This window comes from Arvicanthis niloticus, chromosome 24 (assembly GCF_011762505.2).
Source record: "Arvicanthis niloticus isolate mArvNil1 chromosome 24, mArvNil1.pat.X, whole genome shotgun sequence".
Classification (NCBI taxonomy): domain Eukaryota; kingdom Metazoa; phylum Chordata; class Mammalia; order Rodentia; family Muridae; genus Arvicanthis; species Arvicanthis niloticus.
In genome coordinates, this window is record NC_133432.1 from 10,560,578 (window position 1) to 10,632,666 (window position 72,089).

The window sequence follows — 72,089 nt, forward strand, 5'->3', positions numbered from 1 at the left end:
GTTTGGTGGGGGGGGGGGGGAACTAAAGGGAGGGACAAGGCAGCCTTAATTTTCCCCAGAGTCCTTGCTTCCCACCCTACCTAAGCCTGATTGAACCCCTTCCTTACTGAATCTTATCTTTTATCACCTGCAAGACTGGATGTCTTGCACCAGGTTTTAAGAAAAATACTCAGAAACAACATTTCGTGGTGGTGGCTGGCTTCATGCACCATCTACGCTCAGGGAGGGAAGTGTATCTGGCTGGGTCGTTGCTTGGGGAAGGCCAGATTTTCCCTCTCGGGAAGGGCCTGCTGATTATTTATGGGGATTAATTTTATCCTCAAATCTCTGCGAATGTAAAAGGGATTGGAGAGGTCTGTCTGGATTTCCCCTTCCTTCAACCAGAGATGCAGGCTCTCATACCGAGGTCAGACCAGCTTTTTGGTCCTCCAAGCCGAGGTTGAGGTTGCCTCTGTTCAACCCCAAAGGCTTCCTAGCCGACTTTTTCAAGAGTGAAGGTGTTTGCACAAATAAATAGCTGGCCTTGGCCAGGGTCTGTGTGAAAACAGACCTGGAAGCTAGAGGGTGGGGTTGCCCAGGTGCCCCACGTTTACAACTGCAAAGTCCACTGGCAAAATTTTGCAGGAACGGCCTGCAAATTTTGCAGCCACAGAGGCTGCAGCCACAGAGGCTGCTGGAGACCTGTGGGGACTCTCTCTCTCTCTCTCTCTCTCTCTCTCTCTCTCTCTCTCTCTCATCCTTGGCTCTAAGGATGTAGTCTCTAATTAGAGTTCAGAAAAGACTCGTACTGAGAGGATATTAGGAAGCTGGAGAGGGAAACAGATCGTGATCTTAATTTGTTTCAAGCAACATTCTGTGTTGTCCCAGCCTGGTCCTGCTTACAGCAAAGCCTACTTCCAGTGTCTCGGCTGTGGCTTTCACTCACCCACCCTCTGAACTTCAGACTTCAGAGAGGCGAAGGGCAGGCCCAGGAGCGCTGGCAGCTGAAACCTCCGGCCAGCCCCCAGTGACTGATTATTTTAATAAAACTGGGCACTGTCCTGTGTACACTCCTGTGTCTTGAAGAGGGGGGCACACACACAATGATTTCTTGGCATCTTTGATCTTGGTTCCCCCATCCTAAGGCACCTTCTCCCCCAAGTCCTAGAGAGCTTGGGGGGGGGGGGCAATGAGCCTGAATTGGAGGAGAGATGTCAAGGCAGCTAGTCCTGGCTCCACACGGGGCCAGGCAGGGTCACACCGCTCTCTGTCTGAGGTCAGCATTGGAGACAGACATCGGGTGAGGTTGCAGAGGCCCGTGGGTGTGTGTACACGCCTAGTGCATCCAGTCTTGGTTCTCTGCAGGGCCGGGCCATTGAAATAGCTGGGCTTCTACAGAGTTCTGCCTTGATTACTGTAGCTTTCCTTCCTTCCTTCCTTCCTTCCTTCCTTCCTTCCTTCCTTCCTTCCTTCTCTTTCTTTCCTCTCTGCAGCCACTGGCTCAGAGCAGTCAACAGAGATGGAAGGAGGATAAAGAGAATGGAAAGTAGGAAGGGAGTGGGGGTGGGGAACCAGCAGATCTAGAGTAGAGAGTCTTGTAGTGCTTCAAGAGTTTGGGGTATATCTAGTGAAAGAGTGGGAAAGGTGGTGGGAGGAGGGAGGGGGAGGAGAGAGAGAGAGAGAGAGAGAGAGAGAGAGAGAGGAGGGAGTGAGTTGGAGAAGCAATTTTTTAATACTTTGTGAGCATCCCATCTGAGTTAGATTGTCAGAGAGGCAGAGAGAGAGAGAGAGAGAGAGAGAGAGAGAGAGAGAGAGAGAGAGAGAGTCAGTCATACTTCAAATTCTGGAACTTTAACCCCTGAAAGCGTCTCTCTGAAAACAGCTGGCTGATTCCCAAGGCTCTCTCCAGTCTCCCAGCTTTTCTTCTCTGGGGGTGCAAGGGCAGAGCAGGACCCTGAGACCGGAGGATTTAGGGATGCCCCCAGATCTGCTATTTAGTTTCGCGTTCCTCTAAGCCCTTCTGGAACCCGACGACTGAAAAAGTATTTGGGGCTAGCGAACAGCCAGCGAGCTGTGGAGGAGGTGTGTGTTGGAGGTGGGCAGTCGCTGGGAGGCTCCAGTGGTGGGTACTTCTTCGTAGCAACAGTAGCAGCTAGCTTGGGCAAGCAGTCCCCAGCACAAACTCCAGAGACACCATGCCTGCACCCCCACCTGGCCTCCGGCTTTCCTGCTAAGAGGAAGAGAGGCGGTGGCGAATGCATCCCGCTGTACAGAGCGAGGTAACCGTACTACCAGATGGCCGGGGAGGCTTGGGCGGGAAGAGGCAACCACAGTCGGCCGGGGAAGCGGAGAATGGCGGACTCCAGCCCTGTCTGGCATTCTGCAGAGTCTGACTTGCAGAGATTTTACCCGAGCCTTTCAAGGCAAGAGGGAGCCGGGAGGCTGCCGCGACTCGGGGAGCAGCATTGAGGCTTGCAGGGCACTCGGCCTGGTTCTGTCAAACCACATCTTGCTCGTCTCCGCCAGCCTCTGAGCTTCCCGGGATCCTGGCAAGGGCTCCGGTGGGTTTCTCCCTACGGCTGGCCGTGAATGGGAGAGCGTGTGGAACTCCAGTCCTGTTTTTCTTTGTTATGAGAAGATTACGGGGGCTCCTATGGCAGCCTTCCCCCAAGCTCCTAAGGCCAGAGGACGAAAATCGCGGCAGAATTGGGCCTCAGAAACTATTCGTGGCCCGGTTTAGGTCTCAGGCCACTTCAAACCAGGCTGGGATTCGGGCTTTTTTTTTTTTTTTTTTTTTGTTTGCCTAAGAAGCTGCTAATATTGTGGGGAATCATCTCTTACATGAGGTTCGCTGGTGTTTGGAGGTAGAGGCAGTGGTAGAAATCCTGCCTTGAGGAAGGAGAACGAACGAAGAGCTTCAACTGCCTGCTTCATCTTCTTCGGTTGAAACCCCCGGGGTTACCCTACCAACCACCTCCGCCCCTCGCAGCCCATTGAATGTCTGCAGCCCAGGATTTATCTGGGACTGATTTTAGACTGTCCAACTGGGAGCCAGGCCGGCAGTTTGAGTTAGCCAGCCCCACTGAAGCTCAAAGAAGTTCCCTTTAGCTTGCTTGCTTACTCTACAAAACGCCTGGCCCCCTTTCCCCCACCCCGCAGTCAGCAAGCTGAAAGATACGGGAGAGTACAGCTTGCCGGCCGGCAGCAGAGAGCCAGCCACGGAGTTGCAGGCCCTTCTCTGATCTCGATCTACCTCCAGCTTTCCCTGGGCTACTTTTATTTATTTATTCTCAATTGATATTGCCTAGGGTTGGGGAGAGGAGAAGACATAATTTTAAAGGCCGGTTCATCTTAAGGCCTGTAAGAGATGATGAGAGGGTTACTATCCTCTATCCTTCTCCCTTGTTTTTTATTTTTTATTTTTTTGCAAGACGCGGGTTATTCTGGGCCATTTGTCTATTGTGGAAAAATAATGTCTCTTAGGAGGTTTCATTAAAAAAAAAATTGCTGGCATGGCCTCTTGGATTTGACAAAGACCATTTCTCTAAGGGGGCACAGGGTTTTTGTTTTCTGTTTTGTTTTGGGTTTCTACCCGATGGCTTCCAAAAATACCGACGCCTTATCTTTATTGGCTCTTCCAGGAGTTCAGACAAATTTGACGGACAGCTCTCTTATCACCCAGAGCCTGTGCAGGGGAGATGCGGGGGGCCTTGCCGCCTCCTCCCTGTCTGAAGCGGGTATTTCGCAAGCGGTGGAGCGTGGTTGAAAAGTATAACAATAAAAAAGACTTTCCAAAGCCTCCTTCAGCTTGGAGTGAAGGGTCAAACAGCCGTCCCCTATGTCGCTAGACACTCTCCAACTCTCTCCCCTGTCGTCCTCAGAATAGAACCTCGCGCGGGCACAGGAACCTGGGCGCACCATGGCCGATACAGATGAGGGCTTCGGCCTGGCCCGCACTCCTCTGGAGCCTGATTCCAAAGACAGGTCTTGCGATTCGAAACCCGAGAGTGCACTGGGAGCTCCCAGCAAGTCTCCATCTTCCCCGCAGGCCGCTTTCACCCAGCAGGTAAGAAAAGCCGGCCGGCCCAGCGGCGTAGATCGAGGCTTGAGTCCGGCTCTCTGTTAGAGGTGCAGGGGGGCGGGTAGGGCCAGTTATTCCCCCCACTTCCTGCCTAGTCTCATCCAGTATCCCCCCAATTCCACTCTATCCCAATCCACTTTATCGAGGCGTTTATCTTTATGGCCTGCGTATTTTAGAAACCTATTTACATTATTGGAGAGCTCTCAATTATCCGACTATTTGGGGTCAGCTAACAACGGCCCAGATAATTCTCTTCCAGCTGCCCTGGGTATGCCTTATTAAGGGTCGGGTCAGCGGCCGCTTCAGGCCGGCATGAGCGATGGCTTGACCCTCTTTAGATCTTTCTTAGCCTTCGCCTCGGCGCGCCTGCTCTGCGCAGCCCGCCTCGCCCCTCACGCAGCACCATTTATTTTGCTCCGGGGCCCGGAGGAGCTCCCTCACCCGCCGAGGAGAACACACAGGGGCTGAGACCAAGGCACCCGGAGCCCGGCGGGCTGGAAGTTGGTCCCCAGTGGAGGGAGTGGGCCCCACCCTGTGATCTGCTGAGTGCCCAACGCTTTGGGTGCGCTAAGTAGGTTTAAAACTAGGTGTCGCTGGGCAAGCTTGTCACTGGGAAGGCTTGACCAGAGAGATGGGTTTGATCTCGAAATCCTTTCCAATGGATGTGTGTATAATTTTTAATAAAAGCAAAGAGGCTTAAGAATAGTCGGTGGAAATTTTACGTATTTTTTTAAAAAGGGAAAACAAGTCCACTTTTTAGTCGGTTGATAATTGTTTCAAAACGAAGATTTGTGTCTGACTGTTTGGTATTGGTTTTTAGAAATAACTTCCAGTCGAAAGGGAAAACGTTAAAAGGCTGTTAAAAGGCTTCAGTGGTTGTTCCAAGTCAAAGAAAGGCTGGGTGGTGGTGCTAGATGTGGCGAGAGCTTGGAAAGATTGCTAATATAGACACTGAAACATTTGTTTTTTTTCTTTTGTCCTTGAGAAGAAAAAACATTTTTAAAATTGCAAATTTCTACATAGTGGCTCACATGTGCTGGAATCTTAGCACTTAGGAGGGTGAGGCAGGGGGATTGCCAAGAGTTTGATACCCTTATGTGTGCTGCATAGTGAATTCCAGGCCTGTCTGGGCGGCATGGCAAGACTTTGTCTCCAACAATAATAACAACAATAATATTGAAAATTCTTGTGTGTTCATATTCATACCCAGTGATGATAGACAGTAATGTATTTGCATAGCTGGGTGTTTTGCATCTGGGCGACAATACAAAAATATCCTAGTGGGGTTTTCTAAATTGACCCCCCCCACCATATCTCAGCTAAAAATGGATCCAAATTAGATGGCCTGGTCCTCTAGGGAGGAGCTCTGTGGTGGGGGATGATTCCCAGGCCTCAAGCTGGTGGAAGAGACAGCAGGTACTGAGGGCTGCGACTCTGCTGGATGCAGACTCCAGCTTGCCTAGGCAGATGCCATGGGCTGCCCTAGAGTTCCCATTACTCCTCAGAAGTCAAAGCTCTCTTTCTTTGAATGCCCAGGCTTTGGCAGGTACCCAGCCTCTGCATACTGGGGGTGGTAGCTTGAGAAAGGATTACCCCCCCCTAAGACCCATCACTGAAAATCTTCTCTCTGTCTATCAAGGGCATGGAAGGAATCAAGGTGTTTCTTCATGAACGAGAACTATGGTTGAAGTTCCATGAAGTGGGCACAGAGATGATCATCACCAAGGCAGGGAGGTGAGCCAGCTCCTGGCACGGAAGGAGGGCAGCCATTGGAGGGAAGAAAAAAAAAATAAAAGGAAGAAGAGGCTTGGGGGGGGGGGTGGAATAGAAACGGTGTTTAACCCGAGTCCATTCTGTCTAGAGAGTCCTCAGCAGGGTGGGGTCCTACTCCAAATGCTTACCTCTGAGTAGGCTGTTTCTTCCCGATTTTATAGGAAGATTGAAGTGCACAGAGAGAATGGTGGGGCGGGGAGAAAAGGTGAAGAACGGGGGGAGACTCTAGAAGGACTTTGAGTCGTTAGACTTGGACTTGCTGTCTTGCCCCTACCCCTATTCCCACCTTCTCTGACCTTGGAATAGTTCCAGGGTCCCGCCCGGATGATTGCCAAACCCGGGATTGTTGAATGTATTCGCTACCTCGTTCATTGTTTATAGAGAGCGGGTGAAGTCTTTGAAAGCGACTGGGGGAGTGGGTGGGGGGAACTCCTCGGAGCTCTGTACACAGACACGAATAAACACAGCCGAGCAGCCAGCGCGCTGGGCCCAAAACTGCTCTTCAAGGCCGGCAGGAGAGGCAAGGCTAGGCCTGGGGTTGGTGGGTGACAGAACAGTTCAAACTCTGGGGCTTCCGTGTGCATTTGTGTATGCCGGCCTGGGGAACCTGCTCATTTCCCCAGCTGCCTGGGCTACATGCGTCCCAGCCATCTAAGAGGCCACCGAGTCTGTCCAGTGCAAGCGTGAAGAGACCAGGGGCCAGAGCAGTAGGCCCAAGCTGCCGGGTGCCGGGTAAAGGCAAAGGGTGGAGTTGATTTTTTCAGATTCCGCGGGTTCTCCAGCCCAAGCCGCCCTCAATAAACTGACAACGGTGACGTTTATTATTTCTTGAAATTAAACAATGTCGGCTCCCCCGCTCAGCCCGAGGCCCTAGTGAACTAGAAGGCGGTGGGTCTGTTTATATCAGACATCTGAGGTCCCCTTTCCCATCCTGCCCAGGAGGGAAAGTCCCAGCCGGCTGCCTTTTCCCCCTCGCTGGAGCCGAGAGGATTTAACTATAAAAGGCCTGCACTGTCTCTGGTGGCTCTTGCTAGGGCAGATAAAAACGAAGAGGTCCGGGCTCCCGGCCTGTGTGCGATAGAGAGGCCTTCTCTCACCTCTTCCCATGCTGCACCAACCTAGGTCCAACGATTTGTCCTGGTGCTCAAGTCCAGCCGGATCCCTTGCTTTCTGGAGCGCACTCCTTACCAATCCTTAAGGAAAAATTCTAGTGGGGCCAAGGTATGGGGGAACTCTTAGGAATCCGAGTTCTGTACCAGTTGTGTGCATTCAGCTTTCAAGTTCAGGCTTCAGCTCTCTCTAAAATCGACTATGGAAGGGTTTGGAATTTCTTTCTTGAGTGCCTGGGAGTTTAAGCTCCCCAGGGAAACCTGCCAAGCGCCGTGGAGAAGTTGCAGACCATTTATGAGTGACCGCACGCTGGCCACGCGGGGCTGGTCTCTAACCCAGAGAACTTGGGAGCCGCTCTGGCAGCCACGGTTAGCCTGCGCCTCTGAGGGCAGAGGACCAAAGCTAGTTAGTATTCAAGGTGATGTGTCCCTAGGGTGCCACCTTGGATGGCAGCCTCGGGCTTGAGCGAGCAAGTGGCTAGCTTCCTATTGAATGGACCTCCTCCTCACCCTATACTAGATTATCCAGTTGGAAACGAGTCTCTTTAAACTTAGAAGTCTATAAGCAACAATCCCCGGGCCCTACTTTCTTCCGAGGTTCCTGCAGTTGCTGTGGCCGCCTCCCTCCTCTCTGCGCCCTTTTCTCCTCCCGGTAACTTCAGGGGAAACCCGGCCTGGATCTCACCGAGGATGGAGTGGGGCCAGTGGTCTTCGTTTCTCAGGGAAAATGGCTGAAGATCAGGGATTCGCTCTTCTGAGTATTGACACAAATGCCCGCTTCTTTCTCTCTGTGGGTTGCCTCCCTTCATCTCCCTCTTTCTCTGTTCCAGGCGGATGTTCCCTAGTTACAAAGTGAAGGTGACTGGCCTTAATCCCAAAACGAAGTATATTCTTCTCATGGATATTGTTCCCGCAGACGACCACAGATATAAATTTGCTGATAACAAATGGTAGGTTCCAGGGTTCCAAAGCGCAAGGGAGGGCTGGGAGAAAACTGTGTTGCCTAGCAACCAGAAAAGAAAATAATTTATTATTATTATTATTATTATTATTATTATTATTATTATTATTATTATTATTTTATTTCCAACTAGAGCTCAAGACTTTTGTGTCTATTCTGTTGTATATAAAAAGACCACAGCCACTGGCTCCCATTTCATAGACCTAAAAACTGAGGCTGCAGGAAGTGAGGGGACCCTGTGGACTCCTCCTATACTCACATGGGCTGCACTTATTTAAAAAAAAATTTTTTTTTTAAAAAAGCTATTTTTTTAACCAAGTACTGGATATATTTCGGGGGGGCATAAAATTATTTACAGTTTTTTTTAATGAGCTACCTGCTTTGAACATGATTATTATTATTTTTTTTTATGAAACTGCAAAACTGGCCAATGGCTTTACTGGTTTTAAAAAAAAAACAAAACATGCTAACAGAGGAGACTCATGACTGGATCCCAGTGCTCCTCAGGCAGTGGGCAGTGCACACAGCTCAGAAGCTACAAGAGGCTGGTTCCTTTCAAAGCATTTGCATGTGCATATTTTCAGATGCCACCGATAATTTGCGTGCAGCTGAGACTTTGAGGCCCCACACACTGGGGCCCTAGGCTGGGGAAGGCATGGAAGATGGGAAATTAGAAAGAGCCAGGCCAGGGGTTTTCTTGGATATAGTGTGGGCTGGACTTTGCCCTGATAAGCATCCCTCTTCAGGCAAAGCTACCTCCGGGGCCATGGAAAGCCCTGCAGCTCCTGTCTCCTTCACCTAGGTCCGTAACTGGCAAAGCCGAGCCTGCCATGCCCGGTCGCCTTTATGTGCACCCGGACTCCCCAGCAACCGGAGCCCACTGGATGCGACAACTTGTCTCTTTCCAGAAACTCAAGCTTACCAACAACCACCTGGACCCCTTTGGACACGTAAGCATCTTGCTCCCCATCAGTGTGTGAGACAACCCCCCTCCATTTCCTGACTCCTCACCAGCTCTCTATCTGCCCCCCCTTCTTCCCAACAGCCCTGGGGCTCTCTCTCCAACATCCAATTTACTTAACCCCAAGTGGTTCCTCAGCTAGTTGGGACCCACCCTCAGAGCTGGAGCTATTTGCTCTTTTATTATTCTAATTGGGGCTTTATCCCGTCCCACCTTTTCGCAGCTGGACCTGGCTTTCTTTTCCTTCCTAAGTATTTATTTGTTCTCCGTGGTTCTCAGACTGGTAGGACACTCTCTCCTCTGCCTAGCCTGTGGACTATCCCGAGATCTGACTTTCCTCTTCCCTAGGTGGCTGGAGATGGGGTCCAGACTGCCCCATCTTTCAACTCCCTGCTTTGTAACTGAACTTTCCTGGGCGAGGAGCCCTCAGGTCTCACGCCTCCTCCTTTACAGGTGGCAAGTGACCTCTGGTTCTAATTGCCTCCTTGAAACTCGGTGCTTTCAGATGTTACCTTATTCTGCAGTCTCTTTTCTCCTTTCCACGAATAGAGAGGGCAAAGCTAGATCAGAACCCTAAAACCTGGCGTCTCTTTGGCTCTAAGCGAGGAGTCTGATGAGGGTACCTCAAACTATCTGTGGGTACAGTGAGTGTGAGCATCCCCTCTCCCAGGTGATGTGCGTTCAGTGTGCTCTCAGTCTGGCTTCATCCTTCTTTCCCACAAAGAACAACAAAGCACAGGCTTTTGGAGAAATAGCCCCAAATCGCTAGATTTCTTTGGGCTTTTGACTTCTTCATTTAAAGCCCTTTTTGCTAGATGCCTGTGCTCATCCCTGGACATCCGATAATGAAGGCTGTTCTTGCAAAGGGAAATCTGGGGAGCAGGGGAGAAGTTAGAGGATCTATCCAACATCATACAGTTTGCTTGGGGATAGGGGTTTCACCAGAGGGTACACAGTCTCCAATTTAGGGGGAATGAGGGTCTGTGTAGCTTGGACTTGGGAGTAAGTTTAAATGAGAAATCTGTTCTTTCTAGGTGACAGTGACAGAGGCCAACTGGGACCTGAGGAGGGAAGAGGGTCTCAGGATGGTCCACCAAGGGATTCTGCATGTGGGGAAGGGAGAAGGCTGGGCTGTTGGTAGAAAGTTCTATCCCGAGCATTTTCTATAGATCACTGAATTCATAGTGATCCCAGTGCAGAAATATCCTGGGGCTCTTCTGGTCCAGAATTAGAAGGCTTGGGGTATTCCTGTGGTTACTAACCAGAAAGTAGGTTTAAGGTCCTGCAGGGGGCCTCCCTGCATGTTTTCTTACTCTGGTTCCCTCCTCATGAGTCCTGGGACCCTTAGTAGGGGCTTCCATGGACTCTTCAGCTGGCATCTGAGGCTGTCTCACAGCCTCATCTCAGCTTCAAGCTGCACCTCTGTTTTTCTGACAGTACCTTTTGGGGTCACTCTGGGGTAGACTTCCAGGAAAGGTCCTTGGCCCTATCAACAGATACGAGCCACTTAGCTGTCTCCCCCTCCCCGAGTTTCTTCTCAGCAACTCATGGACAAAGAGTGAAATACTCTACACCGACTTTGAATCTAGAGTCACCCTGATGGAATTAGGGGCCATTAGATCACCCTCATTCTGAAGTCTCCACACTGTCCCCAGCTGTCAAAGCAATTTGGTTAAGCCGAGAGGATGGCTGTGCTGGTCCAGGGGCTGTGGCAGTCAGGCCCGGGGCCCAGTGCGTCTCTCTGTCGCCACACCGCTGGTTAGCCAGCGTCATTATAAGCCTGGGAGGTGGACAGTGGTGTGTGTGTGTGTGTGTGTGTGTGTGTGTGTGTGTGTGTGTGTGTGTGATCAGAGCTGGACACCCCCAGATAGGAACTAAGGGGTCGAATCTTGCATCTTGAGGGCCTTTCTTCAGGGTTGGGCCAGGGATATTGCAAGCCAGGGTCAGCAATGCAAATAATCAGAGACTGAATACTGCTGCAGCTAGGGCTTGGAATCCTCCGAGGAAAGACAGGGTTGGGGAACGGGTAAATGTAACCTGTTGCATTAGAGGGTTTTTGGGTGACTCTTAACAGTCACCCCAGCATCAAAATATGTGCATCATCTGGACAACAAACCCAGTTTTATTACCATGAATGCATATGCAGGAGTCCTGCCTCCTTGCTCCCCTCCCTCTTCTTAGTATAATAATAATAATAATAATAATAATAATAATAATAATAATAATAACAACAACAACAACAACAACAACAACAACAACAACAACAATAATGTGATTGTAGCAATAGCCAGCAGCAGCTGGAGTTAACCCTACTCCAAGTAGCTCAAGGAGGGAGAAGAACGCAATCACTTTTCCAGTAATGTAGAGACCCATCTCTGAGTACCAAATATTGACACTCAGGGGAAGGAAACCTCCAGATCAGCCTGTCCCTGCCTCAGTGGGGCACTCTCTTCTCCCCACAGTCTTAGGAAGACAGACCCAACTCACCTACACCACTTTGTTCCTCCTCCCCGCTCCCCCCCCCCATGACTCCTCTTCATGGTTCAAAACAAAGGACCCAGGTTTGAGTTCTATTAAGAGCCACCAATCCTCAGAAAAACCAAAACTGCTATGCTCAATTGGCAGAGTCAGCCCTTGGCCTTCCTCAGAAGGTGTTTGAGGAGGGGGATGTGCCCCGACTGACTATTTGTATATATGCACATATGTTCTTCCTATGTCCAGTTTCCCCAGCCCCCCCCCCCCCCCGTTCCTGCCTCCAGACTTGCCAGGCTCCCGTTGGGGGCGGGAAGCGCCCTTATACACAGAGTTAATTTATTAAGCAAACTTTATTAAGAATTCTGATTTACTGCCCTGTGTGCTTTGGGTAGGTTCCTGGAATATTACCTTGACTTTCTAATGTGGAAATTGTCATTTTTGAAATGTTTCTTTTAAATGAAATCACTGGCCCTTTTTCAAAACAGAAGAAAAAAAAAGACTATTTTTTTTCTTTCCGAGAGCTCATATAATAAAGCTAATTGGCAGCGTAGATGGGGGAGGAGCGAGGATCCAGCTGGAAACAAAGGGAGTTTTGATTATTTTTTTTTCTTCTGACAATCTCATTTTCTCTGTTATTTTTAGATTATCCTCAACTCCATGCACAAATACCAGCCCCGATTACACATCGTGAAAGCAGACGAAAATAATGGGTTTGGTTCAAAGAATACTGCATTTTGCACCCACGTCTTTCCGGAGACAGCTTTTATCGCTGTGACTTCGTACCAGAATCACAAGGTAAGCCCGAGAGAGTCTCCACCCGCCTGCACCGCGGGGCCGCCTGCTGCTTTACGTGGACGCATGCGCTGTGTCCTCACCGGAATGCAAGCCCTTTATGACCGAGGGTGGGTCCACAGTCCTACAGCCTCCGCTGCTATTGTCCTCCAGGGGACTGGGCAGGAGCCAAGTTGCGGCTCTTTGCATTATATATTCGTGGTGGGGAAGGGTTTTTTCTCACCTATCCTTTCTAGTTAGAACCAAACTAGTCATCCAGTTTCGCACAATTGGTGCGAAAGTCTGCAGAAAGGGGGAGGGGGAAGGTGACATTGTGCTGGGATGGGTGGCCGGTGCTACCTTTGGTGAGGATTGCGTTTTCTGTTGAGAACAGGGTCGTGGTTTTCAGAGCCACCTCAATTGGCAATGGGGCAGGTGGCACAGCCTAGCCTAATTGGGGGCGGGGGGAGGCCCACGTGAGTTCAGTGGAGCTTGTCCCCTCCCCCTCCATCTGGGTGAAGTTAGCTGTAAAGGTTCTAAGGCTGACAGGGGAGGCCAGAGAAGGGTCACAGGCAGGTTTCCTTCTGGGTCATCCAGTGCAGGTCATCCTGGTGCTGGCTGGGTGGTAGACAATGCCTCCGCCGATGTTCTGTTAGAGCATCTATCTACTGTGGGTAGTCTCTGAATTCAGACGGAAGGTGACTGAAGTGTGATAGATGATCCCTTCCAGATCTAGGGAGAGCTTCCTTCTTTGCCTCAGAAGAAACCCCTGCCCCCTCCCTAACAGGATTACGGGTTTTTTTTTTTTTTTTTTTTTTTTTTTTTTTTTTTTTTTTTTTTTTTTTTTTTTTTTTTTTTTTTTTTTTAAGGGAAGGAACAGAGCTGACCCCAGCAAGGGCAAAATGGCGAGGTCAGTTGCTGTGATTTAGCGAAACTATATGTCACACGCCGCCCAGAAATCGGCTTCCTCACTGGCTCTGTAAGCCCTTGTTGAGCTATGGCCTCAAAGGCCTCCCAGAGCTGACACAAGAGCTACAAATATGTCATCCACCTCCCACTCAGGCAAGCCTAAGTTCATAAAGGATGTGTGTGGTGGTGGTTGTGGTAGGGTATGTGCCTGTGTGTGTGTGTGTAGGTATAAAACAACCTTTAAAAATGTGGGTCCGTGGATCTTTGGCATGTTCTGAGTTCTCTGTCATGGTGGTGTTATGACACACGCACAGTGGACATTTGCTGTCCCCGTTCCTCCCGTCTCTTTTGCTTCATACAGTATACACTTTGCCGCTTGTTTTTGGAGCCTGTTTGGGTTTGAACTCTCAGCTTCAAATATTGCTAAGAATACATCCTGCCACTGAGCTGCATCTCTGGCCCCTTGAAGACTCACTGCTATGTCCCAACACTGCCATATTTCTGTGTGTATGCGGACTGTGTGGGTCCGGGTCGGGGGATCATACCTTGTGCCAGAGCGTGCTCGCCGAGTTTAGATGAAGTTGCTTCTTTCTTTCTACCTTTTTGTGAATTCTGGGACTTGAACTCAAGTCCTCAGGCTTGGCGGCAAGCACCCTTATCTGCTGAGCCATTTTGCTGACCCGTGTATGAGTTTCGAGCACAGTCTAAGGGTCTCACAGGTCCGTCAGTGTGGGGCTCCAGCCACACAGTTGGGTGTGTGTTTGATGATTGCATTGAAGCTCCACAGGAATTGCTTTCTGTATTAGTTGGCTCTGGGTCTCTAGTTGAAGTGCACATGAAGGCCTTCTTTGGCCAAGCGGGCAGATTTCATATATGCACAACGGGAAGCAAGCTTCTGCCATTCCATCTTCCACAGGGTCTTTATTTATTACTTGTCAAGCCCGGAAGTGGTTCATTTTCTGTGCAAAGAGATACATTTCCCAGTCAAGACCCTTGAAAACATTCCTCAAGTGATGTAGGACCTGTGACCTAAGTAAGTGGGCCATGGGTTCTTATAATTTGTGGCTAGCATCTATACCTTCATTGTCCCAGCTGAAACGAGTGTTGAGTCACCTGAGGGTATAAGTAAGCCTGTTGAGATGTCAGTGCCATGTGGATTAAGGGCTGGACCCCACTGGGGGATGAGTGCTCAGATTCAAAGGCAGGATCTAACTCTGTTTCCCATCTGTGAAATGGGAGTCACAGTAGCATCTACTTCATGGCGTCCTTGTTAGGATTACACCCAGATGATCCCTGGAATCATCATAGACAATACAGGGCAATGGCCTGAATCTAGCCACTCACTGGCCAGTTTGCTTGCAGGTGAGTTCTGTTCAAAACTTTGCCGTTTTGGAAACGGTTTAGCCTGTTCACTACCACTCCTTGAGTGTATTGAAAGCTGCAGGACTGGCATTTTAAAAGTAGGTCTTATTATTGCAGTTGAAAAATCATGACAAATACTGGTCTCGGTGGTTCCCTTGGTTCTTTGTCCATCAAGAACGAACTTGTTTTGTCTTGGGAATGAGTTTGGGGGAAGTATCCTGGGTGAATGCACAGCCAGGAATACCTGGGGGGGGGTGTAAGCCCCTGTTTGGGAAGGGGTTTACAGAGCTCAGTGCACCCAGGATGCTTTCTGAATGCTAGGCAGGTGCCAGGCAGGGTGCGTAGTGGCAATGTTCCTTTCTTAGGCAATAAGGCATGGACCTTCCAACACAGGACCCTTAATGATGGGCTGTATTTCCTCAGCCCAGCTGTGACCCTAAGCTGGATTTGGGAGTTATTTCCCCAGATGTTTGACAGCCTGGAAAAAAAAAAAAAGATATTGAAAAACTCGAATCTTCCCCAGCTCCAGCGTTCGCTCGGGGAAACACGTCTTTGTTTGGGTTTTTACAGCAGTTGTCAGCAGCTCCGAGCACACTGCCTAGAAATATGTAGGTGTTAAACACAAGTCGCTCGGGCATTTCCTTTCCCAGTTCTTACTACAACGGCTGTATATGCAAGCCTGCATGTCCCTCAATGTTAACTGACTTTTCCATCCAAGGAGCTTTGCTCCAGCTTAAGACTTTGTGTATCGGAGTCCATATTTATGAGGTACAAGCTTTCTGGTTGGGACCAGGAAATGAAGCCCCTAATAGAGAGACGTAATTAAGATTTTTGGCCCTCGTGAGTTGTTGTTTTTTTTTTTTTCCCCTCCTGAAAGCAAGAATTTGCAACAATTATTTTCATTAATTTTTACAACCGCCGTCTCACTAGTTGGAGCTGGCATTCATGTTTGCCCCCTCCCCAACCCCCACTCTCTCCCTTCCCCGGATATCCGGTTTGATGCTGATTTTGGAAGGGAGTGCGTTTGTATGGTAAATAGAAGGAGGTTTCCCTGGAGCTTTTTGGTAGGTATAGGCTTCCAGGTGTGCAGATTTGGGGCTTATATGTTGACATGTTGCCTACGGGGCTTGCTGTAGAGTGATTCATAGTGTAAGAGGCCATGTGCAAAATAAAATGTGTTTCAGCAGCAGATTAGCCTGTGTAGAAGGTTTTCTCAATGATGATTCGGCTGTGTGTGTGTGTGTGTGTGTGTTTGTGGTATGTGTGTATATACATGTGTGTGCCTGTGTGGGCTATGTGTGTGTGGGATGTGTGTATGTGTACATATGTATGTGTATGTGTGCACATGAGTGTGTATGTTTGTGGTATGTGTATATACACATGTATATGCCTGTGTGTTTGTGCCCATGTGGGGTGTGTGTGTATGTGTGTGCTTTCATACCAGCCCACAAGTAGAGGTCAGATGACAACTTAAGAAAGCCAGTTCTCTCCTTCCTTCCTATTGGTCTTGGGGATGGAGCCCAGGTGTTCAGGTTTCATGGCAAACACTGTTACTAGCTGTACCATCTCAGTCTTACCTTTGAGCCCAGAGCTCATCAATTGGCTAGTCTGGCTAGTCAATGAGTTCCTGGGGATCCTCCTGTCTCTGTATCCCCAGAACCAGCATTCAGTGGGGTCTGAACTCAGGTCTTCATGCCTGTGCTAGGGGCACTTTACCCCCTGACCCATCACCCAGCCCTCTCCAGCAGCGCTTTACACTTATATCCTGGAGGGGTCTACGTGGTCCCTGAAAGAAGTGAGGTGGGTGTGTGGAGAGCCCAGCAGTGGAGTAGTGTGTGCAGAGTCCTGGATTCTCTTTCCAGCACTGCCTAAAAGGAGACATATTTAAAAATCAACGTTTAGCCGGGCAGTGGTGGCGCACGCCTTTAATCCCAGCACTTGGGAGGCAGAGGCAGGCAGATTTCTGAGTTCGAGGCCACCCTGGTCTACAGAGTGAGTTCCAGGGCACCCAGGGCTATACAGAGAAACCCTTTCTTGAAAAACAAAAGACAAAACAAACAAACAAAAAAGAATCTCTAAAAATCAACGTTTAAGTGTATCTATAACTAATTATTTTTTATTCCATGCAGTGAGTTTTTGCTTTGGGTTTGTTTGTTTGGTTTTGTTTGTTTGTTTTGTTATTTTGGGTTTTTTTTTGACAGAGTCTCAGTAAGGAACCTTAAACTCATGATCCTGCTGCCTCAGGAACATGGTGGGGTTACATTACAGATGTGAATCATCACACCTGCCTGCCATAGTGGTTTTGTATGAATTAAGGAGTGGTGAACTTGTGAGTGACCTCAAGTGACACAGAGACAATCAATGTGAGCAAAAACAAACAAACAAACAACAAACAAACAAAACCAGCAACTTGTTTGAGTGTTTTGCCTGCATGTATGTCTGTGCATATGTACATATGTGTTTTCCTGGTGCCCATAAAGTTCAGAGTAAGACATCAGAACCCCTGGAACAGGAGTTACAGACAACTGTGAGCCACCACGTGGTTTCTAGGAACTGAATCTGGGTCCCCTGGAAGAGCAGCCAGTGCTTGTAATTGCTGAGCCATTTTTTTTTCCAGTCTAGCAAAAAGCCCCCCCCCCACACACACACACAGACAAAATAAAACCATGTTTTCCCACTTTTTCTTGGTCCAGTTTTGGGTTCTAAGTTCTTAAAGGTTCAGTGGTGTTCTGGGCTGGGCCCTGGATTTCTAGCTTCATCTGTCCTCTGCATTGCAAAGACTGGTAGGGATGAGCTTCAGTGACTGGGGTGGGGGAGGGGATGAGGGACAGACGACTTGTTCCATCCTGTTTAAATGATCTAGTTGTTATTAATAATAATAATAATAATAATATTATGATGATGATGATGATGATGATGATGTTTATCTATAATATGGTCTCATGCAGCCCTGCCTGGCTTTCAACTCAGTATATAGTCGATGACCTTGAACTTTTAATCCTTCTGCCTCCACTGCCAGAGTTCTGGGATCACAGGTGTCTGCCATCATGTCTCACTTCTGTTTCTGCCATTGAACCCAGGACGTCTCTATGCTAGGCAGGCACTCTGTCAACCGAGCTGCACACCCAGTCCAAAATATTTACCACCACTACTACTATACTACGATTATACTACAGGGTCTTGTTGTGTAGCCCAGACTGATCCCAAACTCTTGATTCTCCTGCATCAGCCTTCAGAATGCTGAGATTACAGGTGTGTGCCAGCATAAATGATCTACAGCATACATGACCTACAGCACACATGATCTACAACATACATGACCTACAGCACACATGATCTACAACACACATGATCTACAACACACATGACCTACAGCATACATAACCTACAGCATACATGATCTACAACACACATGATCTACAACACACATGACCTACAGCACACATGACCTACAGCACACATGACCTACAGCACACATGACCTACAGCACACATGACCTACAGCACACATGACCTACAGCACACATGACCTACAGCATACATGATCTACAACACACATGACCTACAGCACACATGACCTACAGCACACATGACCTACAGCACACATGACCTACAGCACACATGACCTACAGCACACATGACCTACAGCACACATGACCTACAGCATACATGATCTACAACACACATGACCTACAGCACACATGACCTACAGCATACATGATCTACAGCATACATGACCTACAGCATACATGATCTACAGCATACATGATCTACAGCATACATGACCTACAGCACACATGATCTACAGCATACATGATCTACAACACACATGATCTACAACACACATGATCTACAGCACACATGACCTACAGCACACATGACCTACAGCACACATGACCTACAGCATACATGACCTACAGCACACATGACCTATAGCATACATGACCTACAGCATACATGACCTACAGCACACATGATCTACAACACACATGACCTACAGCATACATGACCTATAGCACACATGACCTACAGCATACATGACCTACAGCACACATGACCTATAGCATACATGGTGTACAGCATACATGACCTACAGCATACATGACCTATAGCATACATGACCTACAGCACACATGATCTACAACACACATGATCTACAACACACATGACCTACAGCATACATAATCTACAACACACATGATCTACAACACACATGACCTACAGCATACATAACCTACAGCATACATGACCTACAGCATACATGATCTACAACACACATGATCTACAACACACATGACCTACAGCATACATAACCTACAGCATACATGATCTACAACACACATGATCTACAACACACATGATCTACAGCACACATGACCTACAGCACACATGACCTACAGCATACATGACCTACAGCACACATGATCTACAACACACATGACCTACAGCATACATGGTGTACAGCATACATGATCTACAACACACATGACCTACAGCATACATGGTGTACAGCATACATGGTCTACAGCATGGTCTACAGCATACACTCTAGCTAGATGTGGTCTAGATTTCAGTCAATTTTTGAAAATTAATTTTTTACAAGATGATCCTCCACTGGATTGTGCCTTCTGACAGAATCTTAGGGGACAGGCAGATCTCTGAATTCAGATGTTCACATTTCAAAGATAGCTTTCCGAAACGATTTATAGACTCTGACTTATACTGAAGAGTCCAGACACAACCAGAAAGCAACAGACACAGCCATGGAGGCCTATGATGCTAGCACCTGGGATGCTGAGGCAGGAGGATCAAGAGTTAGAGGTTAGAATCCAGGCCTGTCAGAAACACCTGTTATTCAATAAAAGGATGACAAATTATTTCTTTTGATATCCACAGGAAGTCCTTTGGGTTGGAAAGAGGACGTAGATGCTGTTAGAGAAGGTTCTAACATAAACTAGTCCTGAACTCCATCACTGGAAACTAGAGAGTTCATGAATAGTATTGATCGGGGTGGGAAGAGAGAGCAAAGGGGTTGTCATAATGGGCCTTATTAGTAAAGAACGAGGGGGGAATGTATGTGGACAAATACACACATATTTACAAAGTATTTTAAAACTACCACTTTTAAAAAAAGATTTACCCTATTTTAAATTAATGTGTATCTTCATGTATCTATGTGTGGGTCTGTACTCATGGCTGCAGGTGCCCGCAGAGGCCAAAAGAGAACACTGGATCTCCTGGACTAAAGTTATGAGTATGTAAGGGGCCAGAAACCAAATTGGGGTCCCATGCAAGAGAAGTATGTGCTTTTAACACCTGGCCACCTGTTTATTATTGTTGCTAGTGTGTGTGTGTGTTTGTGTATATGTGTGTGCATCTGTGTGTGGGGGTGTCTGTGTGTATATGTGTTTCTGTGTGTATGTGTGTGTCTGTGTGTGCGCCACAGCACCCACGGATGTCAGAGGAGAGCTTCTGGGCGGAAGTTCACTCTTTCTGCCTTTACCTGGGTTCTAGGAATCGAACTCAGGTCTCCAGGCTTCCACATTAAGCACATTAAGCACATTGTAAGCTGAGCCATCTTACTGGCCCTAACAGTAGTTCTTCAATTTATCAGGAAACTCTGTGTGTGTGTGTGTGTGTGTGTGTGTGTGTGTGTGTGTTGGGTGTTGCATGTGCCAGGGCAGAGGACAACTTGTGAGAGTCGGTTCTCTCCTCCTACCCATGTAGGTCCTTGGGATTGAATTTGGCTTTGTCAGGTTTGGAGGCAAAACTCATTTTCTGAAATGGGTGTATTGTCGAATGGATGAGACAGTTCTCAGTGTGGAATGAGATGCAGCTATGGAGAGAAAACTCAGTCTGATCCATGAACTCTCTAGTTTCCTGTCTGAGAATTTTAGCTCAGGACTAGCTTGTTCTAGAACCTTCTCTGGCAGCATCAACTTTCTCCTTCCAACCAGAAGGCAGGTTCAGAACTTCCCGTGGACACCGAAAGAGAGTTTGCCATCTTTTATTGAATACCAAGGGACTGAGGCACACTTAGATTCTCCTTTTGCCATATAGAGCAGTGAACAATATTTATGGGTAAAATAATTTTGAATAAAAAGGGAGGTGGTTTAAATAAGACTTGTAGCTGGGCACAAGGCCTCATACCTCTAATCCTAGCAGTTAAAATCACCTTTGGCTGGACGCCAGCATGGGCTACACAGTGAGACCCTGTCTCAGAAAAACAAAAGCGTAGGCAGGGCTGTCTTAGCAGAGGTTCAGAGTGTGGCTCACTAGCACCCACATAAATGCTGAGCTATCATGGCTGGGGTCCCTATAATTATACACCCCCGGATCTGGCGACTTGAACATCAGAGAAGCTTGATAACTCAGTTAGTTCTGAGTCTGAAGACTCACGGGAAAGATCCTGACATAGCATATAAGGTGGCGAGACCCAGGAAGATACCTAGTGTCAACTTTGGGCCTCCATAAGCATGCTCATAAGCATGTGAACATTCATGCACACAGGATAACATACATACACATATATACACAAATATAGGTAGGACAAAACAGACTGCAATGAAAGCCAAGTAGCACTGAAATGCTCTTAAATGCGGCAGAGGCTCAGAAGGGAAAGCCCGAGTCGCTGATGGCAGTCATGACACCCTGGTGCTTGTCACATGATTCTATACGTGATGGTTCAACTCACACACAACTTTTAGGAAACACTTCTAGCAAACTCTACATGGATTCAGCCCACCACCTGGATCTGCTATTACATTCACGCTACTATAATAAGTGTTGATGGCTTAAATTAGAGTGTTGGACCTTGAACCAACACAGGAAGAACACACAGTTCCACTGTAGGGTTGTGACACAGAGCTTAAAGACAGAATTCCCACCTCCTTGCCTAGAAAACCACAGAGGGTCAGAGCCACGGGGCGGCTACCATCTGTGGGAGCCTCAGAAGTTGTTGGCGTTTATTGTACTGGGCAGCGTTTTACACCTGGGCCAGTCAATGCTGTCTGCAAAATGGTGAAATGGGGCACGGCTGGACCTTTGAATGCTTCGATCAAGATGTGTTTTTCTGCTATCAGGAGATTACCACGTTGTGTGGGATGTGCGGTCGCTATGTCAACACTCACGGCTTCCTAAGGAAGAGGGGCCAATGTTGAGGTTTCCACTTCCTTTGAAATGCAAAATGCCTAACACACACACACACACACACACACACACACACACACACACACACAGATGATAATGTAGAATATGAATTCAATTAATAAGTAAACCAAATCCAGGTTTCCTCTTCCTTTCAACATCGATCTGATCTAAGACGTTTCCAAAGCCTCAGCTGGGGTGTATCCTGTCCCCGTTGCTGTGAGGACTGCATTGTGTCCCCTGGGTTTTCCGGGGGTCCCTTTCCCATGACACTCATTATGCACTCTTGTCCCAAGACCCTCTTTTGATAATCAAGTATGAACCAACTTGCTCTCTCTCCTCCTCTCAGATCACACAGCTGAAAATTGAGAACAATCCCTTCGCCAAAGGCTTTCGGGGCAGTGACGACCTGGAGCTACACAGGATGTCTCGGATGCAAAGGTAAGAAATTGGGGCAGAATGCACCCCACAAATCCCCCCCACCAGCATCCATGCCATCCAACAGAGAAAGAGATCTCTCATTCCAGTCTTGGTCTGGTCTCTTGTCTCTCTGTCTGTCTGTCTGTCTCTTTGTGTGTGTGTGTGTGTGTGTGTGTGTGTGTGTGTAGGTCAAAGGTCAACACAGGTACCTCCCTCAATCACTTTTCCACCTTATTTTCGAGACACAGTCTCTCACTGAACCTGGGTTCTCTGATTCAGCCAGGCTGTTGGTCACTGAGCTCTAGGGAGACTCCTGTGTCCACCTCCCTACAACTGGTATTGCAAGCAAGTCTCACCATGCCCGGATTTGCCACAGGTTCAGGGGATTTGAACTCATGTCTTCACACACATGCAGCTGGCATTTTACGGAATGAGCCGTCTTCCTAGCCCCCAGCCCCTCTTCTCATAACTTTTAGGATCTGGAAGGATGCTTCTGGGCAGCCTGCAGAGTGGATGTCTGGGTATGAGACTGTGGAGTCTAGCCTGCCAGGGACCCAAAGCTACTCGAATGCCTCCTCTTCCTTTACTGTGTCCCATCATCCCCTCCTCCTCCTGAAACCTTCCCCCTTCTCATTCCCATCCATCTCAGCCGATGAAGGATGTTCTCTCTGCAGCAGCTCTCCATAAATGAGAGAGAAGTTAACAACTCCACTTCCTGGGGGTGAAACACAGACCAACTTGACACCAGGTGGTGTCCACGGCACCCTGGGGGTAGGGATGGGATTGGGGGTGGGGGTGCGGGTTGGGAGCCAGTGTTAAAAGTCATTTGCTAGTTTGACATATCCTGTGGTTGCAGCCGCTGACTTGACAAATAAAGGGGGGGGGGTGGAAGAAACGTACTCGAGAGAGGCTTGGGTCTGACTGAGAGGACTGAATGAGCACAGTTGGGTCGTCAGCTGCTCTCTCAACTCCCAGTGTGACCCGCTACACTGCAAGAATATTATAAATCACGTCTCGATACCCTTAGTCAAATGTGTGCACGAGCACACACACACACACAGGTACACACACATACACATAGGCACACACAGAGATACACACGCAGAGGTGGTATGCACGCATACAAACAGGTACACACACAGGCGCACACACATAGAGTTACACACACGTACATATAGGTACACACACAGGCACACAGATACACACACATGCACACACGCACAGAAGAATAACACATACACATAGGTACACACACAGGCACGCACATGCACACAGGCACACACACATGTGCACAGATACATATATACACAAGATCACACAGAGGCACACATGCACATGGGTGTTCTCTCTCTCTCTCTCTCTCTCTCTCTCTCTCTCTCTCTCTCTCTCTCTGGGTTTAATGATTCAAAATAAAATGAAATTATTGGTGATGCTCTGGAAGAAAAAGGAGGGTCATTAGATACAGGACACAGTCATCCAAGAAGAGTAAAAGACCATACAAGAGAAAGGGATAGAGGCTCATGGTTTTGGTGTCTAGACACTGCACTGATAACTATGTATTGTGAAATTAATGTAATTAAAAATATTCTTTTATTTGCATGGCTATCTTGCCTGCATGTAAGTCTGTGTACTGTGTACATTCAGTGCCACAGAGACCAGAAGAGGCCATCACGTCCCCAGGAACTGGAGTTATAAATGGTTGTGAGCCACCATGTGGGTACTGTCAATCTAGTCCAGGTCCTCTGCAAAGAACGAGTGTTCTTCACTGCCGAGCTATCGCTCCAGCCCCAGGACTATTTAAACTCAGGATTTTCAAAATGCATTTTGAAATTGCCAGTCGCTGTAGTTCTATGGTCAGAGGAGTCATTACCCACAATATTCCCATCTAATCAGAGTCAGATACAACTGTTTGAGCTCCCCACCCCCCACCAGCCAAATTCAGAGTCACATTCCACACTTGGTGACTTTGCTGTAAAGGTAGACACAGCCATTGCTGAAGCCTTGTCTGAGAGCTATAGGTGAAGGACCAAACTGGGCTACTTTATAGAAGCACAGGTCATCAAAGGGTCTAGCATCTCCCACCTGCCCCATCCTTCTTACAGGGGCATGGTGGACTGAAGAGGTCAGGAGGCTCCTCCCTCTCCAGCTTCACCAGGCCAACTGAGTGCATGTCTTTCTGTGCTAAGAACAGACTCAGGGTCTCACACACGATGAAGCCCAGTTCTACTGCTGAGCTTCCTTTCTGGCCACATTCTTCTTACTGTATCCTTCTTGACTTACACTGGAATGAAGCTCCTTTCTCCTCTGGAGTCTTCTCCTGGTAGTCCCACTGAGATGCTTGGAAAACACAAGCTCACAAGATCACTGTACACTTGGGAACTCTCTAGATTCTTATCCTTGTGGAGGGAGGCCAAGACCTCTTACCACGACTGACCACACCCTTTCTATCAGACTCTGCCCCCACTGTCTCTGTCTGCTCTGAATCTGTTTGCTTGTTCTTGTTTGTAGCCCTGGGGCCTGTGTTCAGTTTGTATCTCATCCTTCCCCTTTCTTCCCTGACCAGCTCTCAACATCAGTGGGTTTCTCAGGGCTCTTCCTTCCTTTAAGGATCTTCCCCTGCTGGACCCTGCTCTTTGGAAGCCCATATGAACAGGTGTCAGACGGGAAAGGAGAGGGGGGTGGCAGGGAAGGGCAGGTGTTTGAGAGCTAGGACACATGGATATGCTAACCAGTCCTCATCACAACCCCTATTCCTGTTTCACTGGGTCTCCGTCTGTCTGGGTGTCAGATGGAAAGTGGGAAAGAGACTGTGCAGGGGGAGAAAAAGAGGGGATGAGAAGAGAAAGGGAGGGGCAAGGAGGGAAAGGGAGGGGCTGGTCACCACTGTTTATCCTGGTGGAACTAGCCTCTCAGCCTAAGAGCCAAAGGTTTTTGTGGCCATGTGCGGAGTTGTGTTGTGAAACTAAGAGAAAGCTAGACCTTTTGGGGAATTAGACAGGGTGTTTTTTGCAGGTGGCCTTAGGGACTATGGTGGAGGAATCAAAATTTCCAAAGTGACGGTTTCAAGGTCAGTCAAAGCTAGGGGGTTTAGTCCTGGCCCTGTGTCAGTCATTGTGCAACTCTGGGGAAGCGAGTTAACTGTCCAGGGACTCAACGTTCTCACCTGTGAAATGGGCACAAATAACCATAGCTTTAAGGGCTTTGCAAAAATTACTTGAGAAAAAGTAGGCAAGGAATCTGGATCCTAGTCTATTCTCAGGATACTTTCCCTGATCCAGGAGGAAATCTCCCTGGGACTGTCAGTTCTAAGTTTGTTCAGAATTTATTTTGGGCTGTTGTCCCAGCCCCCCAGGTTGCAGTAGGTAGTGACAAGCAAGGACTGTGGCTCTTGGAGTCAACTGTGATAAAGGGCAGCTCACTGTTAATCTTGTAATTCTGTTTCCTGTCCTCCACACACCCGGTGACAGCTGACTCTAGAAGGAGGAGGAGGAGGAGGGATGAAATCTGGAAGAAGGGAGAGACAGAGGCAGGGCTCTAGAGGGTTGCACAGCTCTTCCACAGTGCTCACTTCTGGCTCGCCCAAGGCCTGGACAGTCATGCCGCTTTGCTCTCTTCTGATTCTGTGTTTGGAAAAACACGACAGTGACATGGCAGCTCACAACCATTTATAACTTCAGTTCTGTCACCCTTTTCTGGCTTCTGTGAGCTCTGTAAATACGTGCCACACAGATATGTATGCAGCCAACTCCTCATACACATAAAATAAAATACAATAAGTGTTTCTAAAAACAACAAGTAGGTCCTGGGTTTCCCAGTATTCATTCATGGTGTCTAGTTACAGGAGCCATCACCACTTATAATAAACACGGGAAAGCTGGGGGGGGGGGAATTAAATCACTTACATTGCCTGTTTCCAGCTTCCTGTGACAGTGCGCATGGTACCCAGGTGGCTTAGAAAGGGGAGGTGCCTGCAGTAAAAAACAAAAACAAAAAACAGCGTTCCTCAAGTCCTAAGAAGTAAGCAACTGGGGAGCTGAATTTAGAAGGTACACGGACTCACCCCGAGTGTCCGTGCTGTGATCTCAGAGATGTTACTGGGATGCTGGAGAGTGAGATTAAGTTAATAGAAGGGGAAGAAGGAAAGGGAAGAGGAGGGAAAGAGAGGAAGGAAGGAAGGAAGGAAGGAAGGAAGGAAGGAAGGAAGGAAGGAAGGAAGGAAGGAAGGAAGGAAGGAAGGAAACAGGAAGGCTGGTTAACTCCCAGGTGACTGAAGGAAAATGACTGGCACAGAGCAGCTGGGTGGGCCTCCGGAAAAGGTGATGCGGTGGAGATAACGCGCGCAGACAGCAGATATTCTGCGCCTGCGCATGCCAGCTCAGCCTGTAGAAGAGTTAGGATTCCATTGCTGCCAGAGACAACTGTACCCCTGCTTTTCGCTGTGGTTTCTGCCTTGAACTTGGCCTCTGTGGCCATGGACTATTCAGACAGCTTGAGAACTTCTGGGAACTGTAGGATCTGGGGCTGGGAGGACAGGGGTCAGGGAAGGTTTTATGGAGGGGCCACAGTAGCTTCCGGAAGGTCGGGGTTAAATGTGTTAGAAAGGGAAGTGGTGAGCAGGGTCTCAGAGAATAAACTTGAGAGGAGCGGAGGCAGGGCGAGAACTGCTCCTGGAACCTGGATATTGAGATGAGAGAGACAGCAGGGGACAGCTTCCATGTCCACCCCACACCACCCCGATTGCAAAAGAGGAAACTGAGGTCCAGGGACTCTTTCTAGAAAGGTTTTGATCTGTTCTTTTATTCTTCTTCCACTTTTATTAAATACTTGCTGTATGCACTGAGCAATACAAAGATGAGTCAACATACAGAGGAATCGGGGCTCAAATACAGATGACAGGCACTGAAACGGAGGGAGCCCTGGGTGGTTCTGGAGCTCCCCTAGCTCACAGAATACCTGTCTTGACTTTGAAAGGGAGGGTATTTGCGGATGACCAGGGCCAGTGCAACAGTGAAATGTTGTAACTCAGCTTTGTGGTATTGCAACAAAATACCCGAGGCAATCACCTTAGGAAGGAGAAAGTTTATTTCGAGTCACAGTTTCAGACCTATCAATCCAGAGCCAGTTCAAGACCTCCCTTTGGGCCTGTGGCAAGGCAGAACCCCAGGGCAGTGGCTCACCTTGTAGCAAGTTGGAAAGGGTGGTGGTGGTGGGAGAGGAGTTCCAAGATCCCGGTGAAGGGTGGACCTCTGAAACCCAGGTCCCACCTATTGTTTTTTAGAAACACTTACTATTTTATGTGTATGAGGACTTGGCTGCATGCATATCTGTGTGGCACATATCTACAGAGCTCACAGAAGCCAGAAAAGGGCAACAGACCTGAAGTTATAAATGGCTGTGAGCTGCCATGTTGATGCTAGGAATGGAACCTGGGTCCCCTGGAAAAGCAGCCAATGCTCTTAGCTGCAGAGACATCTCTCTAGCTCCGGGTCCTTCCCAAGTCTCCGATCCATGGATCTTTGGTAGAGACTTAACTAAACAATAACTATTGCTGTCAAACAAATGAATCCCAAACTCCCCGACTGGCCAGGCAGCCCTGCTTTTGATTTATCCGATTCATTCTCTGTAAGTTAACAATCCAAGCCAGCTAAAGGGGAACCCTCATTTCCTGAAATGCATCTGTAGGATGCATAAAGGAGAAAAGGGTGCAGGGAGACCCCAGTTCTCCCACAGAGGACCCCACAGCTATTGAAGACCCCCAAGTGTCATTTAGTTCAGGGAAACCCATGTACTGTTCTGTATAACATCAAGAGCAAGCCCTGCCTGTGAGTCCTAGGTCAGATCTGGGTGGAGCTTGTGGCTGAAGGAAGGAAAGGTAGGTTCCCAGGGTGTACACGCTTAAGATCTGCCTGCCAGCTTTTTGCAGGCTCTAGACTGCCTGTGCACCAGAACTCCTGTATGCTGCTTCTCCAACATGGGCTCTGTCTATACAGAAAGATTCTTAACGTCCTTCATTGGCCTAGGCAGAGTGACCAGGGACATGCTAAGGTATAAAACCATCCAGCTCACACAGAAAGACAGCCTAGCACTGAGCCATGGTGATGTCCCATGTTGCCTGTGCTGGGTGGTGAGATGGGTGCTTTCCTTAGTGAGGCCTCATTGCAGGTGCACCTGTCAGGGTCACAGAAATGACTGAGAGGCAGAGTCGTCGCTGTGACCAAGGATTCCCCGGGGGACTCCTCTTATATAGGTTGACGAAGGTTGAGAGGAGCTCCCTACTACAGAGTGAGGGATGGAAAGGAATCTCTTTCTAGAGGGTGAGAAGGTGGAGAGGAATCCCCTTTATAGGATGAGAGGGATGGAGAGGAGACCCCTTCAAGGAAAGGGGTGCAAAGGAACTTGCTTTTATAGGGTGAGGGAGGATAGAGAGAAACCTCTGTCTAACCAGCAAGGTGAGAGTGGAGAGGAATCTCTACAGGGTGAGGTGGGAAGATGAGGAATCCCCTTCTACAGGGTGAGAGGCAGGTATTTGAATTTGAGGCAGACACACACACACACACACACACACACACACACACACGCCACCCCTGTGCTTCTTGCTTCTCCTCAAAAGAATGACCTTGAGCAGTGGTGGCCTTTCTGCCACAGAGCTCTAGATTGAATGTCACTCACCCAAAATGTTTGAGCCGGGAAGCCTTTTGAGACTTGGAAGTTTTGCGAATTTTGGCTTGCTGTGGGCATTTAAGAGATTTCAACTCCACACCTAAGATTCATTTGTGTCTCAATACCTTGCACGCTTAGCCTTTGGGGAATATTGCACAGTATTTTTATAGTGCCCGTGGGTCCTTTGGATTACTTAATTTATCTACTTAATTACATAATTGGTCTTGTTTGTGTCCCGGGGACTGACCCCAGGCCTTTTGCACATGCTAAGCAAGTGCTATATCATTGAGACAAATCTCGAGTCCTACCTACTTAAAACATAATAATAATATGTGTGTGTGTGTGTGTGTGTACACGTGCGTGCATGTGCGCGTACGTGTGTGCTCATGAGGACAACTTCATGACATCAATGTCTTTCCTTTTGCCTCTATGTGGGTTCATGTCTTCAGGCTTCAGCAAGCACCTTTACCTGCTGAGCCATCTTGCCGGCCTTGTACTTTGTACATTTGATTGTAACAAGTGTGTGACTTTCCACTAGTCCAGGACACCCAGCTTGTGTTGACGGAGTCTTACCAGGAGCTAGCCAATTGTGTGGGCTGACACACTCCGAGGGATGTGATGGCTTCAGAGAGCAGATCAAGGAGTGATGCTACTCGTGTTTCGTTGCTCTTTTAATAGGAAGTGGTCCCCAAGGTAGACATTTGTAGACTTTGAGCTGTCCTTAGCCAGACAGAGTAGGGAAGTTTGGAGCTTAAGACTTGGTAGCCAGGTCAGAACTCACCCCCACCCCAGTGATAGTCTTGGAGGCACTCAGCCTGGTCACATTATATATGACCATTGTCTTCCACTTCTGCTTAGCCATGTATCACCCTTTCCACGGTGTCCCTCCCCCTTCTTAAAGTCCAGCGCAAGTGGTGGGTGCACACCTTTAATCCCAGCACTTGGGTGGTAGAGGCAGGCAAATATCTTGAGTTGAGGCCAGCTTGGTCTGCATAGCAAGTTCCAGGACAGCCAGGGCTACATAGAGAAACTCTGACACACCACACACACACACACACACACACACACACACACACACACACTCACACAAAATCAAATAAAATCAAGACAGGTGTGAAATACTCGCAGTATATACATAGGGGGGAATCTAACAATTTTAAGGGATTTGTGGGGCTGGGCCCTTCCAATGTTTCATTTCTTCTGTTGGAGAGTTCCTGCCTCTGCTTGTAAATCAGTTTTCAGCCTCTGACCATGCATGTCTGGCTTTTGTATGGAAGGTTTAGCGCTCTTACTTTCTCTGCTTGTGGCTAGAGGCCAACCGAATGCCCTGTTACAGAGAGGTGACCTGAGACATTTTTGCGCAGCAGCCCAGACTCCCCCACCCTCCTGTGATTCCGGGGGAAGCACTTTTATCTCAAACAAGAGTGAGGCTGTGAATGGAAAGCCGAGCTATGAGTGATGTAAAATGGAGGTTGTCTATAGAGACTCCATCTGGGATGTTGGGGAGCAGGTGGAATGGTTAAATAGCTCCCCGCTTTCTTACCTGCAGAATTACCCTCTCCTGTGAGCCCCTCATTTGTTTATCTACATGTTTACCATCTTTACTGAGGCATAATTGATAAAATGTTCATATAAGAAGCATGTAACTTAAAGCTTCAATATACAGAATGTGAAACAGGCCAATAAGACTGTCGGCACATAGCCTGGGCTAACTACCGTTTTCTTTTTTTCCTCTTTTTCTCTCACCTTCTTTCTCCTACCCTTTCCTCTCATCAGTCTTCCCCTTTCTCCTCCCCGTCCTTCCCCTCCCCTTTTTCCTCTACTCCCTTCACTTCTCCTGCCCTTCCCCTCCCCACTCCTCCCTCCCTCTCCCTCCCTCCCCTAGGAACACCTACTTCTTGCCTTCTGTGTATCACTACCCGCCAGGGGCAGCTCCCACCAACTCTATATTGTGCTGCTCTGTGTCTTTCTAGAGTTCTTTTTTTTTTTTTTTTTTGCATGCCCAGAATGCTCTATTCACTGACCAACATCTCTCCATGCCTTTTCCTCCAGTCTGTGGCAGCCACCACTCTGCTCTCCCTGCTGGAAGTTGGACCATTTTAGATTCCATCTAGGAAGGAATGTCTTACAGCCTATCTCCCCGTGTCTGGCTTCTTTCCTTTAGCATGCCACCCTCCAGGTTCACTCACAGTGTCTCAAGGGAGAGGATGTCTTCTTTTTGAAGGATGACTTCTACTCCACGGTACGCACAGTCCGCCCACACTCTCCTTATCCATTCATCCTCAGGCTTAGGTCATTTCAATTTCTTGGCTCTGGTGACCAGGACAGCGGTGGGCATGGGAATCCAGTGACCGATTCCATTCTTTTTGGATACAGACCCAGCAAGGGACTGCTGGACCATACAGTACTTCTATTTTTAGCGTTTGAAGGAACTCTTCAATGTTTCTCAGGATGACTGTGCCAAACCATATCCCCACCAGCGACGGAGAGGGTTCCCCTTTCTCCACCTCCTCGCCAACACCTGTTATCTCCTGTCATTGCGATAGCAGCCATCCTAGCAGGTGTGAGGTGACAGCCCTGGGTGAGACTGCCCCGCATTTCCCCAGAAAGTGAAGTTGACTCTTTCCTTATGGACCTGTTGACCATTTGTGTGCCTTTCTTGGAGAAACCTCTGCTCAGATAATTCATGGAATTTATATTTTTATTTAGCTAACTCTTTTGGGGGTGCTGTTGGTTGACCTCAGTGCTTTGACCTTGCCAAGTGTGCACCTTACTATTGAGCTATATATATAAATCCCAGGCTTCCACATTTTTACATCATCACCACCATCACCATCATCACCACCATCATCGTGTGTAGTACCCCCATCTATTTTTCAGCAGTATTTATCATACTTACAAGGGAGTTTGTTAGAAAGCAGATGTCTACGTGTCCCCGACAGTCTGTGGCTCTAGGATGGGACAAAAGCTTTGTTGGGACAAGTTCTTTCAAATGACTAAGGGAGAGATTCATTGTCCAGCCCTGCTTTATTCCTTGGCCCTAAGAAATGAGCAGACAGGTAGATGTGTAATCTTGATTTCTGATGACTGAGTCCCTGTGTGGCTTTTCTATAGAAAAGATGGCTTCTTTCCTGGTTCTGTGTTCAGGTCTGGCTAAGCATTAAAGTCACCCACAAGCTCTGACCAGCATTTTATCGTCAAACACGTAAGATATGAAGAAGACACAGGAGAATTAGAGCAAAATATCTGCCTGTATGTCTGCTCTGTCACACATATGTTCATCTGTCTGTCTGTCTGTCTGTCTGTCTGTCTGTCTGTCTGTCTGTCCATTTTTCCAGGCCATCTACCAGTCTACCCACATAACCATCTACCCATCCAGTCCCTCTGGCCATCACCCTTCTGTTGTAACAGATTAAATTCAATCTAAGTCACAGGAATGAGCCTTTTCAACTCAGACCCTTCAGTGTGTGCATCATCAATTCAATTTTTGTTCACATTTCTTCCTTTTATCTTAGATTTCCAGAGCAAGAGGCACACATTATAAGTTTACCTTTTGCTTCTTGACAAATGTACATAACTGTGAAACCTAAATCCCTGTCAAAATCTAGAACATTCCGTAAATTCCAATTATTCCTCTTATTAGCACATATAGGTATGTGTGTATGTATGCGTGTGTATGTGAGTGTATGTATGTGTCTGTGTGTGTCTGTGTATCTGTGTTATGTGTGTATGTGTATGTATGTGTGTATATGTGAGTGTGTGTGTATATGTGAGTGTGTGTGTGTGTGTGTGTGTGTGTGTGTGTAGGGTCAAGGTTAATGACAGGTGTCTATCTCAATCACTCACAACCATATGTATTGATGTGGGGTCCCTTGCTTAAACTTAGAGCCCGTTGACTCTGCCAGTCTAGGTACTGAGTTTGCTCCTGGGATCCCCTGTCTCTGCCTCCCTCACACTGAGGTCACAGGTGGGATGCCACACCCACTCAACATTATGTGGATGCTGGGAATCCAAACTCTGGTCCTCAGGCTTGTTCAGCGAATGGGTTGCCCACCCAGTCATCTCTTCCTGCTGTCAAGCTTGTCAGTTTTGAGAATTGTCAGACAGAAGGGAAGACTGTTTGATGGACAGACAGCTGGAGCTCACTAAGGCTTAGCCACATTCTCATCCCGTGTTCATGCTCTCCATGGAGTTGCTTCTGTTTGTCTCCCAGGTATCCTTCAGGGTGGGCCTTCCTCTTCCATTCCTGTAGATGCAAGAAATACAGCAAAGGGCCAAGAGACAAAGGATGCTGTGAGGGCCCAGGCTCCCCCATGATTCAGAGCTGTCTCAGCAGCATTTGCTAAGACCTATTTTGGACCATTGGACCCTTTTCAGGTAGTGGGCGGGAGTGCACACCTCTCCCTGGAAAAATGACAAGCCCAGAGTACTCAATCTTTGAGATGGGGCGGCAGCTCAGAGCCCACTCAGAGCTGATGGGTGCAAAGCGCTGCTTCCACATGTGTTGTACAGGATGGAGTGATGTGCACCCATTCTCCTAGCACTCAGAAGGCTGAGACAGGAGGATTGAACATTGGAAGTCACTTTGGCTATATAATAAAATCCCCTAACCTCTCCCCCAAACCCCCAAATGTGAGACTTGGGGTGTAGTTCAGTTGGTAGAATACTTATATAGGATTCACAAGAGAGTATCAGAAGATGAAGGCTTGGGGGAGGGATGCCTTAGCCAGTGAGAGCACCAGCCACTCATCTGGAAGACCTGGGTTTACTTCCTTCCTAGCACCTACATATCTGCTTACAACTGTCTATAACTCCAGTTCCAGGGGATCCAGTGCCCTCTTCTGACCTCCTTGCACACTAGGAACGCATATAGTACACACACACACACACACACACACACACAAACACAAGAAGAACTTTCATACACACAAAATAAAATAAATAGATCTAATTTTTAAACATAAATTTAAAAGATCTAGAGAGATAGGCTTGGTGGTTAAGAGCACTTGCTGCTCTTTCAGAAGTCCTGGGTTTAATTCCCAGAACCAACATAGTCCAGTTCCTGTAAGTGATCTAATGCTCTTTTCTGGCCTCTGTGGAGATCAGACACACATACACAGTCATGCAAAACAACCATACACATTCAAAACAAAACTAAAACAAAAGTTGAAGGTCATCCTTGGCTGTATATTGAGTTTGAGGACAGCCTGGGCTCCCTTCTTTCTCTCCTCTCCTTTACTGAGTTCTATGTCATCACACATGATAAGCCTTCCCATCTATCTACAATCTTACAACTCCTGGAGGCAGCTGCCATTATGATCCCATTCTACAGAAGGAGACAGAGGCATGGAGGAAAGAGGAATCCAGGAAGTCACCCACCACATCTGTGGCTGGGTGCCTGAGTATTGGGAATCCACTCAGCCAGGTTAGCATCAGAACCAGGAGCCAGTTGGTGCTGTTACTCTTTCTAGAGTTGTATAGCCCCATGGCCCCAGAGCTAGCAAGGGCTAGCAAGAGAGAGGAGAAGTCCTTCGGAGATCTTGGTCCCTCCCAACCACACAGTCCCAGTGGGAAATTTGTGTAAGGTATTTGTGTCTATTTTCCACAGTGAGCCGATTTCCTGCCCTTCTATCATGAGAAATGAGAATCAAATGCGTGTCACCCAGGGTGTGCCCTCCTGGTTCTAGTGGTGCCCACATATGTCAGATCAAAGTAACTTCCTCAGGTGGATTAGAAGGTGAACATACCAGAAAGCTCCCTGGGGGCAGAATTTGCCTGGCCTGTTTTAATTTCGGTCTCAGAGGAAAAAGGAGAGCCAATGAAAGAGGAATTTACCGCACAAGAACAGGGCTTTCCCAGCCCTCACCCCGCTTTGGTTGTTTAAAAATGCTGCCAGAAACTGGGTAAAACATCTCCCGGAGTAAACAAAACTGAACAAAAGCATCCCGCCACACCAGCTCCCTTGCCACCTGCTTTCGTGAAAAGGCCGATTCAGCCCCGCTGCAGTGTAGTGGGAAGGTTCATTAGCTGGCGGAGGCCGATGGTGCAGTTTGGCCCTCGATTTCAATATTCCCTTGTAATGTTTTACAACCCAGAGCCGTGGACAATGGCGTCATTCAGTACACTCCCCGCTCAGGGAGCCTGAGTCAGGGAGGGTCTGGTTAGTGGGTTATGGCACCAGGGAGAGCCGAGGAACTCAAGATCTGGCTTGTGTCTGGTGCCTTGGATCAGGCTGGTCGGTGGGATGAGGGATGGAAATGGCGGGCGGACAGACAGACAGACAGACAGACAGACAGACCGTAAAAGCAGCAGGCTGTCGTGAGCAGTGCATCTTGTCCAGTGACCTCGACCTTGTCTTCTTGTAGCAGGTCCCCAACTCTGTGGTCATTAGCTGCTTTATAGAAAGGTGCAGGTGGAGCCTGCACCCACCACTACCTCCAAGTTTCTCTGAAAGAGTTTAGGAGCAAGAGTGGACTTCCAATAACACTCAACAGTTGTCTCTCTTTTCAGCCCAGCCCCTCTGACCCTGAATTTTCTTATCTGTATGGTAATTCTTAAATATTCCCATGAAATGAGGAAGGATCTGGGCTCAAAAGAGGGAAGACATTGAAGGCAGTCAGCATAGTGGCTGGACCACGGATTGTGGAGGTGATGATGATGGGTTTGGTAGAGATGCTGCTGCTGAAAGGGGGTGATGGTGGTGGATGATGAAGGTGGTGGTGCTGATGCTGATGGTGGTGTTTAGTGCTGCTGATGATGGTAATGATTATAGTGATGGTGATAGTGGTAATTATGGTGAAAACCTGCTCTCCATGGCTGGCACACACACATACATACACACACATACACACACACAGAGACAGACAGACAGACAGAGACAGACTCACATACAAACACATACACAAATGCACAAATACATAGACATACACAGACAGACACACACATAGACACACAGAGAGATACACACAAGCACACAGAGAGAGAGAGAGACAGATAGACAGACAGAGACAGACTCACATACAAACACATAGACACACATATACAGACACACAAACACATAGACATACACACACTGACACACATACACACAAACACACAGACACACAGAGAGATACATACAAACACACACACACACACACACACGCGCCCCCTTTCAACCTCCACTGTAATTCTGCAATGCTCCGGTTTCTTCATGGACATTTTTAAGCTGTAGAAGAAAACAACCCACCTTCCCATCCAAAGCACCACAGTGATGCCGCCAGAGAGATGCTAGCAGCCCCTCTGACTGATTCATCCTTTGATTGGTCCACGAGGAGCTCCGTGGGGACCACCCTGCTGTGGTATACTTCGGACATTTCCTTCCCTGTGTCCCTCTCGTCTCACTGGATGGAGAAGTCACGCCGCCTTCCCTTGCCCACAGCTTGGCGCCTGTCAGATGGCCTCAGGACACAGAATCTCAGGCACTAAACGAGATGTTCCTGATACATGCTGGGGATGGTGTTTGAAGCTCCTTAGAGGGAAACAAGCTGTGAGAGACACGTGGTTATTGGGGATAATATCACTTTTCCACTTCTGGAAGTGTTTATAAAACAGGGTTTGGCCTTTCTTGGGGTGAGTAATTCTGCAGTTTGGCAAGGCTGGATGGGAGAATTCCACGGAGCATGCTGGTACGCTCCCTTGTAAATTCCCTCAGCCAATATTTTTAGAGGCTTATTTTCTTTAATTAAAAAAAATAACCATCACTGTTAAACATATAAAACCCCAAACGATTTCTCCCTTCCTCCTGGAGTGCTGACAGCCCAACACTTGACCTCAGCAGACTCAGGCTTGAATTGCCGGTGAGATTTGATGGCTTTGGTACCGTTTTATTATTGTGCCTTTTCTTTTATTCTTCTCGTTTTTTCCATTACATGGATTGAAACACAAAGCCAGCGCTCTTAAGCTAATGCCATTTTGCTTAGCCTTCTGGCTGACTGGTGGTGGTATGGCGCACATCCCAGCTGGAATCCAAGATGGCAGAGCCTCCCCTACTCTCCCCCCTCCCCCCCCGGGGAAGCATAGCTAAAAGACTCTTGGGTGTCAGGAGTGGTGGGTTATGAGTGTTACAGAAACTTGGCAGCTCCTGTGTGTCCTGCCTGGCCACCATGATGTGTTTCCTTGTAACAGAGGCAGATGAAGAGAGTAGAGGTTATATCCCTGGTGTATAGAAAGGGGTCTTGAGTCCAGGCCTCTGCTTTAGACATTGAAAGGAGTGTTTATGGAATAGGTGGGTTAGAATTCTTTCTGGTTGCATCTTACCAGTTCTGGGTCTTTGGGCAAGTTGTCTAATCTGTGGGATTCAGTTTCCTAATCTGTAAAATGGGCACAGAAATCATAACCTCATGACAGCATCATGGGAAGGATACCATGGGCTCTTGCTGGTGGCAGTGCATATGGAACTTGTGTAGTGTATGCTTTAGATTTTATTTCTTTTTTTTTTTTTTGGCATTTAGGTATTAAAACTCGGGGCCTCATATGTCCCACAGGAATACTCTACTACTGAGCTACAGGCTTGTCATTAATTAGCTAATTACCAAATTGGGGTACTGGGAATTGAACCCAGATCCTTAAGCTTGTCAGGCAAGTACTCTGCTACTGAGCCACATCCACATCTATGTATCTGTATGCATCTATGTATATATCTATGTATGTATCTATTTATGTATCTATGTATGTATCTATTTATGTATCTATGTATGTATCTATGTATGTATCTATGTATGTATATATGTATGTATCTATGTATGTATATATGTATGCATGTATCTGTCATCTATTTATCTATCTATCTTTTATCTATCATCTATATCATCTGCCTCTCTCCCCCTCCTCTCTCTCTCCCCCTCCCCTCCTCTTCTCTTCTCTCTCTCTCTCTCTCTCTCTCTCTCTCTCTCTCTCTCTCTCTGTGCTGGAAACTGAGCCAAGAGCCTCCTGCATGCTAGGTGAGTGCTCTACTTCTGAGCTACACCTCCAGTCCCGGTTTGCACACTTTAATTTCCACAAGTAAACATTTGCTTTAGCTGCAGGAGAGGAGCTGGGTTTACCTCGAGCACATTGCCTACCACATGTGATTGCTCATGGTAACACTAGACCTATTTGGATCAAAGCTCACCATGAGAAATGCCTGAAAAGACATTTGATTCCAGATCATGACTAAATAAATAAACAATACGTAAACAAACTCTGACATTTCAAATTTCCCGATCCGTAGGTGCCTTGGGTCAGAAAATGTTCCTAGCCTGTCTAGTGCCAGGGGTCTCTGGCTGAGTGTCGAAACCAATACCTTTCTCAGAACACTGTAATTAAAATTCACAAAGCATGTACTCTAGACAGGAGACTAATAGTGTTGAAATGGCCATCAAATTATCATCATTGTTGTTATTATTATTTTGGACTCTTAATCCTCCTGCCTCTACCTCCCAAGTGTTGGGATTAGATGTGTGATCCACTATGCCAGGCTTATTTGGTGCTGGGGATCAAATTCTGGACTTCATGCAATCTAGGCAAACACTAGTTTGCCAAGTTACATCCTCAGCTTCGAAGGGACCAGATTCTGAGACCCCAGAAGGATAGAGGCTCAGCAGGCTGTGTGAGCGATACATTTGGTTCTGCCTCATCTGGTTCCATGGCTTCTGTCTTTTTTTATCCTCCTTTCCCTTCCTTCCCTCCTGACCCCTTTCCCTGTCTCTCTTCTCCCTATAGCGGCAGCAAGGACGACGGACCCCTGTCAATCTTCTCATTCACTCTCTCAGCATTATAGTCACTTGAAAATTATTTAATTTTTAAATTTTACTTTTAATTATGTGTATGTGGCGGGGGGAGGGGATTGTGTGCACATGAATGCAGATACAAACTCCACAAGAGGGTGTCGGCTGCCCGGGAGCTGGAGGTATCATTGGTTGTAATATGGGTGCTGGGAACCAAACAACTACTGAACCATCTCTCCAGCCCCCAAGAATTCCTTCGTTTTCTTGTTGTTCTTGTTATGATGATGATGTGTATGTGGGACTGTGCATCGTGAATGTGATATGTGTGTGGGGTATGCTTGTACCATACCCCACATAGTGTACACATGGACATCAGGGTAGCACAGCTTTGTGGAGTCAGTTCTCTCCTTTCACCTTTACATGGGTTCCAGGGATTGAACTCAGGTCTCTGTTTATGCAGCAAGCACCTTTATCCACGAAGCCATCTTGCCTGCCCATTCATGGCCTGGGATGCCAGGAGTCACTGGCCTGGATCATCAAAGACAACCCCCCCCCCCCAACTAGTTTCTTATTTTGTTGATTTTTCTGGTGGACTCAAGGCTCAGCAAGGAGGTGAAGTTCCGTCCAGCACTGGTGAATGTATTTTTCTCTTTGTCTTCTCCCCTTCAGTAAAGAGTATCCCGTGGTTCCTAGAAGCACCGTGAGGCACAAAGTGGCCTCCAACCACAGCCCCTTCAGCAGTGAGACCCGAGCTCTCTCCACCTCGTCCAATTTAGGGTCGCAGTACCAGTGTGAGAACGGTGTCTCTGGCCCCTCCCAGGACCTTCTGCCCCCACCTAACCCATACCCACTGGCCCAGGAGCACAGCCAAATTTACCACTGTACCAAGAGGAAAGGTGAGTGTATTAGGCCTGTTGGGCCCTGCCTTTACTGCTCGCCGCCATGAGGGGGTGGGGGGTAGGAGTGGTCGCCACCATGTGTGGGGGGGAGTACATACTGAGATCTGTTTGCTTTTTATTTATTTATTTATTTATTTATTTATTTATTTATTTATTTTAAGTAAGTAACACAGAAATATAGAGGTGATAGGAAATTCAAACTATGTAGGTAAAAGTATGAGGTTCATTTAGTATATCTCTCAGTTCAGCCTCTCCCTGGAGAGGCTATAAAATGTCCAGATTTACTTTACTCATTTATAAAGCATGTTTGTATGCAGCACATATATGCGCACATACATGAACACATACATATACACATAGACATAGACATAGACATATACACGTATCGTAATGCAAACATGTACTTATACACACATACATACACACAAATGTATACACATACATACACATATACACATATATACATACACACATAACACACATACATGTACACAAACATATACACATACATACATACACACATAACACACATACATGCACACATACATATATACATCATACATACACACATAACACACACATATATACACACATACATACATATAACGCATATATACACACATGCATACACACATACATATACACAAACATATACACATATATGCATAACACACATACATATACACATACACATATACACACATAACACACATATACACACATACACATGCACACATATATATACACACAAAGACACACATGTCACACACACCATACATACAGTTCACTCTCCTTTATCAAAAATGAGAAATCAATTTTTCCTTAAGCCATCTGAGCCAAAAGGTCTGTGTCAGAAAAAGAAACGTCCACCAGCCTCCTTTGGGAGCCAGAACCACCATAATTAACATGGACAGTGTGGTTGAGTTCAGCTTATCTGAACATTTGTTTGTGTCTGTGTGTTTTGAAACAAGGTCTCATTCTGTAGCCCAGGCCGGCCTACATCTTGCAATCCTCCTGCCTCAGCCTCCCGACTGCTTATTTACCCTGGGGTTCTCACTTTGTAAATGGGGACAGGTGTCTCAGAGTATCTGGTGCCCATCAACACCCAGCAGGCTGCAGCTATCCCAAATAGGTGGCATGTAGTCACTGTGGGTACTGAGTCCCTGGAGGATGTGAGGAGATGGTTGCTGTGAGGTCCACCAGGGTGGAGATAGCTTTCACTCCACAGCCTTCAGGGTCAGACACCAGGGGTGCAGCTCCCCTTTGGGAGATGGGAACTTTTTTTGTGAATATGGGCTCATATTTAATGTTTATCTTCTCTGTTTTAAATGAGACTGTAATTCAAGCTCAGGGTGGGATGTGTCTTGTGGCTTGATGTGAAGGTGCAGGTTCGTGTGTAAGCTGTGTGCTTGTCTGGCTGGGCACAGTCAATGATAACTCTTTTATTCTCAAACACCTAAGTCATAGTCCCTCACGCCACAAGCACCAGTTCCGCGCCTTCAGAAGTCCAGCGACCTGTTGCTGGACTTTTGTTCACCAGCAGGCGCTACCGGAAAAACTGCTGTAGTAGAATTAATTCTCAGGAGCCAGGCTTCCCAGAGGAAGGAAGCCAGGTCTGACTGACTAGTCTGAATGCCCCATCCTCGTGTTTGGAAAGAGAGACACGCTGGCGTTAGTCCTTGCCTGGGGATGATGTCTGACTTCCAGATGGACCCAAACCCATTCAAACTCTTTGGATCTCCAAGGCCTGAACAATGTCACCACAACAGCCCCCCAGCCCGGCTCCCCCCACATCCGCCCCCGGTGTGGGCTGGATACCAGATGCGGCAAGCTCCTCTGTTCTCTCAACTCTCAGAGAGGGAAAGAGTATCCAAGGAGAAGTTCTTGTTCAGATATCCTGTCTAGTGTGACATTAAAAGGGTCTTCACTTAGCTTGGTCTCTGAGTAAGTCTTCTCCCAATGTAGGTATGAGGAATATTTCTGACAGGTGGTAAACTGAGGCACAAAAAAGGCTCATGGGTTTTTCCTTCTAAGACAGGGCCTTACCACTTATCTTAGGCTGGCATCAGACTTTTTTTTTTTTTTTTTTTGGTTTTTCAAGAAAGGGTTTCTCCGTATAGTCCTGGCTGACCTGGAACTCACTCTGTAGAGCAAGCTGGGCTTGAACTCAGAAATCTGCCTGCCTCTGCCTCCCAAGTGCTGGAATTAAAGGCTGTACCACCACTGCCCAGCAGACTTTCTATGTAGCCCAGGCTGGTCTGAAACTTGTTGTGTAGCTCAGGCTGGCCTCAGACTCATTGCATAGCCCAGGCTGGTTTTGAACTCCAGTCATCTGCCTCAGCTTCCCAAGTACTAAGGTTGCAGGCACACACCACCATATCCATTTGGCCAATGGTTCGTGAAGGTGGAATTAGGAGGTGAAAACCTTGTTTGCACGCTCTGTACCCTGCGTTTCTCACTGCCACGAATTCTTATCTGGTGACACTGTCACCAGACTCAACATGTCACCTCCTGCAGGGGATTGTGGCAGGGATGGGTCCTACATGGCCAAAAAGAGCTCAGCAGGTTTGCATAAGGGAGCTTTGTCGATTAAATTAATGCCAGGCCAGAGAGAGAGAGAGAGAGAGAGAGAGAGAGAGAGAGAGAGAGAGAGAGATGAAAAGAACCAAATCCCATTTAGGGTCAATCGTCACAGCATCATCTTCAACCATGCCCTCTGTATGGATGTGGTAGAAAGGCCACAAATGCAAAGCGAGGAGGCAACCTCCTCGGTTAGGTGACTGGCCTTCAGACTCCTCAGGTGAATTCAGAATCAACGCAGCAGGGCTGGAGAAAGGGTCTATGTGTCGCAGAAAGGGCTGCAACAAACCCTGGCAGTTTGCAGTCAGGTGACCCTGGGAAATTGCTTCACTTTTCTGGGCTTTGAGTACCTCTGATGCAGGTCGAGGATAACTGTAAGCCCTACCCATTACACTGATGAGATGAGAGACTACATGGGAAGTACCTGGTCTGCTATTGGTATGGCTGAGCACCCTCAAAGTTTCTGTGACCACTTCCCTATCCTTTACAGAGGACGTGCTGTCCCAAGCAGCACACTGTCCCAAGCAGGCTTGAGCATTGCATAAGTGATGATAGAATTGCTTAATTAAAATTCCAATAGGGCCTGGACTGAGAGCTCAGTCAGCAAACATTCCCCTTACAAGCTTGACTCTCCAGAACCCATGTATGAAAGGAGCCAGGTATGTGGGCACCCACTTATAAGCGTGGTGATGAGGCCTGCTGGTCAGCCAGCCTTGCCTAACCAGCAAGTTCCAGGTTCATGAGGGACCTTGTCTTAAATACCAAGAATGAATGGTACCTGAGGAGTGACAGCTCAGGCTGTCCCCTGATCTCCATGGACAAGGCCCATGCAAACATCAACACACACACACACACACACACACACACACACACACACACACACACACACACACAGAGAGAGAGAGAGAGAGAGAGAGAGAGAGAGAGAGAGAGAGAGAGAGAGAGAATGAATACTGAATGTAAGAACAGACTTGGTGTGGAATTGGGGAAAGTGGGAGGCAGGTAGGAGAAGGGTAAGAGTAGGGTGGGTACTTTCTGGGGAAGGGCTAGCATGTGGGTGCCCAGATCAAAGGGCAAAGGGTAGAGAAAGAAGACTGGAGAGAAAGGCGGTGCCAGCTGGATGCGTCCTAAACCATTTCCATCAGAGGCTCCAGTGTTATCTGATGGGAGACCATCAGGGGGCCAGCAGCCTGCAAGTGTCATGGCTAGGGGTTGTGTTTAGCAGGGCCACTTTGCTGTGATAGGAGGGGACAGAAATGACACCAGACACCTGTTGAGAGGCAACTGTAGGTTGTGGGGCCTGCATTGCTCAGAGCTGCAGAAGGGAGAGGAACCAGAGTTTGGGGACTTGTTCGAGATAAGAATGTGGAAACAATGTTCCCCTCTGTCCCTTCAGATTGGATGCTAGAACTCAGACAGATGGTGGTATTTCCCCAAAGTCCCCTAGCTACTGAATGGCCTGGCCTGAGATTCCCCAGTGAAGTCAGTGGACTTGGGGCACACGTGTTTGTGTGTGCCTGTTTTCTAAAGAAAGCCTCTAGTATTCCCACATGCCTCTGCTCTCCTCACCACCTTCTATACTTCCATCCCCCCCCCCCCCAAAGGGAGCTTAGGTGACAGAGAAGCCAATGGGGTCACAAGGCAATTCATCATCAGTCCCCACAGTGTGAGGAGATAACAAATCGGGAGGCTTCCTTCCAGTTTGGGACTCCCTAGGAGTGATAACTCCGTGGGTGGTTCCCCTCCCCCCTCTCCTCCCCCCCCCCCCCCCCCCCCCCCCCGCCCCAGCCTGGCCCTGCTATCTGACTTCCTCTCATTGTCTGTCTGCCTTCCAGCCAGCCCAGGAGCCAGGCCCCATGCAATGTCAAAGGGCCCAGCGGGCCAGCAGCCTCCTCTCCTGTTAGGACCAGGCTGTCTCCAGCCTATCTCTCCTACTGAATGGAGTCAAAAAAGCTGGGCAGGTCTTTTATCAATGCCACTCAATCAAACCCAGGATCGGAGCACTTGTCTGTCTTCCCTCAGACTACCCTGACTCTCTCACCATCCTTTCATTAGCAAACAAACTGACCCAAATAAAAATTTAGCAAAGACATTATGGCACTGGTTATCAAAGGGAAGTCATCGATGGAGACAGGGAAGGAGTGGGGGGGGGGGCGGGGGGGGCGGGGGGGGCGGGGATAGTGGAAATGGTTCCACTGTGTGCTTTTCTCCCCAGGCTGTGATGTTTGTTTCGAGTAGTTTCCATGTATTTGTGTGTGTGTGTGTGTGTGTGTGTGTGTGTGTGTGTGTGTGTGTGTGCGCGCGCGCACATATGTCATGGAAAAGCTAAGTCTGCTGAGTTCAAAGCACAACTTGCAGGAATTGACCCAGGCCTTCTACTATGAAGGTCTCAGGGATCGAACTCAGGTTGCCTGGCTTGTCAGCAGGTGCCTTTGCTGACCTGACCTGACACTGTGTGTTTTTAAAAGCAACTTCAGGGTCTTCCCTTAATTGAATTATTTAGGGAAGCCTGAGTTGGAGAATTCCCAATCCTCATCCCTCAGGGGACAAATGGTGTACTATGCACTAATATCAGATTTTAAGGTTAGAAGGATGACTGACAGAGCCGGGTGCAGTCATCAAATACTAAGAGCACTTATAACCCAGGCCCTGTGAGGAGAAAGCAAGCAGGAGAGAGACCTGTTCTTACGAAACATGCATTACAAAACAGAGAGGCAAGGATGAGAGTAGCAGATAAACTCGTGGTGGTCGTGGGGTCTGAGACAGGGTGTTTCCATTTTAACTTGAAATCTTCCCATGATACCATTTCAGTGTCTCCATTTTAACCGGAGTTCTGAGAGTTTGGAGCGTATATGTTCAAAATCTGTCATCCAGTCATTTATCTCTCTATCTAACCATCCATCCGTCCAGGCATCCATCTATTTATTCGTTCATCCATCCACCCACTCACCCATCCATCCATTTGTCCATCTATCCATCCATCCATTTGTCTATCTATCCATCCATCTACCCACCCACCCACCTATCCATCTACCCATCCATCCGTCCATCCATCCATCTATCCACCCATCCACCTATTTATCTACCCACCAACCTCTCTATTCTTAATTTGCCCAACTATCTTATCTATCCACCAATCTATCCACTCACCCATTTATCTATCCATTTACCATCCATTCACTTCTCCATCTATCTATCTACTCATCATCCATCCATCCATCCATCCATCCATCCATCTGTGCCAATGTTACAACCCTCCATGTTGGTTGAGCCTGCTGAGTTACACTAACAGCCGAAAGCCCAGAGCCACCTGTCCTCACTGTTTTGTGACTCAGTTCGTCTGAATTACAGCCATCTCCTGACTCCCTGCAGACCCCTTCCTTAGCTGAGAGCTCCATACCCTGGCTTCCAGAGTCTCTGTCTGTGGAAACACCACATTTCCCTGTGTGAACTCAGCCAGCAAGGGATGTGACCCACTTGGGAACTGTGACCATATTTGCTCAATAGGATCAGTGACTTAAAAAGTGTCTCTGGGAAGCTTCCAGCTCTGGAATCCACCCAAATACCTCGGAGCACTGGATGACCTTCAGAGAGCCATCTGCCTAGTCTGCTGAGAAAGAAAACGGGAGAGAGGGAGTAGACATGGGTTATGCCGAGAGATAAGATTTGAAGTAAGAGAGTCCAAGTGCTAAGCTGACTCACTGGGCAAGGCAGACAGACTTGGTATTTCCTTAATTAAACCTAAGGAAGACTTTGGGGATTGTCCCCATGCACAGTTAGGGACTTTACAAAACACGGCTACTTGGAGCATAAGCATTGGAGTCATGATGCTGTGTGCCTTAAAGCCAGTGTTCTGGGTTCATCACTGAATGGTTTTATCCAGAGTTAAAAAAACAAAACAAATAAACAACGAACACATACTTCTAGAAAACTCCAAAGGTGCAGGTTTTCCTATAGTGATTGGGTGGCCAGACTCTGGAAGAACTTCCCTGTTACTCAAGAGACTTAGCAGAGTTGCAAGTGTCCTTGGCCACTTTTCCGACACACACTCTCTGCAGCAGAATCGTCAGGTCTCTGGCTAGTCCCTCTGGAACACTTGACGTCTGGTTAGGGCACTTTGCATAGCCAGGAAGCTAAACTCCACCCAGGCTATTAAACTACTAGAGCCGTATCTTCCCCCAGACAAACTTGGAGATTACATGGCGGTGCATTGATCATGTCTGACCTGAAGTTTAGACCCTGTGATGAAGCCTGGGAGGAATCTGAGAATCCTCAGTTCTAGCTTTCATCAGGAAGCTAGCTTTGGAGTTTCTCTGAGCATCTTGGACCAGATATTTTTTGGGTATTACAGACTGGAATGTATAATTTTATGATTTTCCAAGCTACGTTCTGACCTTTTTCTTATTATTTTCCCCACACCCCCTGTTTAAACTTGTAATGAATCTGGAAGGGATCAAAAACTTAAAAAAAAAAAAAAGGTTTTTTTTTTTTTTTTTGCCTTTTTTTTTCTCCTGCCAAGGGTACCCTGCAGCTGTACTTTCTGTTGTTGAAAAGGGGAACACCCTAGTTAATAATAATAATAAAAATGTCCAAATCTGTGAGCCCAGCAACAGTGAGATCGTTGAGTATAAGGTCTGGTGGGCAGAAGGAAGATCGGAAGGAAGGAATCAAGGTGGCAGATGTGGAAATGAGCTGAGGGTGGCTCCGTCAAGAGTCCAAAAACCCTAGCTAGCTGAAAGGTGGAAAAAAAAATAAATAAACACTGCAAAACATCTGGATGTCTTCAAACATCTGCATGGTTGGTACCGTGTGCACAGGACACCTGCAAGAGTGACTGCAGTTTTCTTGGGGGTGGAGTTTTGATTTATTTTTTTGGTATGAATGTTTGGGTACCCCATAGGGTTCCCAGATGTTTTGCAGAATGTCCTGCTAAAAACAAATGTGCATGCTGTTAGGCAGGTACAACCCACACCGTGTGGGGAGGCGTCTGAGCTGCCCACTAGTGTCACCTGGGGAACATGGTTATCTGTGTCACTGTGTGGCGGAAGCCAGGTCTACACTGGTCTATACAGTTAAGGGTCTGCTTTATTAACCAACCCAAAGTCTTCACTGATGTGTGAGTGCTCACTCAAAGCCTTACGTTCCAGTACTTTCTCTGAGTGGCAAGATACTTAGCTTTCTTCGTGTGCTCCCCCAGTTGGATGGAGTGGGGCTAGAGGGACATGCACCTGCCTGGCTCACAGCTCCATCCAAAGCACCTGGCACCCTGCAGAACTCAGGGAATACGGGTGGGGTAGCTAGGTGGGGGACATTGGCCATTGGAAAGCTGGCACCAAAAGCTCGGGAAGTCAGCTCCCACTTGGCTTCCTGTCTCTGTCACTCCTCTGTGGTTAACTATCTGCTTCTGAGAATTGGAAGTAAGGACAGATACTTTGAGGGGTTACTGTAAGATGAAGTAGGGGTCACACCACAAGTGTTTATTAAGTGGTCCATTTCTCATGTTTGGCCTGATGTCAAGCTTCACGACTCCTGATCATCCTTGCAAGATGCATGGGAAAGACAACTTCCTTCTTATTTTTACTCTTCAAAGACAGCCACAGTTTTCTCTCGTCCTCATCCTTCTTCCTTCCCTCCCCCTGCCTCCTTCCTTCCCTCCCTCCTTTTTTCTTCCTTCTCTCCCTCCTTCTCTCCTTCCTTTTCTCCTTCATTCCCTCCCTCCCTTTTCCTCCTCTTCCTCCCTCCCTCCCTTTCTCCCTCCTTCCTTCTGTTCTCCCTCCCTTCCTCCCTCCCTTCCTCCTTCCCTCCCTCCTCTCCTCCTCCCTTCTTTTTAGGTTTTCTAAAACAAAACAGTTGCCTTTCACTGAGCCCAGACAAGCACACAGCTTACACACGAACCTGCACCTTCACATCAAGCCACAAGACACATTCCACCCTGAGCTTGAATTACAGTCTCATTTAAAACAGAGAAGATAAACGTTAAATATGAGCCCATATTCACAAAAAAAGTTCCCAACTCCCAAAGGGGAGCTGCACCCCTGTTGTCTGACCCTGAAGGCCATGAGGTGAAAGCTATCTCCACCCTGGTGGACCTCACAGCAACCATCTCTTTACATCCTCCAGGGACTCAGTACCCACAGTGACTACATGCCACCTATTTGGGATAGCTGCAGCCTGCTGGGTGTTGATGGGCAACCAGGTGCTCTGAGACACCTGTCCCCATTTACAAAGTGAGAACCCCAGGGTAAATAAGCAGTCGGGAGGCTGAGGCAGGAGGATTGCAAGATGTAGGCCGGCCTGGGCTACAGAATGAGACCTTGTTTCAAAACACACAGACACAAACAAATGTTCAGATAAGCTGAACTCAACCACACTGTCCATGTTAATTATGGTGGTTCTGGCTCCCAAAGGAGGCTGGCGGATGTTTCTTTTCCTGACACAGGTCCTTTGACTCCTCCTCACCTTTTTTCTCCTCCCCTTTTCATTTCTACACACACACACACACACACACACACACACACACGATCAAATCTAGAGTGTATCCCCAGTATCCCCAGATACAAATGTAATTTTTCTACATGTGTTGACTAGAAAGAAATCAGAAAATGTGAAATGATGACCTCCAACCCCTGGGGATGTCAAATTCCCACTGAGGAATGGGAGTGTTTGAGATGACACCTTGGCAGATATATCCAAGTGTAGCCTCCCTGAAGGAAGCAGCTGGTGGCAGTTAGAGGCTAGGTCTTCCAAGAGAAAGATCGAAGTTCTATGTTGTCCCAGCAACGAGTGAAGTTCTGAAGGTTATCAGAGGACTTAGAACACCAGTCCTTCTTCTTTTTCTTCTGTTTTTGTTGAGAGATTTACATGCATACATGTGATGTATTTTGATGAATCCACTCCCTGATTCTCTCCTTAATTTAATTTTATCATCAAATGGAGTCCACAATGCTAATATGTATCCGTGGCTATGACTTGGGAGGGTGGATTCCCCACAGGCAACACACTAACAGAAGAATCAGATTCTTGCCCAAATGTCTCCACGGCTCTTAGCCTGGGTGCTGGATATTAGGAAGTTTTTGGCCCCTCTTAAAGTGGTGGAAAACTGTGTATGCATACTTTTCCATTTCAGGGAATTCGTCTAGGAAATGGCCTACCCCAGCACAATGGTTAGCTCCCAAGAGTGCCTAAGGGAGACTGTTCTGGACATGAAGTTATCTCTATTACCCTGTACTAGGACTAATGAATGGGCAGAAAGGGGCATGGTCCAATTTACAGCAAACAGTGACACAGGGGTCGGTATTAACTCAACAGCTAGTGAAGGGAATTTGCTCCAAATTCCTTCCATTCACCCTCCCATCCATTATTCATCCAGTCTACAACCATCCATCCATCCATCCATCCACTCATTCATCCATCCAACCATTATCCACCTGTCCTTCCATCCATCCACCACCCACCCATCTATTCATCTATCCATCTACCCACCTACCTATCCACCCATCTATTCATCCATTTTATCCATCCATCCATCCATCCATCCATCCATCCATCCATTCATCCCCCACCCACTCCACCCACTCATCTGTTCATCTATCCACCCATCCACCCATCCATCTACCCATCTGCCCACCCACCCACCCATCCATCCACCCACCCACCCACCCATCCATCCACCCACCCACCCACCCATCCATCCACCCACCCACCCACCCATCCATCCACCCACCCATCCACCCACTCCACCCATCCATGCATCATTTATCTACCTTCCTAGATGGGTGTTCATCCATTCACCCATCCATCATTTATCTACCTACCTAGAGCTACTGTCCCTCCACCCACTAACCCACGTAGCCATCCACCATTCATCTACCCACCCACTGCATGGGTATTTAATGTTTGCTTCCTCTATTGTGACATTGATGAGCAGACACTTCATAGAGAGACAGACAGATCAGCAGCCACAGGTCCGCCATTATCAACCACTGTGGGAGTCCCTGGACAAGCTTCTTAACCTCCGTGTCCCTTTTCTCTCATGTATAAAACGGGACTAATCCACTTCGAACAGTTGCTGTGAGGACTGAGTGGGTCATCTTGTGGGAAGCGGTTAGAACACAGCCAGGCATCACCAGTGCTGTCCGTGTGCGTTTTTACTGTTGTTGCTGGTCCTACTGTTATCTATCTTACTGCTGCCTAAACGCCAGGTTTGGGATGCTAGACAGATGGATGAGGTAGTGTACTACCAACCACTATTGTTAATAATAAGGCTGGAATGTAGTCGGGAGAGCCCTTGCCTAATATAGCCACAAGTCCTGGGTTCAATTCCCCAAACCACATAAAACCAGGTATAGTGGTGAGTCCTTGTAATCCTGGCTCGGGGAAGAGGAAACAGGAGGTGGAGACAGTCAAGGTTCTTCTCAGCTACATACGGACGTTAAAGCTAGCTTGAGCTACACAAGAACATGTTGTTGATGATGGTGGTGGTAACGGTGATGATAAGGTGTTTTATAGGATTATTTTTTGGTACCAGACTCTGAATCAACTGATTATTGGACATCTTTTCCCATTTAATTTTCAATGTCCCTCTCTGTAGGAAGTGCTGTAGAGGACTTTGTTACATTTTATAGATGTGGAAACTGAACTGATCCAAGGTCAAGATTTTGGAAACTGAACTGATCCAAGGTCAAGATTTTGGCTTAAAACTCACAGCCCAAGGTTGTGCCCATGGCACATTTTGTTTTGTCTTGTTTTGTCAGAATGGAGCCTGGAGCCGACAGCCTCTAGCTGTCTTCTGGTCCTGTCTGTGGTGCGGGATGACTAATTTCCTTCCCATCTTTGCAGATGAAGAATGTTCCAGCACCGAGCACCCCTATAAAAAGCCGTACATGGAAACATCCCCCAGCGAGGAGGACGCCTTCTACCGCTCGGGCTACCCTCAGCAGCAGGGCCTGAGTACTTCGTACAGGACAGAGTCGGCCCAGCGGCAGGCCTGCATGTATGCCAGCTCCGCTCCACCCAGCGAGTCAGTGCCTAGCCTGGAGGACATCAGCTGTAACACATGGCCCAGCATGCCCTCCTACAGCAGCTGTACAGTCACCACCGTGCAGCCCATGGACCGTCTTCCCTACCAGCACTTCTCCGCTCATTTCACCTCGGGGCCTCTGGTCCCTCGGCTGGCTGGCATGGCCAACCATGGTTCTCCCCAGCTCGGTGAAGGGATGTTCCAGCACCAGACCTCAGTGGCCCATCAGCCTGTGGTCAGGCAATGTGGGCCTCAGACTGGCCTTCAGTCTCCAGGCGGCCTCCAGCCCCCCGAGTTCCTCTACACTCACGGCGTGCCCAGGACCCTGTCCCCTCACCAGTATCACTCGGTACACGGCGTTGGGATGGTGCCAGAGTGGAGTGAGAATAGCTAAAGGCCGACCTATGCCAGAGAGGGGATGGGGGGCGGGAGAGAGAGAGAGAGAGAGAGAGAGAGAGAGAGAGAGAGAGAGAGAGAGAGAGAGAGAGAGAGAGAGAGAGAGAGAAACAGGAGAGGAGAGAGAAGTGAGGGACAGTAGCGATGAGAACCCCGCAGATGCAAAGCTCATATCACCGGTTGTAACCTCCGTACCCGGAGCTCCCCAGCCACTGATGAGATCAGCGGCCCAAAGCCACCATTCCAAAATTGTGACTCGGCCTCTCAGAACCGACAGGACAGACAGAAAAAGAGACGAATCCCATCCTGCCCCACGCGCCCACCCTCATCCAACCAGGAGCACACACAGCGCCCCAGGCATGTTCCCCGATTGTTTCTCTTGGGTTCTAGACCATATTGCCTCGCTGAGTGTTGGACCCCGGCCGCACGGTGAGAGGCATTCTGTGTCTCGGTGTTAATGTTGACTTTGTTATATAATAAATAATAATATATTTTTTTTCTTTGAAAGTTTCTTACTGGGACCCAGTCCCCTTGAATGGAGGGAGAGCAGAGACAGAAATGTCTCAAAACACGTACTTTTGGGGCTTCCCTCTGATAAATGAGCTAAAATGTACATCGGCTACCCTCCTCTAAGAAAAAAATACCTACCTCCGTCACGTGAGATGTCTACGAAGGTTGCAGGGTTACCTGCTAGTTTTTGGATTGGGTTTTGCTTTTTCTCCTTTTGGTTTGGTTCTGCCTTCCCCAGCGTCATGGATTCAGAGTTGCCTTCTACTGAGTGGATGGAGTTAGGATGCCGGGCTCAGTCTGACATCCTGCCTCCTCAGCACCATTTCTCCCAGCTCCAGGTCTCTTCAGTCATCTGTGGCTAAAAAACAAGGCCTAGAAACTCCTCAGCCAGAAACCTTGCTTCGATAAAACTGAAAGAGCCCTGGGTGACACGGGAACAGAACTGTGCATCAGTGCAGGGGTGCAAGCTCCCCGCTTACACGTTGTAGGGGAGAAAAAGAAAGTGAAAATAAACATACTTTGTGATTAAAAAGAAAAAGAAAAAAAAAAAAAGAACAGTAACGTCAGCGTCAGCCCCAGGCTGGCTCAAACCTCCTCTGTGACCTCCGGATGCAGAGCAAAACAGCTCCAGGTGCCGCAGGAGAGGAAACTGTTACCGGTGTCTCAGCCTCCAAGAAATCCCCCCCAGCGCCAATCACCTGGGACACAAAACCACACGCATCAAAAGCAGAAAAACAGTATTAAAAAAAAAGTGTGTAAGTACGACATTATTGTAGGGTTTCTCAGATGTAATATTTTACTGGTACTATTTATTTATAAATAGGAGTTCTAATTAAGTAGAAACATGAAACCCCAGCCTGGGGGCTGACCAAAACCTTTTAATTTTATTTGGTACTCAAAACTGCGTTTGTGTGTTCTCTCTCTCTCTCTCTCTCTCTCTCTCTCTCTCTCTCTCTCTCTTCCTGTCCATCTCTCTCTCTCTCCTTTCTTGATTTTTTTAAAAAAAAAGTTTTGTGTTTTTTTCTTTTCTCCTTTCTTTCTTTCTTTCTTTCTTTCTTTCTTTCTTTCTTTCTTTCTTTTTTAACTGACCCTAATAAACAGAACAGGGTAATCTATGTGACTGAGAATGTGGATGCCTGTGAGTGAGTGAGTGTGTTTGTGCATGAGTGTCCTACGTGATCTTGTCTTTTTATGTCGCTAAAGGGGGAGGGTGGGTGAAAAATCAAGTACTCGTTTCTTACATTTGTGCACCCATTAATGCCTAATAAATACGATGTGCTTAAAAGAATATACTAGACATGGGTATCCTTTGTTTGTTTGTTTGTTTGTTTGTCTGTGTCTCTGGCTTTTTTGTTTTGTTCTGTTTTCTTTTCTCTTCTGACTGAATAGAGGGGATGACTATTGGGAAGAGGAACCAAGGAGGCTTGTGGCTGACTTTTTCCTGCCATGCGTTCTGTCCTGCTGACCCTCAGGTATTTCAGACCTGCCACTCCCAAGCACAGGGAGCAGGAATATATTGTCCATAGGATTAGAACCTTGGGATGCAACGTCCTAGAACTGACTCTATGTGGGCATTAGGATCAAAGACCTTAAGGAAGTCTTCCTGTCTCCTGGTTGTCTGACAAACAAATTTAGGGAGGATTTAGGGGTTGATTTCCATTCAGGGTTCTATCCATGTTTGCTTGCCACCCGTATGCTGAAGCAGAATATAATCATGATGGAATTCTGGGATGGAGAGGCTTCCTTCAGTTCATGATGGACAGGAAGAGAGATGTGAGAGGCCTGGGCACCTTGTATAACCTTCCGAGTAACCTACTTCCTACAGCTAGCCCCACCCCATTGTTTGTTTGAGCCAGGGTCTCTCTCTTATGTAGCTCTGACTGTATAGAAACTCCAAATGCAGACCAGGCTAGCCTCAAACTCACAGAGATCCTCTTGCCTCTGCCTCCTGACTACCACATTCAGATGGACCAGTATTTAAACAACAACAACACAAATTTCAGTTTTGTGCTTCCGTCACCCACACAAGATGGATGGAGCAGCAGATTAGCTAGGAAACTGCCTTAATTAAGGTTTTATTGCTGTGACAAGACAGCATGACCATGACACCTCTTATAAAGGAAACCATTTAATTTGTGCTGGCTTACAGTTTCAGAGATCTGGTTCATTTTCAGCATGGTGGCAAGCATGATGGTAGGGAGGCAGGTATGGTGCTGGAGAGGGAGCCGAGAGTTCTACCTATGGGTCATCAGGAAGAGAGTGAGACACTGGGCTCGGCTTGGGTATCTGAGACCTCAAAGCCCACCCCCAGTAACACACCCACCCCAACAATGTTACTCCCACCCCAGTAAGACCACTCCCAGTCCAACAAGGCCACACCCACTCCAGTAAGACCACTCCCAGTCCAACAAGGCCACACCCACTCCAGTAAGACCACTCCCAGTCCAGCAAGGCCACACCCACTCCAGTAAGACCACTCCCAGTCCAGCAAGGCCACACCCACTCCAGTAAGACCACTCCCAGTCCAACAAGGCCACACCCACTACAACAAGGCCACACCTCTTAATTGTACCACTCTTATGGTCCCATGGTGGGGGGGCCATTGTCTTTCTAACCACTACAGAAGCTTAGTACTGGCAGGGGACGGGGGGGGGGGGGGGGGGTGGGGGGGGGTGGGGGGGGGTGGGGGGGGCTATTTCAGCAGGGAAAGTAGCTGCTACACAAATGTGAGGACCTGCCTTGTCACCAGTCAGCATCCACATCAAAAGTCAGGTGCAGGATACACACCTATAATCCCAGTGGTGGGAAGTGGAGACAGAAGGGAGCTGGTTGGCCAGCCCCACTGAATCAGTGGCCTCCAGGTTCAGGGAGAGACCCTGCCTCAAAAAAGCATGGTGGAAAATGATTGAGGAAGATATCACATGCTGACCTCTGACCTCCATGGGCACACACATGCATGCATGCCCACAACAAGCACAGGGCACATGTGAACATGAAGACACACGCACACACACACACACAATGTTTTTTGTTTGTTTTTATAATTTGTTTTTCAGGACCTCATGAGTATTCACTATGTTCACTGTGGCAATGAGCTGTGCCTCAAGCCTACTGCTGAAACAAACAAACAAACAAACAAATTCCTACACTCTTCAAATGACCAAAAACATCCATGTATAACTTACCCATCCAGGAAAAGGAGCAATTGGTGTGCCTATTACACACTATTTATTCCAACTGGTCTACCGGGTACTTTTCCTGAGCACAGAGTTCTTGAGAAGTGTGAATTAATCATGAAGAAACAACGCAAAATCCCACTTCTCCCACCTACAATAGATAAACCAGGTCATTGACTTTCCTGGCCCCTAGGGTCTGAATTAAGACCGGCAATATGTATTTGATTTTAAGCATTAATCTGAGACAAAGCTTGCCTTTGAAGAGATGAGCCCCTAATTCATTCAACCAACTGGACCATCCAAACACAGGAGAAGCATCCTTTATCCAAAATACTTGGAACCATGCTTTGGGAATTTGGTTTTTGGGCAGTTGCCTTTGCATAATGAGGTACCTTGGGGTGTGGGGGTGGGACCCAGGTGCAAACATGAAATTCATTCATGTTTCATGTACGCTTTACAAACATAATGTGGAGGTAATGTTGTGTGCTGTTTTCAGCACACTTGTGTCTTCACTTTAAGCATTACCTGAGCACACGAAGTAGAATCTGCTACTCAGGTTGGTGCTCCTGATGTGACTTAAGGTTTTACTGCTGTAAACAGACACCATGACCAAGGCAACTCTTATAAGGACAACATTTCATTGGGGCTGGCTTACAGCTTCAGAGGTTCAGTCCATCATCATCAAGGTGGGAGCATGGCAGTGTCCAGGCAGCCATGGTGCAGGAGGAGTTGAGAGTTCTGCATCTTCATCTGAAGGCTGCTAGTGGAAGACTCAATTCCAGGCAGCTAGGATAAAGGTCTTGTGGCCCACACCCACAGTGACACACCTCCTCCAACAAGGCCACACCTCCTCTATCAGAGCCACACCTACTCCAACAAGACCACACCTACTCCAACAGGGCCACACCCTCTAATAGTGCCATTCTCTGCGCAGAGCATATACAAACAATCCCATGATGCTTTGGATCTCGGAATATTTTGGGTGGCAGATGCTCAGGTTAGGGATGCCCATCACAGAGAGATTTAACTCCCATCCCCACACCTCAAACACGTGCTTATATCCTAAAATCATTAAGGATTTTAATTAAGAGCACATTCACAAGCTTTGTGAATCTAAAAAAAATTAAATTTCTTCATCTTTGTACATCAAGGATGGTTACCATGGAGCTTTTCATTGAACCAGCTGATTTGGGGTGTACTACTCAGATCCATATCTTCTAACTGTGTGTCTGTCAAGGGTGTGATGGACATTGATAGATTCTAAATCTGTCTAAGAATCTGTCTAGTGAATGCTTGCTCTGATGTGGACTCACTGGAAATTTTGGGAACGTTGGGACAAATAAGGTGATGGGAACTCAGTACTCCCCAGTGCTTATAACTTAGTGAAATAAAAGGGTTTTTTTTGTTTGTTTGTTTGTTTTGTTTTTTGGTTTTTTTTTGTCTTGTAGTGCTTTGAATGAAAATGGTCCCCATAGGTTCATAGAAAATGGCACTGCTTGGGAAGGATTAGGAGGTGTGGCCTTGTTGAAGGAAGTGTGTCACTGGGGGTGGGCTTTGGGATTTTAGAAGCTCCAGTCAGGTTCAGAGGCTCTCTCTTTTCCTGCTCTCTGCTGATCCAGATGTACAACTCTCAGTTATCTCTCCAGTTTCACATCTGCCTCCATGCTGCCATGTTTCCCACCATGGTGATAATGGACTGAACCTCTGAACTGTAAACCAGCCCCCGATTAAATGCTTTCTGCTGTAAGAGTTGCTGTGGTCATGGTGTTTCTTCACAGCAATAGAAACAGTAAGAAAGATCAGTCAGCATCATGATGGGCTGTAGTGCTGGAGAACTATGAAGACAGAGTTCACAGTGTCATGGAGGGATAGCACAAGGATCAAACCTGGTCTGTGGTGATGTGTGTGAATGAGTGATTGTGTGTGCATGTGTGTGAGAAAGCGTGTGTGAGTGTGTGCATGTGTGTGAGAATTGTGTGCATGTGTGTACATGTGTGTATTATGTATATGTGGGAATGTGTGTGCATGTATGTGAGAAAGCATGTGTGAGTGTGTGCATGTGTGTGCATGTGTGTACATGTGTGTGTATTATGTGTATCTGGGAATGTGTGTGCATGTGTGTGGAAAGTATGTGCATGTGTTTGAGTGTGTGTGTGTGAATATGTGATTATGTGTGCATTTGTGTGAGAAAGTGTGTGCATGTGTGTGTGTGTAGGGCCGTGAAAGGGGTCTTGGTTTTGGTCAAAGCGCTGGCTGGAAAGCTCAGAGACCCAACAGGTGTCCATTGCCTGTAAGAGATGGGCATCTATTCCACTGCGCTCTCAGAATCCAGACTCCTAACATGTGGAGTGGAACTCCATTGACCTGCCCTGTTCAGTCACGTTCAGGGCAATGCAGCCCCGCCCAAAGAGCACAGGTGGAGGGTGTGACTACAGGCCTCAGGCCCTAGAGAGATTTACATACTAATGAGATGCCTGAAGGCCAGAGGGAGGAGCCACTTAAGCATTCTTCCCCAGCCCCTCCCCCCTTCTCTCTCACTATTTAACTCAAGTCTGCCCTGAGTTTCACAGGAGTGCACATCCAGATTCAACCATCATCCGTCATGCCAATAAAGCCGTTTTGGAAACCCCTGGACTTTCTCGTGTCATTAGGGCTGCACCTTGAGGAACCATGGAGAAGGCCTTTAATGAGCTGCTGTAGCCATAGCTGCCACGCCTAACTTCCCACCTGGAGAAACCCTCAGTGTTCCCAGCCACCCTACCCACATGTGTGAGTGTGTATGTATGTGTGTGAGAGAGTATGTGTATGAGTGTGTGTGCATGTGTGTGTGAATGTGAGTGTATGTGTGGTGTGTGGCATATGTGTGAGAAAGTGTGTGTGTGTATGTGAGTTTGTATGTGTGAATTTGAATGTGTATATATGTGTGTGAATGACTGTATATGTGTATTATGTGGTGGGAGGGATTTGACCCGTGTCTAGTAATGAATGGGAACCAAGCAGGTAAACAATCAACAGCATCAGCATTTCAAGCAGAAAGGCAGATGCGTTTGGGAGGCTGAATCCCAGGAAGACAGTGATCCATCACCAGGATCATCACAGCCACCACCATGGTTTTTCAAAGCAGTTTGGAGACCTTTCCCTGCTGGCCCTTTCCTTTTCTAGAACTTCATGTGTCTAGGGCCAGGAGGGCTGTGCAGGGCCAGGTACATTTCAGCTATTTACTCTCACATCAGATGAACTCCTCAGAGGAGCTCATTCCACCTGTGTTTGTCTGTGCATGTATGCATGCATGTTTATGTATGTGTGCATGTGTGTGTACATGCATGTGTATGTGTGTGCATGTATGCATGCATGTTTATGTATGTGTGCATGTGTGTGTACATGCATGTGTATGTGTGTGCATGTATGCATGCATGTGTATGTGTCTGTGCATTTGTGTGTGCCTGCATGTGTTTGTGTATGCGTGCTCATGTGAGTGTAGGCATGCACATGTGTGTGCATGTGTGCATGCATTGCATGTGTGTGTGCATTGTGTGTATGCATGCATGTGTTGTGTGTGCATGTATGTGTGTACATGCATGCATGTATGTGTGTGTGTATGTATGTATGTAGACATCTACACACTCCAAATAGGGGACCACCAGCAAGAATGATCCCATCTGTGTCTTAAACTACCCACAGAAATACAAATGACTCTAGTCATTATCTACCTATTCTGATGAGCTATAAAGCTAAAGCTTGCCACACACATGAGGACCTGAGTTCAGGTCCCCAGCACCCACATAACAGCCTAGCATCATGGCGCATACCTGTAACCCGGTGCTGGCAGCCAAGACAGGCAGACCTTAGAGACTTGTAGGACAGCCATTTTTGTTCAGTCATTGTTTCCTTGGAGATGAACAGCTAGAAGTCCAGCTGTGAGTCACACCTTCCTCCAACTTTCTCAGCTGCTCACTTCTTTTCCTTGAATAAGAGAAAGAGGGAGATGGAGGCACATGTGGTAGGGGACAGTCCTCAAGGCAAGGTAGCAGCTCCTGATGTATTCTAGCTTCTGACACAGGCTGTTCTTGGCAGATAACCCTCCATCCCTACTCTCACCCCACTCCATCCATAACCTCTGTGGCATTAAGGGTAGAGAAACTCCTAGGAAATAATTTTTCAAGTCCTGCCTGATAAAAGATCCACGTAAAGGCTTTTCCCTCTTTTTTAGTGACCTCTAATGAAAAAAAAAAAAAAAAAGAAAGAAAAAAGAAAAAGAAAGAAAAAAGCCAGCCCCCATCAGAGCTGCAAATGAACCGGCGATACATTTGCAGACTGTCAGCTAAACTAGGGCCATCCCCATCACTTCCCTCCGTGGGACAGAACCAGAAGGAAGCAATTCTGTGCCCACTGAGCGTCCAAGCTGGGGGTATGTTAGTGATTAAGGGGATCTTGGCCTGGGGGAGGCAGAGAGATATGGCTCAGATTCACGAAAGCACCATAAATCTCCCGTTTTATTCAAAATGTGTGTTTTATAGTCATTTCCTGGCCAATGGCTGCCTTGGATAAATATATGACATATCTGGATTTAGCTTTTGGGCTCCAAGCCGGGGTTGGAGTGGAGGGCCAGGCATTCTGAGTATTTCCAAGAGTGGCGAAGGAGCGGATAACGAGGCTCTTTGTCTTCTGGAGTCACCCACGTCCTACATCAAAAGCAGACACAGAAGTCAGCGCTAATCAGACTGAGAGAGACAGAAGTCCACCTGCTCTTCCTCAGGAATCCATTCCTCTCTGCCACCCTTGACACTCAGCTCCCATTCGTGAGGGGTGACGCTCAGAGTTTCAGTCTCTGTGCTTCACGGACTGCATTTTCATAGTTCTGCCAACTCCAACATTTGGCCCAAAGACCCTGGCTTGGAGGATCAAAGTTTGGCAAAAATAACTTTTTCAAGGGAGGTGTGTGTGTGTGTGTGTGTGTGTGTGTGTGTGTGTGTGTGTGTTTCCCTGGGAATTAAACCCAGGGGCTTGTACACGCCAGGCAAGTGCTCTACCATTGTGTAACACCTCCAACCCTCTTTTTTATTTTGAGAAGGAGTCTTTCTATGCAGCCAAGGCTAATCTCAAACTTGTGATTTTCCTGCCTCAGCCTCCTGAGTAACTGGAGTTATAGGAGTGTGCCACTATACCTGGTTTATACAGCAGGGCTGGGATTCAAACTCAGGGCTTCACACATGCTAGGCAGGTTGTGGCCAACTAAGTCATGTTCTCAGCCCTGGTTTCTTCATCTTTGATGTGGAACACTTCTAGTCTGGTGAGCTCTAGAGCCAAAGTCTTGCCCATGAAGAGATTGCAGTCCAGCGTGGCATGCTTGGATGCCTACCTCCTGCTTCAGGACTCTGAGGTTGCTCACAAAAACACATGCAACCACGCCAGGTGTGCTGGCACAATCCTTTAATCCTAGCACGGGGGGGGGGGGGGTGTTGCTTGAAGTCAAGGTCAGCTGGAGTCACAAGGAGGGTACCCTATGCAGAAAGACAACAGTATGAAGCATGGGAATGCCAGTAGGAATTAGCACCTGCCAATGAATCTGGTTTGTTGTCTGGTGACTAGGCATTTGCCCAGAAGGCTCCAACCCTCTGCCAATCTCTCACACTTTCCCAGAGTTTCTCCGTGGGTGTGGGGTTACATTGTTGCCTTGACTCTGGTGTTGGGTGCAGAGACTTACTTCTGAAGTGTAGCTCAGGGTCCATCCTGCTCCAGCACTAGGGTCTCAGCAGAAAGCAGCTCCCACAGAGGTCACAGCCAGGAGATTAGCTAGGTTCTGAGAGTGCAACCTACACCCTCACCTACTTTCTTAAAACGGAGGCTTCTTTTTATTTTATTCTCTATAGGATAGACATGTATTTGATATATTTAAGCCATGATCTCTTTTATTCAAGATCTATTTTTATTTATATAGGTATGCATATCTCTATTTGGGTCTGTGCATCTGAAGACAGTTACCTGAGGAGGTCGGAAGAGAGCACCAGATACCCCAGAGCTGGTGATACAGGCACTTGTGAGCCACTCTGTGGGTGCTGGAAACCAACCAGGGTCTTCTGCAAGAGCAGCAAGCACTTTTGGGCACCGAGCCATCTCTCTAGCATTGCCTTCCCTCCCCAAGCCCTCGAACAATCCTTGACACCCAGCCCCCATGCTGGGAGGCAGCATATCCCTGCTCTGTGAGGCTCACAGGGGAAACATTGAGGCCCCAGCCTAGAGCCAGTATCCTCCACTGGTCTGAGGAGCCATGAGCATCCACACTGCTGTAAAACTTCTCTCAACATTTCGGCACCAAGTCAAGGGGCCCCTGTTCTCCTCTGTCCTCATCCAGACGCTGGAATCTAGGAGCACCATAAGTGGAGGTTTTACAGCTCTGCATTTTAGGAGCACTGGATTCTTTGTCTCCCATCTGGAACACCCTGTGTAGGTGAGAGAAATACAAATGTCCAGAGCCTTCTGCCAAAACTAGGAGAGGTAGAGTTAGCTGAGTGTCTGTCTGTTGACCAGACAGATGGAGCAGTCTTCTGAAGAGGGTCAGGGGTAGATATCTTTTGGGTGTCTTGGAAAGTTGATGTAGAGTCTTGTAGAGTTGGAGAGATGGCCAAGTGGTTAGAACACTTGCAGAAGACCAGAGTTTGGTTCCCAGCACCCACATCAGACAGCTTACGATGCTGTGTAACTCTAGTCCTAGGGGATTCTACACTGTCGTCTGGCCTCTCCCAAGTACCCGCACTCACATGCAAATACTTCCACTCAGGTACACACAAGTACACTTGGTTTAATATTCAAAAATAAACAAATAAAAGAAAAGCGTCTATTTGTTTTACGAATTCTTTTTTTTTTTTTTTTTTTTTTTGTCTCACTCTGCTCCCCAGGCTGCTCTCCAAACTTGCCATCTCTGTCCTTAGCTTTCCAAGTGCAGGGATGACAGGCACAAACCCACACTTAGCCTTGTCATTCAGTTGATGGGGTCAGTGTGGTGAACCCAAAAGCAAACACTGCAGGACAGTGTGTCCTGAAGTCCCTCACTGCAGGACAGTGAGTCCTAGGTTCACCCATTGTAGGACAGTGTCTCCTGGGGTCTCTCACTTCAGGACAGTGTCTCCTAGGGTTCTCACTGCAGGACGGTGTCTCCTTAGGTCCCTAATTGCAGGACAGTGTCTCCTAGGGCCCCTCACTATAGAACAGTGTCACCTAGGGCCCCTCACTGCAGAACAATGTCACCTAGGGCCCCTCACTGCAGAACAGTGTCACCTAGGGCCCCTCACTGCAGAGCAGTGTCTCCTAGGGCCCTTCACTGCAGGACAGTGTGTCCTAGAGTCCCTTACTGCAGAACAGTGTCTTCTAGCGTCCCTTACTATAGAACAGTGTCTCCTGGGGTCCCTCAATATAGAACAGTGTCTCCTAGGGCCCCTCACTGCAGGGCAATGTCTCCTAGGGCCCCTCACTGTAGGACAGTATCTCCTAGGGTCCCTCACTGTAGGACAGTGTCTCCTGGGGTCTTTCACTGTAGGACAGTGTCTCCTGGGGTCCCTCACTATAGAACAGTGTCTTCTAGGGCCCCTGACTGTAGGACAGTGTCTCCTAGGGCCCTTCACTGTAGGACAGTGTCTCCTAGGGTCCCTCACTTCAGGACAGTGTCTTCAAGGACCCTTCACTGCAGGACAGTGTCTCCTAGGGCCCCTCACTGCAGGACAGTGTCTCCTAGGGTCCTTCACTGCAAGACTGTCTTCTAGGGTCCCTAACTATAAGACAGTGTCTCCTGGGGTCCCTTACTGCAGGACAGTGTCTCCTGGGGTCCTTCACTGCAAGACTGTCTTCTAGGGTCCCTCACTATAAGACAGTGTCTCCTAGGGCCCCTCACTGTAGGACAGTGTCTCCTAGGGACCTTTACTGCATGACAGTGTCTCCTAGGGTCTCTTACCTCAGGACAGTGTCTTCAAGGACCCTTCACTGTACTAAAAGACCCAAGTGAAGATTTAGAGATGGCAAGCATCAGGTGACCCACATGGTGATGCTAAGCCACTGCAGACCTCACAGGCTTGGCTTGGATCTAGAGAGATATTTTCCAAAAGCCATAGAAAACAGTTTGATGAGATCCCAATCTCCAGCACCCAAGGCAGAGCAGGTGCAAGGTCCAAACATCTCTGTGGCATCAATAAATGACATATAGTTGTGTGTCATTAAAAGTGACCCATGGGTAGCAGCATGGTTCATTTGTCACGTGCTAGCCTTGTAGGTGTGAGAATCTGAATTCGATTCCTAGGACCTACTTTTTTTTTTTTTTTAAAGGTGAGTGGATATGCCAGAGTATGCTGAAAAGGCAGAGACTAGTGAGTCCTTTGAGGTCTTTGGTCAGTTGGTCTAGCTGAATTGGTGAGTCCCAGGTTCTAGTGAGAGAACCTGAAATAAAACAAAAGCAACAATAAACACAGAGAATAGCTTCTGAAGAATGACAGCTGAGGTTGCCCTCTGACCTAAACATGCACACACACATACACACACAGAGAAACATACAGACACATGCATGCACACACACATACACAGAAACACAGACACATGCATTCACATACACACATAGTTATACAGAAACATATGCAGACATACGCACACACACACACAAAGAGAGAGAGAGAGAGTGAGAGAGAGAGAGAAGAAAAGGGGGGAAATTAAATTAGTTATGGTACTTTAAAAGGCTAGTCTTGCAGGCTGTATTCGAGGTGGAAGCAACAGTAATAGCCTAGGAAGCTTGTGATTGGATTGAATCAGGCAGTAGGGACAGATTGAACACATCTTTGCTGGGCTCAAAGTATGGGCTAGGGCTGGGGGGGGGGGGGCAGACAATCAGCCTATGGGTGGCAGCATCTATGGACAGGTATAGATAAAATGGAACCTAAGCAGCCACTGGACACGCCTACACACAGTGGATACGCCCACACACAGGACACCTGCTGAAGGCAACCAGTGTCTGGACATCCCCCAGAAAAAGGGCAGAGCCCCCCAAAAAATGATGATTGGAGGGCAGGGATATGTGGACAGGTGAATGGCACTCATCAGATTTAGCAGGGAGAAGCTTCAAGAAGCCAACTCCAGTCTGGTGCAGGGTCTCTCCTGGTTGATTCACTCAGCCCTTCCCCAGAGTGATTTCTCCTAAGAGATGTATTAAGGTCGTCTGAAGTTCCTTCTGACTTGTGAAGTCTCCCGATCAGCTGTGTGACCCCAAACAAGTTACCTAACTTCTCTGAGTTTCTACTTTGCTATCTCCAAGACAGGGAAAATAGCCTACCCACTTCACAGCAAAAAGAATGGCCATAGTGCATGTTGGAAGATCCAGAGATCACTAGAGTGGCTGGCTGCACTGTAACTTCCCTCTCCCTCACTTTCTCTTTCTGGGTCTCACCCCTCTCCTCCCACTTGAGAGAGACAAGCTGCAGTTTCAAGTGCTTCCAGTCCTCTAGGAGATTTGGAGAAAGGACTAGAAAAGTCTTCAACCCCACTACTCAGCACCCAGCACCTAGCACCCAGGCCAAAGAGGGCTGAGTGACCAACATGACCTTCTCAGCTTGGAAATCCCATTCTTCGGAGGAAGCTGGCTAGCCAGGGCATCCTGTTCCTAAAGCTCTGCTTTCTCCCCTCCCCCAGGAGGAGACAGTCAGTCCTGCAGATAGTGTCAGTAAAGATGGATGGGGGTGAGCTTATCTTGCTGAAAGAGACACGGCTTTCCCCCCTCTTCCATCCTAGCCTGAGAACTGGGCTTTCCTAGAGTCTCACAGTGGTGTGTGTTCTTCACATATGCACCCTAGGAAGTTTCTTCGCGTCTGTCAGGGTGGCTTGCCTGCCTTCCTCTCCACTGCTCATAAAGCAGAACACCATCCTGACTTCAAAGAGGCTGAGAGTAGATTCTGAAAACTTGAATAAAGAAGTAGGTGAGAGAAGGCAAGGGAAGGGGGAGTGGATCAAGAGAAGAGTGTGAAGATGGAGCTGGAAGAGAGAGTAGAGAAGAGAAAGAGAGGGGGATAAAGTAGGAAAAAGAAAAGATACTTTAAGGAGGAAAGAGGAAGAGAAGGAGGAAGAGACAGAGAATAAGGAAAAGGAGAAGGAAGAAGAGAAAGAAGAAGAGGAAAGGGAATGAAAGAAGAGGAGGAAGAGGATGAGGATAAGAGGAGGAAAAGAAGGAAGAGAAAGAGGAGGAGGAGGAGGAAGAAGAAGAGGAGGAAGAGGAAGGGGAAGAGGAGGAAAAGGAGGAAGGGGAAGAGGAAGAGGAAGAGGAGCGGAGATGACAGCCCCTCTCCTCACTGGCCAGCCCCTTCCTTCCACCCCTGAGACAGTGACTCTAGACTCTAGAACTGCATTCCAGAAAAGGGCACCCTTTCTGGATTTGGGGCAGGGGACAGAGGGAAAGCGAAGGGACACTCACAGTTTCAGACTGAATCCTAAATCCAGAGCCATAGGGACAAAGAGGCAGAATGTTTCCCAACAGGAAATCCTCTTATAAAATTCCTAGGGCTTTGATGTAACTTGATAGAATGTTAGTAATGCTGACTTCCTAGGTGTTTTAAGGGGACCAAGAGGGGGCGGGGGCCCATGGCTTTATCTAGAAATCCAATTTTGACCTCCCTCCCTTCCTTCTTTTCATCTGTTCTTTCTTCCTCCTACGTCTCCCCTGTCTCTCCTGTCTCCCTCAATGTCTGTCTTTCTCTCATTTGTGTAATACTTGGGATAAAATTGTGAATGACAGTGAGTATGGGAACTTAGCAATTAACTCATTCAATGTTCGTATTTCAGAGAAAAAGCTAAGGCTCAGAGAAGGAAAGGAGCTGGCTTGACCAAAACCACACAGCAAGTCCCTGGCAGGGTGGCCACGGGTGCAGGCATGCTCAGGGGCTGTGCATTGTTCCTCTGCTCCCATTCAACAGAGACATCAGATACATCACAGAAAGAGCCGGAGCAGTCATGTGCCCAAAGTGTACAATATGTCATAAAATGAGCAGGTGTGCTAGCTAAAGTTTGCAGACCAGGGCTGGAGAGTCACTTGGTTGGTGTTTGGAGGACAGCAGGAAGCAAGGAGGGACGTGCTGCCACCCACCCCTCCATGCACCCACCTATATTCTCATTTTCCATATTTCCACACATCCATCTACCCATCCATTCACCCATCTATATATCCATCCACCCATCCACCAACTAATCTATCCATCCATCTATTTACCCATCCACCCATCATTCTATCAATCCAACTATCTGTCCATCTGTCCATTCATCCATCTATCCTCCATTAACCCATCTGCCCATCCATTCCAATCTCTCATCCATTCATTTATCTACCATCAACCCACACATCCCTCATTCAGTTGTCCACCCATCTACTCATCAATTCCTATCATTCATCCATGCATCTATCTACCCATCCACCCATCCATTCATCCTTCCACCAATCTCTCCATCCATCCATCTTTCCATCCACTCACCAATCCATCCATCCATCCATCCATCCATCCATCCATCCATCCATCCACCCACCCATCCTTTCACCCTCCATCTACCCATAGGCATATCTATTCCACACACTTATCCATTTGTCCATCATCCGTCCATTCATCCATCCATCCATCTTTCCATTTATCCACCAATCTATCCATTCATGGATCCATCCATCCATCCATCTACCTATCCATCCATCTATCCATCCATTCATCCACCTATCCTTTCACCCTCCCTCTACCCATAAACATATCCATTCCACCCACTTATCCATTTGTCCATCCATCCATCTATCCATCCATCCATCCATCCATCCATCCGTCCATCCATCCATCCACTCACCCACCCCACCCACTGACCCAAAGTTCAGGACCTACCTCTTGGGAAGAACAAGTTCAAATAATCAAAACTAGTGGTTTATCCTCGAAAACAGAAAAGGAAATTTGTAAGTAGTAGCTATGTCTTAACTTGGCTATCTCAAGAAGTAGACCTTGAGATAATTTGACATTGAGAGGTTTATTAGGAGGTGTTCTTGAGATACATCTGGGGTACAAAAGAGAGAAGGAGGGAGTAGATGGGAGGAGGGGTGGGCTGTGGCAAAACTTTCCTGGAGTAGGCCCCACAGTCAGCTCTGGGTTAGTTGTTTATCACTGCACCTAGTTATAAATGTGCCATGTATTCAGCATCTTGTAGCTTGTGAGAGTCAGGTGTCCAGACATCATCCTGTGATTTATGGTCCCACGATTCATGGACTCACAATTTTCACCTCCAAGTGTGGGTCCCATGTTAAGAATGAGCTGTGGAAAGGTACACTTCTCAAACGCCAGTGCTGTTGGGAGAATTAAGTTTCCTTCAGGCTACAGAACTGTGGGCTGCAGCTTCTTGTCAGCTGTTACTGGAAGCTACACTTCGTTTTCTGTCCATGGGTGTCCCAACATGGCCACTGGCTTTATAAAAGCCAATAAGACACCCCAAGAAGGCTGGCTGTCCTGGTGTTATAAGACAGGATGTCAGAGTGAGAGCTGTATCATTTTCTTCTGCATTCTGTTTTAACACATGTGTGCCTGCACACACAATGCACACAGGAGCCAAAGTTGACCTTGATTTTCGTCTCTCAGGCACTGTCCACCTTGGACTTTTGTTTGTTTGAGACAGGTTCTTTTTGCTGGCCTGGAGCTCCAAACAGGCTCACACAACTGGTGGGTGACCTCACAGGGATCTTCAAGTCCTAGCCTTCCCAGCACTGGGATCACAAACATGTGTCAGCATCCCTGGTTTGCTTGCTTACACGGTCCCTGGGCATCACGTTGGGCACTTTGCTGACAGATATCTTCTAAGCCCCTGTTATACATTCCAAGAGTAGTCATAGGTTCTACTCACATTCATGAGATGGGAAGTCTACAAGGACATGAGAGAAAGAGTGCAGGGATGACAGGATCACTCCACCACCATCTTTGAGACTGGGGTGACTACTCTAAGCAGATCCAATGTTGGAGACAGGACCAGAAGCCCCTTCACATCTCATAAAATTATCACTGGATGTGAGCCAGTGCATGAAAAGATGGCGGCCCTGGCAGTGGTGGCTTTCCGTTGAGGAGGCCATCACTGACAGCTTAACAGCTGAGGGCTCCGAGCTGACAATGTTTTTTGTGGGGCACTCATTCTCTCATGCCCCTTCCTAAAGGAGAAGTTCCCAAGCAACCCAGACATATAGCCATCTCAGTGCTACGCAGCCCTCTGTGAGTAAGAAAATGGAACGTGAAGCCTTGTTCTTGTCCACACGAGCAAGTGATTCAGTCACTTTCCTGCCCAGGTTCCAGTAGCCATGGTATGTCCATGTTGTCTGATTTCCTAGCGGGACTTCAAACTCCTGATACAGTGAACAGGTAGCTTGATAAACTGATTACAATTTATCTAATTCATGGGTAAATGGATGGGTGAGTGAATAGATTCAATGCATGGGTGGAGAGGAAGATAGCTAGGTGGATGGATGGTTGGATAGATGATAGATGGATGGATAGATAGATAACAGATGAATTCATCTGTTATCTATCTGTCCATCCATCTATCATCTATACATGTATACATGAATAGATAGATGATAGATAGATGATAGATAACAGATGGGTTGATGGATAGACGATAAATAAATAAACAGATAGATGATAGATAGATAATAGAGAGATGGCTAGGTGGGTGGATGGGTGGTTGAATAGATAATAGATAAATATAAATAAATAGATTGATGGTTGATTAAATAGATGATAGATAGACAGATGAATTACATGCATATAGAGAGGGTTGATGCATGGTGATAGATAGATAGATAGATAGATAGATAGATAGATAGATAGATAGATGATAGATACATAGATACATAGATAGATGATAGATACATAGATAGATAGATGATAGATTCATAGATAGATAGATGATAGATAAATACATAGATACATAGATAGATAGATAGATAGATAGATGATAGATAGATACATAGATAGATAGATGATAGATAATAGACAGATAGATAGATGGAGTGGAGAGATGGGTAGATGGATGGATAAGTAGCTGGATAAATGGGTAGATAAATGGGATGTGGAAAGGTAGATGGTTTCAGTGCATGGATGGATAGAAAAGTTCTTGCCAGCAGACAGACAGAAAGACTGCTCCTGACACTGTCATGACTCTACAAGTGAAAATGGGTTCTACGCACAGCATGCAGAAGCAGATGGTAAACTGTCCTCTCTTAGGGTGGGTGAGGTGGCCCTGGATTGATGTCCCTAGAACTCAGGCATTTATGCCTCTCAATTTCATGACAAACCAAATGAAGTCGGCAGTCCTGCCTGGCAGTTCCACACCAGGAATAGAATAACCCAGACTCTTTCTATCCAGGGGACATAGTCCCCTGTGTGACCAAGGAAAGGTCACAGAAGGTCATGATCAATCTGTAACCCCATGCAAGGATGAAGAAAAAACTTTTGGGGTCCAGCTGTAAGAACTGGTTTGTTTCAGGAGTGACATGTTGCTGCCTGCTGCCCAATGAATTCTAGATATTTATCTCTGACACCAAAGTGTCCACTGGGAATGATGGTCCACATGAAATGCTGTCTGAAATGAATGTATCCACAGATGGGCTAGACCCAATGCCTTCTGTACATGCCCCTGTTTGGAGTTAGACTATCCACGGGAAATATGTGTTGTGGAGGCTGGGGAATCAAATGTTGGTTGTGTTTATTAAGCTTCAGGGTGGGCTAGCCTGATCATCTACAGCCCCAGGATCTGTTCAGTCACATCAGGAGATTTTTCTAAAGCTCCGTGTGTTTTGAAGAGAGTCTTGGCAGGGGCAGGACGGTGTTGGTTTTGAACCAAGAGATTCAGAGAGCGGACAGGATCTGGCTTTAAACCACTCCCAGACAGCAGGCTCTTAGCGCCTAAGCCTCGAGGGGCGAGATGCTTTCTTGAGAGACATCGGAGCCAACACCTGGAAGAGATTGATTGCGAGACAGCTAATGCGGCTGCGTGATTTATGAACTAGAGCTATTGTGACCAAGGTGTGCGGGCTGCTGGGGAGGAGCGGGTAAGGCTAGGGACTTACTCAGGGTTCCACGCTGGAAGGAGGGGGGAGGAGCCCATAGAGAGGAGTGGGAGCTGGCTCCAAGGCTGTGGGAGCTCGTCTCTAGGGATCCGGGAGCCCACGCCTCACATTCATCATGTAGATGATCCGTCTTCTGTGTGATATCACGCGTCAGGAGGCCTCTGAGCTCGCCTGGGTCTACCCCTTTGGCCCCAGCAAATGTCTATCTAGTTTCAAATTTGTGCCAAAGGCTTAATTCACACATTCGCTGCTGAGCGATCAAGGCTTGGGCTCTTTGTACCCGACTCTCCTTTCCAAGTGCCTTTTGTTTTTGTTTTGCTTTTTGTTTGCTTTTGTTTTCTCAGGCAAGGTCTCACTATGTAGCTCAGGCTGGCCTTGGACCCAGGATTCTTTCTTGCTTTAATCTCTCAGGCCCTGGGATCACAGACATGAGCTGCCCAATTCTTTTGTGGGAGTTTTGAAGATCTTTGTAGTCTTTTGGGACATCTTGGCAACTTCCGGTAAATTTCCTTGTAACTCTCTGTAAGTCTCGTGTACGTGAAGCAGGGAATAACTTGAGTTCTCTGTCTCGCAGGCCTTTGCAATAACGAGAGGGAGAATTTTGTTTGTTGCCTTGCTTGTTCTTTGACTATTTGCATCTATTGCGTTGCTAGCTCCTCAACCTAGAACTGACCTTAATACTTGCATGTAATTAAAATGGTATAAAAGCAAAAAGGAGGGGGGGATGGGATAGGGGGTTTCTAGGGAGGTGAAATGGGGAAAGGGGATGGCATTTGAAATGTAAATAAATAAAATATCCAATAAAAAAAAGAAAACCAAAACTACATTAAGACTCTTCCTCACCGGGAAGATTGTTAAAGTCTGAGGGGTGGTCTGAGGGGATAGATGACTCTAAGGAAACAGAGTCATCTTCCAGACACACACATGAGCTCACACAAGGCTGCACAGGTTCAAGCCAGATGGGGTCCAAGCACTGAGAGTGTGAAGTGGACACAAGCTAACTAAGAAGCTATCTGTAACCAACACCCACTGACAAGAGGAAAATTAATTTTCTCCAATGGGGTCTCAAGGCAGGTTCTCTGCCCAGGAGTGGTAGGCCAACACAGAGCAGATTCAATGGTATTTTTTTGTAGGCATTTGGCCTCGTTTTTGCATTACTTGGGCATTTTTTTTCTCTTATTAGTCTTTTGTTCATATATTTTGGTTTCTATTTTTGTGTTCTTATGTATTTCTTGTTTGTTTTCTAGAGAGACAAGGGCATGTGGAATTGGGTGGAGGGAGAAGATGAGGAGGAGCTGGGAGAAGCTGAGAGAAGGGAAAAGCATCATCAGAATATATTATATGAAAATTTTCAGTGAAAGAAAAGGCAAAGAAAGAAAGGAAAGAAGGGAGAATGTTGGGAGCCAACTTTTAGCAGAAAGCAGCTATCAGCTTTGCAGCCATCTTGAGCCATATACCCTGACATGAGACTTGGATTACAACAGCCTACAACAGCTGAGCACACTCTGATAACATCTTGCTTTAGATACCCAGGACTTTCCTTGGGTGTGTGAGATTAAAGGTGTGTGACTTAAGAGTGTGACTTAGAGATCAGATTTAGAGACAAGACCTAAGGGCATGATTAAAGGCATGACCTGAAGTCGTGGCTTAGAAGTGAGACATATAAAAGGCGGAAGGCAGACAGAGAAAGCAACAGATTACTTGACATTAGGTAGAAGACACTTGGCTCTAGAGAGAACAATTTGGAGTAACAGAGATTGAGTACAACATTGAGTACAACTAGGAACTAGGAACTCAAGACTTGGGACTTGGACTAAGAAGAGAGACTGAAGAATAAATGGGATTGAAACACACTCTGTCTGGTCTCCACTCTTCGAGTCCGTCCTCTCTCTCTTGCTGAACCCCGACCCTCAGACTGGAGCAGCAGCTTGGGCCGGGATACAGTGGCTGCCAAGTGTGGAGTGGAGAGGGCCTCAACATTTTTGGCGCCCAAACGTGGGCTAGTGCAGTTCTCAACAGGAGAAATGTCATAGAAAATATTTAATCTCAATCCAGGGTTT

At 47.5% G+C, this 72,089-nt stretch overlaps 1 protein-coding gene across 2 annotated transcripts; it reads left to right on the forward strand.

Moving 5' to 3' along the window:
- Positions 1-1,673: 1,673 nt before the first annotated feature.
- Positions 1,674-51,317, forward strand: Tbx5 (T-box transcription factor 5). Of its 2 annotated transcripts, XM_076922619.1 has the most exons (9): positions 1,674-2,258; positions 3,861-4,045; positions 5,700-5,794; positions 7,773-7,892; positions 8,706-8,853; positions 11,982-12,134; positions 21,876-21,967; positions 39,022-39,248; positions 50,670-51,317. In XM_076922619.1, the coding sequence occupies exons 2-9, from the start codon at positions 3,899-3,901 to the stop codon at positions 51,242-51,244; spliced, it is 1,557 nt and encodes a 518-aa protein (XP_076778734.1). In that variant the 5' UTR covers positions 1,674-2,258; positions 3,861-3,898; the 3' UTR covers positions 51,245-51,317. The 2 variants fall into 2 exon arrangements, with proteins under 2 accessions (XP_076778734.1, XP_076778735.1); XM_076922620.1 differs by lacking the exons at positions 1,674-2,258; positions 3,861-4,045 and adding an exon at positions 5,535-5,606.
- The last annotated feature ends 20,772 nt before the right edge of the window (positions 51,318-72,089 follow it).

Bases quoted from the DNA above. Each gene is read 5' to 3' on its own strand.
- Tbx5 (XM_076922619.1), top strand. From the start codon at position 3,899: ATGGCCGATACAGATGAGGGCTTCGGCCTGGCCCGCACTCCTCTGGAG. The intron at 4,046-5,699 runs GTAAGAAAAGCC...CTGTCTATCAAG, and splicing joins AGGCCGCTTTCACCCAGCAG to GGCATGGAAGGAATCAAGGT. The intron at 21,968-39,021 runs GTAAGAAATTGG...TCTCCCCTTCAG, and splicing joins AGGATGTCTCGGATGCAAAG to TAAAGAGTATCCCGTGGTTC.